This window comes from Polypterus senegalus, chromosome 7, assembly GCF_016835505.1.
Source record: "Polypterus senegalus isolate Bchr_013 chromosome 7, ASM1683550v1, whole genome shotgun sequence".
Classification (NCBI taxonomy): Eukaryota; Metazoa; Chordata; class Cladistia; order Polypteriformes; family Polypteridae; genus Polypterus; species Polypterus senegalus.
This window is the reverse complement of record NC_053160.1, coordinates 60,795,205-60,867,293: the sequence shown is the minus strand read 5'-3', so window position 1 is coordinate 60,867,293 and position 72,089 is coordinate 60,795,205. Positions and strand designations below refer to the sequence as shown.

The 72,089-nt window shown below is 35.5% G+C and overlaps 2 protein-coding genes across 5 annotated transcripts in view; both read right to left on the bottom strand.

The window, feature by feature from the left end:
- Positions 1-13,733: 13,733 nt before the first annotated feature.
- Positions 13,734-53,776, bottom strand: elovl7a (ELOVL fatty acid elongase 7a). 4 transcript variants are annotated; one of them, XM_039758719.1, is made up of 9 exons: positions 53,681-53,757; positions 47,174-47,246; positions 25,630-25,713; positions 24,528-24,718; positions 22,484-22,564; positions 18,166-18,222; positions 15,839-15,944; positions 15,586-15,722; positions 13,734-14,277 (listed from the first exon to the last, which is right to left on the bottom strand). In XM_039758719.1, the coding sequence occupies exons 3-9, from the start codon at positions 25,691-25,693 to the stop codon at positions 14,068-14,070; spliced, it is 846 nt and encodes a 281-aa protein (XP_039614653.1). In that variant the 5' UTR covers positions 25,694-25,713; positions 47,174-47,246; positions 53,681-53,757; the 3' UTR covers positions 13,734-14,067. The 4 variants fall into 4 exon arrangements, with proteins under 4 accessions (XP_039614653.1, XP_039614654.1, XP_039614652.1 ...); XM_039758720.1 differs by lacking the exon at positions 53,681-53,757 and adding an exon at positions 53,534-53,604; XM_039758718.1 differs by lacking the exon at positions 47,174-47,246 and having other exon boundaries at positions 53,681-53,776.
- A 9,645-nt stretch (positions 53,777-63,421) lies between these two features.
- The window catches only part of ercc8 (excision repair cross-complementation group 8), a 44,578-nt gene continuing 35,910 nt past the window's right edge, over positions 63,422-72,089 (bottom strand). Inside the window, exons 6-12 of the mRNA XM_039758717.1 lie at positions 71,792-71,860; positions 71,462-71,528; positions 70,671-70,774; positions 69,574-69,698; positions 67,372-67,569; positions 65,085-65,180; positions 63,422-63,719 (exon numbers count right to left, since the gene is read on the bottom strand). Of these exons, the coding sequence (XP_039614651.1) occupies positions 63,660-63,719; positions 65,085-65,180; positions 67,372-67,569; positions 69,574-69,698; positions 70,671-70,774; positions 71,462-71,528; positions 71,792-71,860 (719 nt within the window). The 3' untranslated portion in view covers positions 63,422-63,659. The remainder of the gene's footprint in view (positions 63,720-65,084; positions 65,181-67,371; positions 67,570-69,573; positions 69,699-70,670; positions 70,775-71,461; positions 71,529-71,791; positions 71,861-72,089) is intronic.

Here is a 72,089-nt window from a genome sequence, read left to right as displayed (position 1 = left end):
TTGTCACGTGTGTGTGCATGGAAGACAGTTTGAGTGATGGTAATTATGCACCAGACCAGGAGTAAGGGCTATGTGATAATGACCTCTGTTTTCCGCTCTATGCAGAAAGGAAGATTTATGGCTCTCCACCTCTGATGTCACTTCTGGGGGTCTGCCCACCTGGACCCGCCTCTTCCTCACAGAATTCCACATAACTAGAGGAGCTGCCATTTTGGATAGTTAGTATAATGCATTATTTTTTTCTATTGTTCATAATTCAATTCTATGGGGTTTGCTGCATGGTGCCTCAACAGTTTGACTTTGTCTTGTGTTACACTCTGTATAACTTCTTGTCAGAAGCCTATACAGTATTAAAGTATACACATTTTCAGCCTTTGACTTTCTCAGTAAAGCTATCTGCCCACATTCACTACAACACACTCTCCATCTGGACCTGGTCTTGGGAGATATGCCCTGCTAACATGCCATTCGGGGACAGAATAAGGGAAGTTGAGTTAACAATGGTAAATTCGTTAACTATACCTAAAATATCTAAAGTACAGTAGTAGTGGCTTCTTAGTCCACAGATCCTTCTGCACTGCTTGTTTTTTTTAATTGTTTGACTAATTAAATTATATTTGAATGTATTCTGTATTATTTTGTAATCTGTAACTAGGGTTCCTATCCAAGGTACCACTGGGCCAAAGAAGAGCTCTCTACAGCACCATAGCCCCTTGTCCTCCTGAACCCCTTATGTTCCATTAATGGAAGTCATATTCAATGCCATAAAACCTAAAGCAGGAGGGGAACAAGCTCAGTCAGGATACAAATTGGTGTGCCGCTGGCTTTTAGTTCACACCAGTAATTCCCAGACAGCAACTTCTGGGACCCAGTTTCCTTAACTACAAAGACAGTTAGGGTGTGTGTAGTCAGTGAAGCAGGAACCACAACCTTGCCATCAGTTCTGTCAGCCCAGATTTTGAAATGATCTCTCCATTTAGGATGGTCACTGCAGAACCCCTTTCCTTAGTATGTCTGTCTCTTACACGTAGGTTGACGTATCTCCTCATTCAGCCTGGAAACCATTTAGGTTCTGATCACAACTCGACCGTTTTATTTTTTAACAACACATTATGTGTGCACAAGCTGGGGAAGTACTCTATGTAACACCACGGTACTGCTAGGTCTTATACAAATAGGTAATAATGTCTGTAACCTAATCCTTCTATTGAAGCCCCCCCCTTAAAGCATATACTGTATGCATAAATCGGTTAGGATTCAGTGAAGTGCTTGATGTGGTATGAAATATCTGACGTTTTAAGAAACATTATACTAGGCTTTTTTTTTGTGGCAACCACTAGCTTCAGTTATGTTTGCCCTCCTAACCAGATCCACAGGATCCAGCATTTTCTACAGCAGCAACAACAACAGTGGCATTCTCCAACACATCTGAACGTAATGGCCGAGACATCAGTAAAAGGTTTAGTTTATCTCTCTGAACTGAAATTGTACAACCTTACAAGCATGAACAGAGAACAGACGTGTTGTTCAACAATGACTGAGATGGGTCTGATGAAATATGTTTCTTCTTCTTCAACCTTACCCTGTCTTTACAGCTTCGGAGCCTCATTAATCCACTTTGTTATTTACCCCTCGGTTTCTCCAACCTCTTTCATGTATTCACTGTCTTACTCCTTCTAATAATATTTTATATGTTTTCTAACCACATTGTTCTTCCTCTTTCTTTCACCCTCTGTTCCCACTTCCAGTGCTCTTCTGAGTTTTCCATTATTGTCCATTCTTAATGCACAACCAAAACCACTTTAGGTGTCTTTTATATTTCTTCCCAGAGGGGTTGTTGATTTAATTCTTCCTTTCTTTCTGTTTCTTGTAAATGTTTTTAAATATTTAATTTCAGTTGCTTGAGTTATTCTACTGTGCCACTTACCACAGTCCAGTTCTGAGCACCATAATCTAACACAGATTTCTATACTGTGTTATTAATTAGTAATTTTGCAATTCTTCCCACATCTTTTTTCCTTATTATTTACTTTCATAGTAAGCATAGCTTGATCTATTTTACCGTTATTCTTTATAATCATTCCTAAATATTTTATCTATCCACCCACTCCAAATCCACTATTTTCAGTCGTATTCTTCCTTCTAACCTTTCTCCTTTCATATCTACAAACTCCACTTTACTTCTGGTGTTATTCATCATTATTCCATTCTGATTCAGCTCTGTATTCCAGATATTCCTAAATTCCTGGAGATTTTCTAAGGTATCTGCATTACTATATATTGGATGTAGATTACAGTTCCCGAGTTCATTGCTTTAATGTTGAAGATTAATAAAGAAGTGGGGTTACTCAGTCTCCTTGTTTCATTCCTTTCATCATCTAAAAACTTTTTGACACTTCTTTCTTCATTGATATTGTTGGCTGTTTTCCAGCATTGGTTACTATAGAGCAAAATTCTATCATAGACTTTTTTTTTATCTCTATTATCCATGAAAGTATGACTTTTGTTTTTTCCTGGTCATCACTAATGGGGTAAGTAACATAAAATAATATACATATCCCTTTAAATTATTCACATGGGTTTTGAATTTTCAGTGATTTAAGTATTACTCTCTTAAAAAATACATGATAAATCTGATAAACTGTCAGAAATTAATGTTGAAATACTGTTTCATTTCTTATATTACTAACAGTTTATTTTTCTTTATCTACTCTTTTCTCTCTGTACTTGGCTGGTCACTGATTTATTTTACCACTCTTCTTGACCCTGAAGAATGTATAATTGGTCTCAGAACACATAGACTGTTTGACTATAATGGTTACCTTCATTATAAGGTATCAATAGTTTAAACTTGAGACTCTGAAGCATCTTCTGGCTGCTGAGACAAGTAGCATTGCCTCAAGGTAGAACACCTCTGGGATAGCATTGACATGGACTTAGAACTGACATCTTATTTGACAATTTTGGTTTAATTTTGGTAAGAATTTTTTGACATTATGCGCATGTACTCTTTTGTCCTAATGCAATCCATTTGTTCCCCCTTTCAAAGCTAAAAAAAAAAAATGTACCTGTTATGATAACTTAATTATAGTGGAATGGTGTACGATGTTCAATGGCAAAGGATGACAGAAAAGCATTGCACCGCCGATGTTTCAATTACACTTTATTTTGGAGATACAATTTTTTATTGGTCAAGGCAACACAGAAATGTTGACATGGCCCTTAGAGACAAAATGAAGTGTAGTGAAATTTTTCCAACTAGTTAGTTTATTTATCAAAAGATGAGTTCAACATTGCACTGTTTGCTCGAATTCTAAAAGTTGTAAACTCCCCATTCATTGTTTTCCCTAACACATACTGTCCATTATGGGGACGTGAGGAGCTACAGTCCATATTAGCAACACCAAAGAGTACACAAAGTAAGAACAAAAGCTTGAAAGTGTGTCAGGTTTAACACAGGGCCACACCATCACTCACTCGTATCATAATATTTAGAGTTACCAACCAACATACCCTTCACATGCTAAGTATCCTGAGAATACTCATGGAAATGGGCTCAGATCTGAAAAGAGTCCTGGGGCTCTTAGGGAGCAGTGCTAACTCTGCATCACCACCTTACCCAACTAATATGCTGTCTCATCCAGAAAGGGGCTTCTCGCACTTGTAGTAATCCTTTTAAAGGGTGGATGCAAAATCTCACTGGGTGTTTTAGGTGAAATTGCTTGAAAATCTCCTGTCCCAGCTGCTGCCATTCCTAATTCTTTCTCTGTATGGATGTTTGACAGGTAACATTAATGACAGCCTGTACGCTAAAACAGCAGCTGCTGTAGACTTTGGTGTTGTATACATAAAGCTCTGTCAAATCTATGGAAGCATTTTGAGTCATGTTCTTTAGAAAATACTGTGCCTCCTGATTTAGTTCTGGTTCTTAACAATTAAAATACACAATCGAGAAAAAAATATTCTGAATAGACAAATTATAAAATTACTTGCAGTACTGTGTTAGGCTTAGGCCACCCAAGAAAATTACATTCAAATCTTGTTATCAGGACAGAAAGCATTTATTCTAAGGTTGTATTGTGTTCTCACAAGCAAGTAAACACAAAACTGATACAATAAAAACTAACAAAAAGGTTTTGTCCTCTTAGAACAAGTCAGTATTTTATGTGGCTTTTCTTCAATCAAAAAAAAAAAACTGATGCCAATTTATATGCTGATCTAATTTTTCCAGGAGTCTTGTCATAAATTCTTCCAAGTTTCTTCCAGGATTTACCATAACCCTTATTTGGACTTGGTTTTTCTTGTTCCTTTCTCTGTGCAAGTGATACCACTCCTTCTTTTTAGGTTTGGGCTTTGAGGGTGTCACTCTAATACTGTTAGTATTCCATCTACACATTTCTGCTTGAAGTGGATTACTGAAAGAAAACATTTTGCCAAGAAGTAATTTTCCTAAAGATACAGCACAATATATCAGAATCTGTTTATATTTCTCAACATTCATCACTCCTTTGACTTCCATCAGATCCCCTACTTCATTAGCTGAAATGCACATCCACAACTGCAAACACGCTTCACAGGAGACTGAAGCCAGTCATCAATATATTTCTTGCCAAATCTTCTTCTTCTAATATATACAATTAGGTCCATAAATATTTGGACAGGGACAACTTTTTTATAATTTTGGTTCTGTACATTACCTCAATGAATTTTAAATGAAACAACTCAGATGCAGTTGAAGTGCAGACTTTCAGCTTTAAATCAGTGAGCTGAACAAAAGATTGCATAAAATGTGAGGCAACTAAAGCATTTTTTAACACAATCCCTTCATTTTAGGGGCTCAAAAGTAATTGGACAATTGACTCAAAGGCTATTTCATGAGCAGGTGTGGGCAAGTCCATCGTTATGTCATTATCAATTCAGCAGATAAAAGGCCTGTAGTTGATTTGAGGTGTGGTGCTTGCATGTGGAAGATTTTGCTGTGAACAGACAACATGCGGTCAAAGGAGCTCTCCATGCAGGTGAAAGAAGCCATCCTTAAGCTGCAAAAACAGAATAAAACCATCCGAGAAATTGCTACAATATTACAAGTGGCAAAATCTACAGTTTGGTACATCCTGAGAAAGAAAGCAAGCACTGGTGAACTCAGCAACACAAAAAGACATGGAAGACAACAGTGGTGGATGATGGCAGAATCATTTCCATGGTAAAGAGAAACCCCTTCACAACAGCCAACCAAGTGAACAACACTCTCTAGGGGGTTGGCGTATCGATATCCAAGTCTACCATAAAGAGAAGACAGCATGAAAGTAAATACAGGGGTGCACTGCAAGGTGCAAGCCACTCATAAGCCTCAAGAATAGAAAGGCTAGATTGGAATTTGCTAAAGAACATCTAAAAAAGCCAGCACAGTTCTGGAAAACATTCTTTGGACAGATGAAACCAAGATCAACCTCTACCAGAATGATGGCAAGAAAAAAGTATGGAGAAGGCGTGGAACAGCTCATTATCCAAAGCATACCACATCATCTGTAAAACACAGTGGAGGCAGTGTGATGGCTTGGGCGTGCATGGCTGCCAGTGGCACTGGGACACTAGTGTTTATTGATGATGTGACACAGGACAGAAGCAGCTGAATGAATTCTGAGGTGTTCAGAGACATACTGTCTGCTCAAATCCAGCTAAATGCAGTCAAATTGATTGGGCGGCGTTTCATGATACAGATGGACAATGACCCAAAACATACAGCCAAAGCAACCCAGGAGTTTATTAAAGCAAAGAAGTGGAAAATTTTTGAATGGCCAAGTCAGTCACCTGATCTTAACCCAATTGAGCATGCATTTCACTTATTGAAGACTAAATTCAGACAGAAAGGCCAACAAACAAACAGCAACTGAAAGCCACTGCAGTAAAGGCCTGGCAGAGCATTAAAAAGGAGGAAACCCAGCATCTGGTGATGTCCATGAGTTCAAGACTTCAGGCTGTCATTGCCAGCAAAGGGTTTTCAACCAAGTATTAGAAATGAACATTTTATTTCCAGTTATTTCATTTGTCCAATTACTTTTGAGCTCCTGAAATGAAGGAATTGTGTTAAAAACAAGCTTTAGTTTCCTCACATTTTTATGTAATCTTTTGTTCAACCCACTGAATTAAAGCTGAAAGTCTGCACTTCAACTGCATCTGAGTTGTTTCATTTAAAATTCATTGTGGTAATGTACAGAACCAAAATTAGAAAAAAGTTGTCTCTGTCCAAATATTTATGGACCTAATTGTAGGCATCTTTGTGAACCAAAAATTTCAGTTTTAGAATTGTTGCTCCAAAATCCACCACTACGGGTTACATCTGAACCGGAGAGGCACCAATGTATTGGGTAGTCATATGAGTAGGTTAGTCAAGGATTGTCTAAACTGGGGGGTAAGGAGTTTAGGACAGGCCAGGTTTAGAACTATACATGGAGGAACAAACAATAGTGTAAAAATACGTAGTAATGTAAATTCTAACCCAATGTCAGTCAGTCATTTTCCAACCTGCTCCATCCTAACACAGGGATCTGCTGGAGGCAATCCCAGCCAACACAGGGCGCAAGGCAGGAACAACCCCAGGCAGGGTGCCAGCCCACCACAGGGCACTTGCACGCACACATTAGGTACAATTTAGGATCACCAATGCACCTAACCTGCATGTCTTTGGAATGTGGGAGAAAACCGGAGCACCCAGAGGAAGCTCACACAGACACAGGGAGAACATGCAAACTCCACGCAGGGAAGACCCGGGAAGCGAACCCAGGTCTCCATACTGCGAGGCAGCAGCACTACCACTGCGCAACTCTGCTACCCCAAACCCAATATTTAAATGTAAAAGGAGTAACATATTAAAAATAGCTTGCCTTAATGCTAGAAGTATCAAAAATAACGTGAGATGTAGTTGTATGCAGCAGAGCATAACTATGATATTATAGCAACAACAGAAATCTGGCTAAATAACAAAGATGACCAGGAGTATAATATAAAGGGATTCACATTTTTTAAGGAAAGACAGAAGAGGAGGTGGGGTTGCTGTTTATGTCAAAGAGAATTTAAACACAAGTCCTCTTCAGTTGGACGATGAGCCCCATCTTAGTGAGGACATGTGGCTTCGCCTGTAAAGCATTAGGGAAAGAGGCCTTATTTTAGGAGTGTTTTATAGACCATCAACACAGAACTTTTTAGTAATATTAAAAAGGCAAGTTTACAGGTGGATATTATAGTCATGGGGCACTTCAACTATCTGAATATTAACTGGGATAACCTTGCAAATAGCAGAGCACAAGAGTTTTTAGAAGTAATCAGTGACTGTTTTTTAACAAAGTATGTTTAAGCACCAACACAGGGTGAAGCTTGTCTGGGTTTAGTATTTTGTGATAATCAAGATAAAATTGAGGGTGCAGAGGTGATTGAACTACTAGGGTCAAGTGACCATAATATAATACAATTCTCATTGTGTTGTAAGAGTGCAGATGTAAAGGCTAAAATTGTTAAGTTTAACTTTAGTAGGGCAAATTTTGAGCAGATGCAGCAAAATCTAAGGAGGATAGACTGGGATATGCTTTTCAGTGTGGATACAGTCGAGGAGCAGTGGGACAGGTTTAAAAATGTTTTACATGTAATGCAGGACAGGTACTGTGCATACCAAAATTTGGAATTAATAGGAATTAAAAAAATAAATTGTACAGTGGGTTAATAAAGAGTTAAAAAAGAAGCTGCAAAGGGAAAAACAGCAGTGTAAGGTGAACAAGACTAATAACTCCAAAGAGAATCATTGAGCATATGAGAACATGAGATCCATCCATTAAGGAGAATATTAGGGAGGCTAAAAACAGTTGGAGAGGAATATAGCAGATATAGCGAAAGACAACCCTAAGAGATCCTGTCAGTATTTTAGTAGTAAAAGAACAGTCAAGGAGGTGAAGTAAATCAGAAATAGTAAGGGGGAAATAAAATATATAGACAGTGAAATAGCAGACACTCTAAATTTGCATTTTTTCTGAGGTCTTCATAAGTGAGGAAGTGGATAACCTGCCAGCGGTTAATGGGACTACGAAGGAGGTTCCGAGTGATTTAGAAATTGTAAAGGGAGAAGTACTGCTCAGACTAAACTGGGTGAAATCAAACAAATCACCAGGACCCAATAATATTTACTCTCAAGTTCTTAAGATGGCTAACAAATACATATATAAACCCTTGACGCATATTTTTAAGAAGTCACTGCGCACTGGGAAGATTCTGGCAAATGTTACCCTGTTATATAAAAAGGATAACAGGCAGATCCAAGCAATTATAGGCCAGTAAGCATAATGTGCATCAGAGGAAAATTAATGAAAGGAATTATTAAGGATACGATTGAGCAGCACATGGCAAGTAAAGAGAGTTTTTCAGAACAGTCAGCATGGGTTCAGAAGATGGAGGTCATGTTTTATTAACATGGTGGAATTCTACAAGGACGCAACAAAAGAATATGATCAAAGTGGAGCATATGATATTATTTATCTTGACTTTCAGAAAGCATTTGACAAGGTGCCACATGTGAGGTTGGTCATCAAACTAAAAGAAGTGGGAGGTCAGGACGATATTTGTAGATGGGTGTAGAATTGACTCAGACACAGGAAGCAGAGGGTGATGGTGCAAGAAACCTTTTCAGAATTGGCTGATGTTAACAGTAGTGTCCCACAGGGGTCAGTGCTAGGGCTGCTGCTGTTTTTAATATATATTTTATATATATCGTATGGTATGTATATACATACAGTATACACACACACATATATATATTATATATATATATATATATATATATATATATATATATATATATATATATATATATATATAAATGACTTGGATAGGAATATAAGTATCAAGCTAGTTAAATTTGCAGATGATACCAAGATAGGTGGATTGGCAGATAATTTGGAATTGTTAAATCATTACAGAATGACTTATGCAGATTTGTGGCAGATGAAATTTAAATGTCAGTAAATGTAAGGTTTTACATATAGGAAGTAAAAATGTTAGGTTTAAAATGTTACGCTATCACTTTCAGACAGTGTTCAGAAGCCATTAAGAAGGGAAACAGAATGTTAGGTTATATAGCGCTATGTGTAGAGTACAAGTCCAAGGATGTTATGCTCAAGCTTTATAATGCTTCACCTTAAGTAGTTTGTGCAGCTTTGGCCTCCAGTCTACAAAAATGACATAGCAGTACTAGGAAAGGTCCAGAGAAGAGTGACTAGTCTTATTCCAGGGCTACAGGGGATGACTTATGAAGAAAAATGAAAAGAATTGAGCATTTTCAGTTTAAGCAAAAGAAAATTAAGCGGTGACATGATTGAATTGTTTAAAATTATGAAGGGAATTAGTACAGTGGATCGAGACGGTTATTTTAAAACGAGTTCATCAAGAACATGGGGACAAAGTTGGAAACTCATTTAGGGTAAATTTTGAGCAAACATTAGGAAGTTTTTCTTTACAAAAAGAACCACAGACACTTGGAATAAGCTACCAAGTAGTAAGACTTTAGGGACTTTCAAAACTAGACGATTTTTTTTAGAAGAATTAAGTAGAAAGGACTGGCAAGCTTTGTTGGGCTGAATGGCCTGTTCTCGTCTAGATTGTCCCAATGTTCTAAAAAAAATGTTGTGTGCTTCAAGCTGTATGGCTCTTAATGTTTTGAACTCTCTCCTTGTCGCTTTTTTCATGAACTGTTTCTTACACTACTTTGCTCTGGTTAAAGCATGTACTTTGGTGGCAGGTGATGCTGCCATAAGCCGAATAAGCACTTCAAATGGATTTCCTTCTGTCTCATAAGTATGTGACCTTCAGCTACTGTTTATTAGATTTTATCAGATGCTTTTCTGTTTATCAGATGCAAACAGCTTTTTGGGTCTTCTACTGCATTTTCTCTCTTCTGTTTGCTCAGATTCTGCAAATTTCTATCTGTGGCACCTCTGCAAGAGAACCATCTCTTTCAACCTTCACAAACATATGCAGTTTTTAATATCTGTAAAAAATTTGGAATTAACTTGCTTAGAGAACTTTATATAGACAACGTCTTTGCATCCTATGAACAATTACATTCCAAATGTAACATTCCAGCTACACATTTCTTTCACTATCTTCAGATCAGGAACTTTGTTAAACAGAACCTTCCAGACTTTCCTCATCTTGCACCCTCATCCATGCTGGAAAAAATATTGCTCAATCTTCAGGACTTAGACTCCATCTCTACAATATATAAAATCATTTTACAATCCCTTCCTTTCAAAGATCCAAGAGGACACTGGGAAAAAGATCTCTCAATTAATATATCAGAAAAGGAGTGGAAAGTAGCAATGCAGAGAATTCACTCGAGCTCCATATGCGCAAAGCATACAATTATACAACTCAAAATTATATATCAAGCACATCTGTCTCGACTAAAACTCTCCAAAATGTATCCAGGGCATGATCCAACCTGCGAACGCTGCAACCAAGTCCCAGCCTCACTGGGTCACATGTTCTGGGCCTGCACCAAATGAACATTATTCTGGACAAAAATTTTTAATTACCTTTCAGACAGCCTTGTACTCACAATCCCTCCTAACCCATTAACAGCTGTGTATGGGGTTCTTCCAGAGGGGCTTAAAGTGGAGAAAGACAAACAAATTGTGATTGCATTCACTACACTTTTGGCACGCAGACTTATTCTGATAAACTGGAAGAATCCTAACTCTCCTCTTTTAAGTCAGTGGGAAACCGATGTGTTATATTATTTGAAATTGGAAAAAATCAAATACTCAGTTAGAGGATCCGTACAGACTTTTTTCAAAACATGGCAGGATCTAATCAGTAATATTTTAAAATAAGTTCATGAAGCACAGATAATTTATTAATTTAGGTATATTTACAAGCCTTAAATTTTATGTCGTTTGGCTTGCTCTCCCTCTCAGGGGTGGGGATCGATCTGTTCTTAACTCAATTTTGAATTAGGTGCTGCTGGTGTAATTGGGCTGTGGAGATTCTAGGATAGGTTTAGAGTGTATCCCAAGTTTTTTCTCCTACCTTCCGTCCATGTGTGAATGTCACCATTGATTCCCAGCAGATACACAGATGCCATCACTGCAAGTGGAAGTAAGCATCCATTTTAATCTCTTTTCATCACAAAAGGTTTTCTTATTCAAAACATTAAATTAGTTAGAAAGGCAATTGTTTATGCAGATGTTCTTCTAGTGTGTGGTGGGAGTGGCAAGGCACTGTTATCATTGTAATCCTTTTTAATTTTCCATAAACTAGATAATTATCAGGGTATATTTTTCTCCTCAAATCAACTGTCAGAGTTGACAGTAATTCTGTCACAGGTGGTGGGGTAGGGTGTTGGTTTTCATTCTAAATTTACAGTGTGCAGCACAAACAAATTATTTTTATACAAAACTCCATCAGCTCTATCAGTGCAAATACACAGCTGGGAGAGAATATTCTAATACCATAAAGAATCACCAAATCCACCCAAGGTTCAGGCACCATGGGTTGTAGAACTACAATTTAGCCTGACTATGGCCATGAATAAGACACATTTTAAAAAGCTAAAGTGGTTCTCGCCAGACAAATTTTGAAAAGCCAGGAATTTCCAGGTGGAGTCTACATTTTTGTAAATTTTGCAATACAGGAATGCTTTTTAAGATTAGAAACAAGTTTAGCAATATTGTAAGCGGATTAAACCTTCTGTTAATTTACCAACATAAACAGCAACACAAATGCAATTCCTAACCCACTACAGAATGTTTGAAAATTGATTTAGAGACGTTAAGAAATACAAGTACAATGGATAAAGATGTATTTATGTACTATCATATATAATGACTTCAAAATATTCAGAAAAATAGTGTGAAAGGTGTTTTGTACTTAATGCTTCAAAGACGTAACATTCCATTTGAAAGGCAAGACGACAGAGAATAACTACATCTGTCAACTGTAACTTACACTTGCTTATTATGGAACTCAAAGAATAAATAAGACAAATTATTAAAATTACCCTCAAATTACGTAGCTGATTTCAGCTGCAGTTTACAGGTATCATAACTATGATCATTAAAATGTAGAAAAGATTAACTGTGGCAACTGGTCAGTGTCCTTAAGCACTACAGAACTTTTATCTATTAAAAACTCATGAGCATAATGTGCAGCTAAGTAACAGCAGAATGATCCAGGTATCCAGTCCTGAACTAGTTCACAGCTTTTCTTTGCAAGATTAAAATATTTACAAAAAAAGCACATCACATTCATTTATTTATTTTCTTTCAGCTGTTAAGACAGTATTATACTGAATATATACCGCTATACAAATAGATTTAGGCAGGTAGTTTTGATGACCAATCAAAGTAAATTAATTGTATGGTATGGAGTACAATACAAATTTAGGGAAAACAGGGGTGGTGGGAGTTTGGGTGGGGAGTCAGAAGAAATAAATAATAGTTAAAGAAAAACCTGTAGAAAGATGTACACACAGAATGTAACTACAAATAGTCTAGAGTAGCAAAATTGAAGTACACTTGAATTCATAGATTTCTTTTAGAAAGATGCACCTTGAAAGCCTCTACTGCCACAGATTACTGAGGGGTGAATGTTAGCATGCTTGACAGGTACAACCTTCAAACTAAAGAGGGTTGCTGACCACTAGAATTGCATTGTGTTAATATGAAGGTGGCAAGATAAGATTATAGCTGAACAATTCAGCTCAATAGATGTGTGTTTGACATGTCTTTGTCTGAAATACTGGGGCATATTATAGCATTTGTCAATGCCAAACAGAAATCACAGGTAACCTATAGTCTTTAGAACCTACTTTAAGAAAAACATTTGTCACAGTTGTTTTCATTGTGTACAGTACAAAAGAAAAAAAAAACAGTTCAAATTCAAGAGTTTATAATTGAAATGTAGCATCATGTCTATGGAAGAGATATTCATTACTACATAAAAATACTTAGCTGATAACAGAGTTAACAGAATTGATTGATATCAGTGCACAAAATTGTTATACTGCAGTGTTAAGTACAGTAAATTAAACAAGAATAAAAAAATACAATGCAGGCTATTCAAATAAGCATATGGTAGCTATACAGAATAATTTGCATTATAAAAGTCCCTAATTATTGACCTCCAAAATGCACAAATTAGTTCTTTCCAGAAAGCAGACTTATGTAAATGTTAAACCATTTGCTTTTTCTGTTTCTGAAAGTCATAACAATTGTTAGAAAATCATGTTGAAAGTTTGAATTAAAATAACAAATTCAAAATAATTTTAGGTAGCATATCATATCTATAATGGTTAAGACCACATTATACTGCCTACATCAGTTGATATTCAAATTTAAAATAACATGTACATACAGTATGTGCATCTGTTTTATACCAATTACATAAATATATATATATACACATATACCCACGCATATACATATATACACACACACACATACATACATATACACATTGTATTTTATATATGGCATAGGTATACCTCACGGATGTGGAAGGATTATACCACTATAAAAGAGAAGTGCATGCTTGTTACAAAGAAAGTGTCATTAAAGCCGAAACATTCAACACATGGCAAATAAATAAATTCACCGCTTTCAAAAATTAAATTGCATATTCAGAGAGTAACTGCATGTTGCAATTCTTTTATAAAGGAAACATGATCTATGCAAAGAAAATAACTAAATCTAGAAAAATGTGAACTGAGAATACACTTTAGTATGTCATGAAATAATCCTAATTCACATTTCACTAAATAAATAATTTCAAACAATACTACAAAACCTTACTGAAGAGAATGGAGAAGACATTTCAAAAATGGTTTTAGATGGTTCCAAATGTTGAAACTTAATAGTACACAGTAAAAAAGTAAAATGAATACACAAGAATAATGTGTATGAATGCATCTAGTAAATACTTCAGGAGAAATGTATAAATTTAAAACAATATATGCTTTCTCCACATCATTAAATCATGCTTGAGATTGTCACTTGCACAGAGATAGGCAACTTCTGTTCAGAACCGTTACTGTTCTTTTCTTGCATTTACTCCATTTTTAAGTGTTTTTGGTAGCCTGTTACCTTTGGTATAAGCATGATACCAGAAGTTGAGGAAAAGTACTAAAAAGCTGCATCCATATAAGCAAATAATGTACAAAAACACTGGATACTGATACGGACAATCTTTCATGAAGAAAAACTGACCAATGTGAATTGTGACTGTAACAAATTGGACCTGTAAAGAGAGAAAAAAAAATCTTACATTACACAAGTAATAATGTTCAAATGAATATTCATTCTTCCATTTCCATCCCTCTATTCCAGTTCAGAACAATTGGAACCTCAGGTCACAAACGTCTCGACCATGTACAAATCAGGTTATGACCAAAAAGTTCGCCAAACTTTTGCATCTGTTCACGACTGCACACTCAGGTGACGAACAAGCCAGTTTCCCTTCCGGTTTATACGCACCGATGATTTCCGCACGTGTTCAGTCTCTCCCTGTGCATTCCCTGTGCAGCGAGCGAGCGAGCGAGAGAGAGAGAGAGAGAGAGAGAGAGAGAGAGAGAGAGAGAGAGAGAGAGAGAGAGAGAGAGAGTGAGAGAGTGAGCTAGAGAGGAAGACAGCAAGCAAGAGAAAGTGCATGAGCGAGCAAGCGAGAGAGAGGGCTGGCCGCATAAGGCCGAGAAAGCAGTTAAAGAATGCACCGGGCTTGTTTTTAAAGAGACTGATTCGACCGTTGTATTTAATGAAGACTTTTTTCTATTGGATTTTAACCTCCACTTCACTTCTGTTTACAGCGATCGGTTCGTAGCGTGCATTGTCGCTATTTTACTTTTCTTGGTTGTTTTTTCAAATTACGGATTTTTCAAATGTTCATGTTTTTCCCTGTGCTTAAAACTCATTAAAGAAAAGTGTTTACAGCGAGCGGTTCGTAAGGCAATAGCGCAAATTCTTGCAATGTTTGTTCAAGGTTTTCTCAGTATTATTCAATGTTTTTACATTTAGTTTACTATTACGCTGTGCATTCTATGGTGTATTTAACTATTTTTGTGCTTAAAAATCTTTAAAAAATATATTTACATACAGTTCGTATGGTCTGGAACGGATTAATTGTATTTACATACAATCCTATGGGGGAAATTACTTCGGGTTCCACTGTACTGATGAAGATTAATTTTGATTTCATTAAACACACAATTTACCAGAACTTTCATCAAACTGTGCCTTTAAAACATCATGATAAAACGGCAGTTTCACGTTTAAAGGCTGTCATTGCCAAAAAGATTAGATGAATACTATGAGGCAGTGCTTACTGAGTTAAAGTCTATTAAAGTATTCAGTGCACTTACCATTTTAGAAAATTCATTTAGTATTTATAGCGTTCAGTATTTTTGTTATGTTGAATAAATTGACAGGTGTTGATTATTTATAAAAACACAATTTATTTTTCATGATTTAATTATTTGTTTTTTCAAGCTAGATGGTTTCTATCAAACTTGCAGATTTCTCTTTTTATAACAAACATTATCACCATACTCACAAGTTGAATGGTGGTTAAATATTTTTTCCACCACAGGTACTTCTGGTATGTGGGTCCCATAGCAGACACTCCATAGTATGTATACATAATAACGTGTACCACGCAATTAACAAGAGCATGGAATGTTCCTAAACCACCTACAGGAATTAAGATAAACATATCTATTAGTATATCTTATCCTTAAAAGCTAGATTTACAGATTCCACAGAATACATTAAGATCTGAACTTAATAATAATAAAAATTAAGCCTACCTGGAGCAAATCTGACTCCAAACCACCATGTATAGGGCATAATAGAATGATGGTAAACATGAAGAAAGCTAATTTGACTGTTTTTTTTCCTAAGCACAAAAAATACCTGCAAATATAAAAAAAGGTTAATACTGATCAACATAACTCTTTGAAATATCACATTGTACATACAGTATATACAATACATACAGTGCATCCGGAAAGTATTCACAGCACATCACTTTTTCCACATTTCAACAGGTGGACTCCAATTAAGCTGCAGAAACATCTCAAGGATGATCAGAGGAATCAAGATGCACCTTAGCTCAATTTTGAGCTTCACGGCAAAGGCTGTGAATACTTATGTACATGTGATTTCTCAGTGTTTTTTATTTTTAATACATTTACAAAAATCTCAAGTAAACTTTTTTCACGTTGTCATTATGGGGTGTTGTGTGTAGAATTCTGAGGAAAAACATGAATTTAATCCATTTTGGAATAAGGCTGTAACATAACAAAATGTGGAAAAAGTGATGCTCTGTGAATATTTTCTGGATGCACTGTACATCGAATATATACATGCACATACACAGAGAGAGAGAGAGACAGTGAGTACAAGCTGCATTACCCGCGTTACTTTCTTTTATTTTATTATTAGCTGTGTTAACTGGCTTCACCCAGGAATTTATCTAAGCCAATGGGCCCCAATTATAGCTCTACTGGTTAATCAGATTTATCAAAAGTATTATGTAACCAAGTACTTTTCTGTATACAATATTATTTTTTTTTTACCCATGGCTAATATTATTAGTTCAATTGAGCTGCTTACTTTTAACCATGCTTTACAGTACTTGTTGATGTTGGTGTGAAAGAGATTGCAACAAAACTCCAAATTAAAGCAGTATTCAGTTATGTTACAATGGTGATTTAAGCTGATTCATTCAAAGCTGAAAACTGCTAAAAATCTCAACTCTCCTTTAGCATCAAAGCCTTAAATTAGTACTGCCTCAGTACATGATTTGAATAAATATCTACCAAAAAAGTTACTAATTACTTTTAACATCTCAAAAACACTACCTTTTTCTCCTATCACATCTGGAAAAATAGCACCTGGCTCTATTGTTTAATTAGTTATGTTGTTTTTCCTTTTTATTTCCTATGTTTTTATACCTTCAAAAAATTCTTAATACTGATTGTGCATTGGTATTGCAAACGTAATGATGAAAAGCAGGTGGACAACAAATGTTGGCTTTATTCTTATTTAAACTTTGTGAGAACTGATGAAATCATTTGGAGCAGTGCACTGGCTAATGGTAATTATAGTCCTCACTTCAGTATTTGCACAAAGTTGCAGATAAAACGAAGGTTGAATGGGTAGTATACGTTAAATACCGTTCTTACTGGATAAATTGCACAAAATTAACTATGCTCACAGTGCCTTGCAAGCACAAGCTAAATGTGTCTTCTTTGAGCTTCATCAAACTTAGTTTATGCAAATGAAGGCCATCTGCAGAAGCAATCAGGCCCTGTTTATCTGTGAGGTCGCTGTCAATGCTGTACTGAAATGGTGGATGTGGTGCGTTAGAATGTCCAGCTTGGTAGCGCATTATTAATGAAAAATATCAACAAATTAAAAAAAAAAAAGTCAGCTAATTTTGTTTTTTCTACCACCTTTCTAAACTTCAATCAAATTTGTCAAGGCATTCTTGACATTTTGAGGTATTTACTTTTGTCTATTGTTGTGTTTTCTTTCACTCCTAAATATTGATATGTTGAAATGTTCTTAATTAATGGATACTTATTGCACTGGGTATGCCATTCTGCAAAATTTCAAGTTTTAAGCATTTTTGTTGATGTGTGAGTCAGTCACAAACTATATATATAGAAACACTCAAAAACATACATATACTGTATATACTCACAACTGTGTGTGTGGAAAATACCCCATCTACATAAACTACAGCATGTTATAGTTTAACTTTATACACATGATACTGTGGTTGACAATCAGAATTAACAAATGTTTCCAATTACTGTATGTAACCTTTTGTACTACTAAAGTGGATAAAGGAAAAAATTACTTATTAATATTTATAGAAATTGCTACAATCGGTTAATGCTAGAAAAGGATATCAAAGTATAATAATTTAATTTCAGTGTTATCAGATCTGTTGGCATTTAACATTTACCACACATTTCTCTGCCCTTGCTTGGATACTATGAACAAAATCCACTGAAATTTAATTACAACCTAACAGTATTTTAATATTTAACTGTTAGACAACATAATATTTTTTGTTTCGTCATGGCCATTCTTACAATGTATGATTCTTCAACATAATACTTACCGTGTCTAGCAACTCAATAAACTTTGAAAAATAATACAGCCAACACGTCCATGCCATCTGTAATAAATAAATAAATATAAATAGGGGGAAAAACTTTTTCTATAAAACTGTGAGGAGCCACACTATCCATTGTGAAGAACTGACAGTCTAATAGCAGATCTTCTAGATCATCTAACCTAACAATAAACATTACAACTAACATTGGGAAAAAAAACAAACAAACAAAAAAAACTGTATATAAAAAGCATTTATATATTTAGTGAACTTTTTTAAAAGGCCAAATTTCCCCCTGGGGACAAATATAGCTCTATCCATCTAATTAGCCAAGGTTGTGCTGCGCTGCCAGTTCACAGGGATGAGAGCACAGAGGAAAAGCTTAAAAATGTACCAAACATGTCCATTTTTCAAGCCAAGACAATTGTCTAGTAATAATCAATGACTTCTTTGTTTCTGATACATGTTTATGACAACAAAAAGGGACCTTTTTATTTTATTTATTTATCATTTTATTGCATATTCCTGCATATTTCTCTTGGTAAAGATAGGTTTTCTATTTGAGTTTTCGAGTTCTATGCAAGTTCTCACATAACTAAGGAGGTTAATCAAAACAAAAACAACAATATAGGGATAAAAGGTTTTTGCAAGGAAGACTAAATGCTAAGATATTGTTCATGGCCGTCTTCTTTTAAAATGGTGGAATCTCATAATATTGGTGATAGTTTATAAATGTTTAAACAAAAAAAAAAATTACTATTTTAGATGTATGTATGTATGTACAGTATATGTAATCACAAGGCACAGATCAATAGTTGACAACTGGTTTTGAAAAATGGACATATGTCATAAGTTTTTAAGATTTCTTTCTGTGCCCCATATCCTCCAATGTAAAGCGACAGTGCAGGCAAGATATATATATATATATTTTTTAATTTATTCAAAGTGCTTAACTTAAGAACATAATTTTGTCTGGCAAATGTATATACTTTGTATACCATGTTAATGAAGAAATAAATTCAACTAGAAAAACAACAAACTTATCCTTTAAGGAGGTCATTGTGGTCAACAGTATCAAAAATAAACGCATTGTCAAAACATGTAAACAGGCCCCCTTTAAGCATTAATTATATAATAAACTACTACAAAAAAACTCTTACAAAATATACAGCCTAAAATATTTTAATATACTTAATAACAGCAGTTATTTGTATATACTGCACTGTAAGCCAGTGTTTTATTGTAATTTTCGCATTAATGTTCAACAGTTTACAGTCTTTTCCACTAAATAATTAAAAGACTCATAAGGGTATTTGTTTGTAAATAAGGTCATAGTCGTCACTAAGCTGAACTTCATTATCCCTAAACAGCAAATTAAATTTTTTATGTACATTACAGTTTAAAAAGAAAAATACTGTCTATTTTGTCATTCATTTTATGCAGTAAAATATATATCAAGATTTGTAGACTTTGACAATTTGGATTCTTTTCAGATACTCTTATATGGATATGCTTTTGTATCATTGTCTTGTTGCATGTTTGAGCTATGCTTCATCTCACAAACACTGGATTGGCCTTAAGAGTTTCCTGATACAGAGCAGAATTCATTCTTTATTTGTATATGGCAGGTTGTACAAGGTCCTGAGGCAGCAGAGCTTTACTGTACAATCACACTACCACCCACATGTTTGTGTGCTGGATATGATGTTCTTATTAAGGAATGTTGTATTTATTTTACATTGGATATAATGGGACCCATGTTCTTCAAAAACACCCACTTTTATCACACATTCTCGAAAAATGCTTAGGGATCATCCAGGTGTCTTCCAGCAAATTAGTAACAAGAATTTATGTTCTTGGTTACCAGTTGTTTCTGCCTCCCTAATCTAAATGGATCCCATTTTTACCCAATGTCTTTCTGATCAGGAACTTTTCTGAGGCAAGACCATCTTATAATTCTTAGGATATTTTAGGATTCCTTTGTGACTTTCTAGACAAAGAAATACTGAAACCCTGGAGTAATTTTACCAGCCTGGGCACTTCCGGGAGGATTCACTACTCTTTCGAGTTTATAGCTGTCATAGTAGTTTTCTGCTGTTTTCACTAATTTCCTTTGATTATGGCATTGCATGATTGCTTAATCTTTATGCTGGCAACTGGACTCTGATAGTCAAGTTCAAAATACAAAAGATTTGTATTGAGTATGGATTGAGCACAGCCAGGTTTGATTACATCGGCTGACTTAATTATCTTTTTAATTAGGTTGACTTAACAAGGAGGGAATTAATTTTTCATCATGTGCCAATGAACAGCTGAACATGTTCTGCCACAAAAATTGATCACAGAGGAAATTAGGACTACGGTAAATATTTTTTAACACCACTGTAAATCTATACACTTAAAGATGATTCTCAGAAAGAAGTAAAACATTTGCTTGTTTTTTTTTTTATTTGCATATTTGTTCATTAATTGTATAGCAAAAGGATGTACTCTTGATTATTTTTCCAAATAGTGAAGAAAATTCAATTCTGCATGATTCAGTAGATGGTAATACCACATTGCAAGATTATGGGTCTGAATCTGTAGTCTGAGGAGGAGCTTGGAGGATTAATAAATTAATATGTAAGTGATACCAAATGAATTATATTTTATGAGGCAAAATGGTAATTAGGAATTATTTAAAAAATGCTAAAACTTGCATTGTATGTCACCTGAAAGTTCAAAATGATACAAAATCTACACAGTTTTATTTGGTGGGGGTTTTCTTCCAAAAGTTGGTTGCTTTTAAACTTCTTGTGCAATATGTTTCAAAGCAGCTACATGTACAGTAGGTCTTTAAAGTCATAGATGACCACAGGACATTCTTTGGCAGTGACAAATTTATGGTTGTTTGATTTTTTTTTATTATAGAAGGATATTCTTTTGTACCAGGTTGACAGACGAGATTAGGCATGAGTCCCTGTGTTCTATGATGTTTGCTGATGACACTGTGATCTGTAGCGATAGTAGGGAGCAGGTTGAGGAGGCCCTGGAGAGGTGGAGATATGCTCTAAAGAGGACAGCAGTGAAGGTCAGTAGGAACAAGACAGAATACATGTGTGTAAATGAGAGGGAAGTCAGTGGAATGGTGTGGATACAAGGAGTAGAGTTGATGAGGGTGTATGAGTTTAAATACTTGGGATCAGCAGTACAGAGTAATGGGGATTGTGGAAGAGAGGTGAAAAAGAGAGTGCAGGCAGGGTGGAATAGGTGGAAAAGAGTGTCAGGAGTGATTTGTGATAGACGGGTATCAGCAAGAGTGAAAGGGAAGGTCTACAGGATAGTAGTGAGACCAGCTATGTTATATGGTTTAGAGACGGTGGCTTTGACCAGAAAGCAGGAGATGGAGCTGGAGGTAGCATTATTAAATAATAATTTAGTTATGGCAAATTTTTATATACCATATTTCTATTAGTGCAAAGAAAATATACAGAATAGTTTTACTAAGAAGGTAAATATTAATGTAGACCTAAATAACGTACTTTGTGATAATGGAAAACTGTAATAAATGTGAAAAGATGGAAAAACTTTAGCAGTTATAGTGTTGGAGTTGGACGAAGAAGACCACCACCATTAAGAGGTTCATCAAGTTATACAAGAAAAGTAAGTTACTAATTGCTACACATACAGGACATGTTTGAAATAATAGTTGAAGATACCCAAGATAATAGAAAAACAAGCATGGAAAAGAGCAGAATTAAAATGCAAAGCTGCTGATAAAAGTTTTCATTCTTTTCTAGATATAAATATATCTATAATTTAATTATCAAACAACCAACCTGAAATGATAATGTGTGTTTATGCTAATTTAGATGTTTAAATTCACAAACCATCACATGGTATAATTTTGCAGTGTCATTCTTTTACACAGTGCCCGAGTAGTAAACTTAAAAAATTTAACTGGAAGATGTAATCACCTTTCATATCCATTTCTTCAGTCCACCACAAAAAGTCAAACTGGAATGCAGTTTGCACTTTCAAACACCACATATATTAGAAATGAATGAGATGAAACAATTTTGCAGTAATTAAATTGATTAATGTGCTGCAGCAACATTCTAGCTTTAAAATAAGATGCACACATTGAGAATATCTTAACTAGATCTGTTATAAATAAGACTGACATTTGTGCCTAAATTGAATTTTCATGTAGCTATGCCTAGTGGTGAAAAAATATAAAGTATACATAATAGGAACAAGTAGATTTCCCAAATTATCTAAAGAAATAATTAACATCATAAGTGCTGACTGAAAACAAGGTATACACAATATTAAAATGACTTACCCTGAGACCCTGTGGTGACCTTGAATAATCCACAATGTCACAGCGGTAGGAATACCCTGTTGCCCAGCCTGACATGAGGAACTATTAATTTAAGAAGCAATTAGAAAATGTGTACTTTTCTAACCATTCATAAAACCAGTATAGTGCTTCTATCCTGTTAAAACACTGAACACTAAAAATTGATTTTAGTACATTTGTCATTTAGAAGTTTATTTTTATACTGAAATAGTATCAAATATTCCAGTGATAATGTATTTATACAACTTGGGCTTTATTAAACCCTTTAATTCCTTTTTCTCATATAAACCCTTCTATCAAACTAATCATTGTCATTTTCTTTGCCATTTCCCAAATTCTTAAAATGTCCTCATCTTCGATCACTTTTGATTTTCATAATGATCGAAAAAAAAAGTTGGTACTTAAGTTAAAAATGCAAACACAGCCAAACATTACAGTTAAATATAAACAAACAGATCACATTTAATGTACCATGAAATTTCAGTGGTGTAATGTTAAGCCTTAGATATTTAGGAACAGATTACATACTATATATAGCTATCATCCAAAATTGAAACATTACAACAATACCTTGGGACACAAAACATCTGCAAAATTGGCTTGTATAAAATGAACTCCTAGATATTGTGACAGATGACTTTTCTGAAATACTGCAGTGCATACTCCTTTGGCAACAGTGAATAAGTTGCTGATGAATTTCTCAGTCGAAAAAGCCCTTAAATCTCACTTCTTTTGTTTTTTCCTGATATGGCTTTGTAAGCATGTATACTCAACTAAAATAATTCACTTCAACTCGGCACACAATCTCCAGCATAATAAAATTACACTAATAATGACTACAATTCCCTCTGAAGTCAAACGCTCAAATAAGGTAAATATTCAAAGGTGAATGTTCATCACAGATTTGTCACAAATCAAGCAATACATCTCTAGTATAAATGAAATCTAACTTGCATTGTTTATTGTGTACAACTTGTCACAGGCGGCTTGGGGTGTAGCCTAGCCGGGACGCCCGAGGGGACCGGAGGAGGGCTGGTGCCTCCTCCCGACCATGAGGGGGCGATCGCCCTGGTTTTGTTGGTGGCCTCAGGTAGGGGGCCCAGAAGCCCACCCCTGTAGGGGCCCGTGACCACCGCCAGGCGGCGCCTGAAGAACCCTGGAGCCCAGTACTTCCGCCACACCAGGAAGTGCTGGGGGGAAGAAGAATGGGGACACCCGGAGGGCTTCCGGGTGTGCAGCCAGCACTTCCGCCACATTGGGGCGTGTCCGCGGAGGAATGCTGGAGCCCATTCGGGGTGTGATAAAAGGGGCCACCTCCCTACATTCAAGAGCGGAAGTCGGGTGGAAGAAGGATGGAGCTGGAGAGAGGACTGGAGGCGGCCAGAAAGGCATTTGGTGACTGTGAGGCCTGGACTTTGGGGGATCGGTGCTGGAGGCACTGGGTGTGCACAAGTGACTTTGTAAATATTGTATATATTAAATGAGTGTGATGGGTGCTAAACTGTTGTCCGTCTGTCTGTGTCCAGGTCCCATTCCACAAACTCTTATTGGCGGAAGTATTTTTACTCTTTAATAGGCAATGCAATAAATACTAAAAAGCAATTATTTGTCAGTACAGATAATATTGTTCTTATAGATGGTTATCAGAATTAAAAAGAAGAATCCAAATGGAGGAATTACTACCCACAGTAATACTAAATGTTACTGGAAATTACATATAAAACTATGTTACCCTTGATAATATATATACTGTATATATTTATTTATGTAAAATACTGTAAATATTGAATGTGCAAGCAATGTGAGCCTTTACTCTGTGAAGAGTACTATACAAAAGTAAATTTAATTGATCTGTATCTCTGAAAAAGTCAGTAGTATTTATATTGTAGTTTATGGTTTTCTGATTACAGTTAAAGTTTACAGAAATGAATACTCACAAATACTTTAAAATTACAGAAATATCAATGAGGAGATTCTTTCATTTCTTAAAAACCATGATATACTATGGAAATGCAAGAACACTTACTTCATATGACATATAGACTGAGAAGATAACTATGCTGAAATTGTAGAAAATCATGACTCGGCGAAGATCAAATGGTTTTCGATTTTCCATAAGTTTTGGACCCAATGAAGTTACAAAGTAAATGTAGGTGCCAATGATAAGTGTTTGAGGAAGAGGAGAGGACATAAGCAGCCAGTTCTCTGTCCTAGGATCTATAAAGAAATGAAAATATCTCAAAATATAACTCAAATAATTATGCAAAAATAAACCTTAAAAATGCCCACAAGTTCAGAGTTTACAGATATATTAGCCTATGGCTAAAATAAACATGACATTTATTTTTGGCTACAAGTAAATATCATCATCACCTTAATATCCGACAAAACATTCAGAAAATAGCTTAATAGTTGTGTTATTTAAAATAAAGACAAAAAAACAAAAAGCAAAAAAAAAAAAAATCTTAAACATTGCTTACTTCATTATGCTCTGAATAATATATGGTGTGCATTTTTCTTTTCCTATATACAGGGGGTCAAACTCAACATAGTGTTATCACCCCTATGTTACTTCTTAATAACTATTTCTATTGAAAATATTTCTAAAATACTAAGTATACCTTTGAAAACCCCCAAAACACACAGTCATAATAAGAAAGAGAAAAGTAAACACCTGTGCTTCTTTCATTTTTTGCAGTTTCAGATTTTTCAGGTGGAAAAAAAGATTGCAATTCCCGACCAGTTTACCTGTATTTACCTTCTGAGTATCTATCGTGTATAACGATTATGAATTCGAATTGACTTTAAATAAATCTTATTAGTATGGCACATCTACTGAAAATTTTATTTTCTTCTCAGTTTTCAGGTAGTTTTAGGGAAACCATACTAAATGAAATACAGACATATCAGCCTTTGTCAAGCATTGCTAGAAGGCAGTGTTGAAAAATCCCAGAAAGAAAATAGGGATAGATGATACATCATATATTTATTATTTCTTTCTAAATGATGGCAGTTACTTAAAAAAATTCCATACACCACAATTCTGAATACATTTGAATTTGAAAAACCATTAATCTATATGATCAAAAGTGATCTACTTAGTTCACAGTAGTAGTACACTAACTCACCAGCATCCTTAAGCCACTCATCATATTGCCTTACAGCTCTGGATGTGATATCATTAAACGCCATTTGCAATAATGTTGGTAACTCTGGAAATAAAGGTTAGGACAATTAATTAATTAATATTTTTTTTATTTATTTGGCAATACAGTATCTTATTTCAATGATTAGAAAAGGCAAACCATGCCTTCAACATTACACTGATTGTCATTGTTGTCTCCCATACACAACATGTGTACAAGCCACACATACAAAAACATATTAAAAAAACACAACAACAACATAAAAGGAGCCCTTTTACAGATTTGTTTTTGGACATAAAACTGGAGTTTCATGAGATACATTTTTGCAATGCATTTTATTTGGTTTCTGTTAAACTTATATTGCTACTCTACTTAAAACATTCTAAACAGCATGATGCTTATATGTTTAAATATGTTCCCTAGGTAATTTATGGCTATCAACATGTTTATTTTCAGCAGCACACTGTATTTTTCCAGTACCTTTCTACAGGGAAAAACTATAGAGAAAAGATAAGGCAAATGTCAATAGGAAATGTTGTAGCAGCTCAAAAGAAGTAAAGTACAGTACATAGCACAACACATCTGTATATACGTACACATGCAGACATTTAAGTGTCAATTAAGAAAGAGAAGAAAGTTTGCAACATAACACCCTTCAGTATATAATGTGCCCAATATAATCACAAAATTTGACATAATCCATATGCACTCACCTAAAGGATTATTAGGAACACCATACTAATACGGTGTTTGACCCCATTTCGCCTTCAGAACTGCCTTAATTCTACGTGGCATTGATTCAACAAGGTGCTGAAAGCATTCTTTAGAAATGTTGGCCCATATTGATAGGATAGCATCTTGCAGTTGATGGAGATTTGTGGGATGCACATCCAGGGCACGAAGCTCCCGTTCCACCACATCCCAAAGATGCTCTATTGGGTTGAGATCTGGTGACTGTGGGGGCCATTTTAGTACAGTGAACTCATTGTCATGTTCAAGAAACCAATTTGAAATGATTCGAGCTTTGTGACATGGTGCATTATCCTGCTGGAAGTAGCCATCAGAGGATGGGTACATGGTGGTCATGAAGGGATGGACATGGTCAGAAACAATGCTCAGGTAGCCCATGGCATTTAAACGATGCCCAATTGGCACTAAGGGGCCTAAAGTGTGCCAAGAAAACATCCCCCACACCATTACACCACCACCACCAGCCTGCACAGTGGTAACAAGGCATGATGGATCCATGTTCTCATTCTGTTTACGCCAAATTCTGACTCTACCATTTGAATGTCTCAACAGAAATCGAGACTCATCAGACCAGGCAACATTTTTCCAGTCTTCAACTGTCCAATTTTGGTGAGCTCGTGCAAATTGTTGCCTCTTTTTCCTATTTGTAGTGGAGATGAGTGGTACCCGGTGGGGTCTTCTGCTGTTGTAGCCCATCCGCCTCAAGGTTGTGCGTGTTGTGGCTTCACAAATGCTTTGCTGCATACCTCGGTTGTAACGAGTGGTTATTTCAGTCAAAGTTGATTTTCTATCAGCTTAAATCAGTCGGCCCATTCTCCTCTGACATCTAGCATCAACAAGGCATTTTCGCCCATAGGACTGCCGCATACTGGATGTTTTTCCCTTTTCACATCATTCTTTGTAAACCCTAGAAATGGTTGTGCATGAAAATCCCAGTAACTGAGCAGATTGTGAAATACTCAGACCGACCCGTCTGGCACCAACAACCATGTCACGCTTAAAATTGATTAAATCACCTTTCTTTCCCATTCTGACATTCAGTTTGGAGTTCAGGAGATTGTCTTGATCAGGACCACACCCCTAAATGCATTGAAGTAACCAAAATTGGACAGTTGAAGACTGGAAAAATGTTGCCTGGTCTGAGGAGTCTCGATTTCTGTTGAGACATTCAAATGGTAGAGTCAGAATTTGGCATAAACAGAATGAGAACATGGATCCATCATGCCTTGTTACCACTGTACAGGCTGGTGGTGGTGGTGTAATGGTGTGGGGGATGTTTTCTTGGCACACTTTAGGCCCCTTAGTGCCAATTGGGCATCGTTTAAATGCCACGGGCTACCTGAGCATTGTTTCTGACCATGTCCATCCCTTCATGACCACCACGTACCCATCCTCTGATGGCTACTTCCAGCAGGATAATGCACCATGTCACAAAGCTCGAATCATTTCAAATTGGTTTCTTGAACATGACAATGAGTTCACTGTACTAAAATGGCCCCCACATTCACCAGATCTCAGCCAAGTAGAGTATTTTTGGAATGTGTTGGAACGGGAGCTTCGTGCCCTGGATGTGCATCTCACAAATCTCCATCAACTGCAAGATGGTATCCTATTAATATGGGCCAACATTTCTAAAGAATGCTTTCAGCACCTTGTTGAATCAATGCCACGTAGAATTAAGGCAGTTCTGAAGGCGAAAGGGGGTCAAACACCGTATTAGTATGGTGTTCCTAATAATCCTTTAGGTGAATGTATTTGTGTAGTTTGATGCAGAATGTTAAAAACAGCAGAGTTCAGCCAATGCCGTCACAAAAAACAAGGCCCGCTCATGCTTACTTATTGGTTTGGTGACGTCACAATCGAGGTGCTATGTTTACAAACAGTGCCAGCTGAACTTTCCGTCTAAGATCATCGTTGAAGTTGTAAAGAAATTTAATGACGTTTTAGTTTTTGATATAAAGTTATTGCAGTCGTAAAGGTTATAAGTTCAGATGTCTGTGGTGCAGTGCAAGGTAATATTTTGATGTGTTTTATTTTAATGGTGAACAACTGCACCGTGTGCCAGGTAACATCAATAATGTTGCAAATGGAGGTTAGGGCATGTAATGTCGAGAGTAGGCTTAAGAAAGGAATGTTTAGCTACAGTTGTGTAAAAATGTATATGAACAGTAAGCTGCAGGCATGGTGTTATTTATTGTTGCAAATATGTGAATTTAACTAGAATGGGAATTGAGTTGCAAACCACGAGAGGGACGACTGACTAATGAAACAATGGTAGCACTGAAACACACAGTATTAACATTTATTGACTTAATTCCATATTTGCTTGAAAATTTTAACTTGAACTATGTTTTGACGGGAAAATTCCAAACTGACTGTTTGGAAGCTCGCTTTGGTAAATATCGTTAATTATCTGGTACAAACTATCACATCTCCATACAAGAGATTCAGGAGTCTGAAAAAAAATTTAAACTAATTAATTTATTGCATGTTGTGTCTGTTTCTAAAGGTCAAGTGTCATTATTAGACTTCATTTCCCAATGTACTGAAACAACTGATAGTTCAAATGATGACAATGTTGAGGTTCTTAATTCAGATTTGGTTACTATTATCTCTAAATGTGATGATTTAATGTTAACTGAGGCACAGTCAAAATCACTTATATTTGTTGCTGGTTATGTAGGGTTTAAAATGGTTACATGCGCAGTTCAGTGTGACATGTGCAGAAATGAACTAGTCATGGATAAGTCATTGCATTTATAATTTTCACAGGAATGTGTTACACAAATGTTTTTGATTTTTCCAGTCAATTGTTACTAATGCTGAATATGTCAAATTTTTTATAGTTAAAAAATCAAAAATCTGCATTAATCTCACTGTTTAACGAACGCCTGAACAGATGTGGACTGCAAGTTGGTAATTGTGTTTGTGGGAAAAGTATCTGTGACTTACTGAAGTTGTCCATGTCTACAGTGGCCAACATCTGTTTAAATAATTATTGCAAGCGCGCTGCAGATAAACGTGGTACTTTTAAGGAAAAAGCTAACCCCAAACGTAAACTGGCTACATTGAAAAAAAAGATGTAACCAATAAGCCAATTCTTTTGATATAACGTTCTGCTTTTGTACAGATTAATATCAGCACATTTTGTTAATTTTGCTTATTTTATGATGGTATGAAAAAAATCATCGTTTATCATTAGTCATTCCAAAATAATGGCTGTTTGTATTTTATCTGGTGTTGCTTGTTATTTTTTAGATTTAACTGCATTAACAAAGTGTTAAATGTAGCTTTTCTTGTGATTATTAACGGGTAAATCTGCATTAGTTTTCACATTACTTCTGTTTAATCCAGGAATATGTGATTTCCTGAGATGCATGTAAATATTCATTTTTCATATGGTGCCAACCACTGGTCTCTGTGATTTTCTAGTTTTTTTTTTATTACTTTATCATAGTCACTTTCATATATGAACATTCAGTATTGCATTGTTTTATTCAATACAGTATTCAGTGTTACTCTTAGGTTAATCTCATGTTTAAGGCATTAATTGCATTAATGTTGAGTTGCTGATATCTATATAATAGTCACTGTTAAGTATGTCAAATATGTGATTTAAACGTTATGTGTGATGTTTTATATAAAAATAAATAAAATACATAACGCAACTGACTTGCCTTTGTTATTTCACGCATTGCATTAATTAATTTTACACAGGAATAATTTATTTACACGCGTACAACGCGACAGGTTCTCTATATGCGTCTGTTGTTGCTGTAGCACCTCGATTGTGATGTCACCACAGGCATGAGCGGGCCTTGTTTTTTGAGACGGCATTGGTTCAGCTGATATTTCTATATCTATCACACTTCCATGAGTAGAATATTTGCAGGAAGGAAAGGTGATGGAAAACATGTTGCACTAGATTACTTGGGAAAATAAATTCTGTTTTAACCAGTGTGTTTTAGTTATTTAGTTTTAGGTGAATCTCCACTTCCAATCTCAAGTTTAGTGTCTAATCATCATTTTAAATGCAGTTTACATGTAGTTGGAAGGTTCTGTTTAATTGCTATTCATGCTTTTGAGTGCCAGAATGGACATAGCTAAAGCTCAGTAAATTGAGCAACTAGGAAAATTCATTAACATAACATAAAATTATTACCCACTATGATATTCTTCCTGGTTGAGAACAACTGGGCACTTTGTTTGATGAATGGTGCCCTAATTTACATTATACTCAGCAGCAGTAGGCTGCAAAAGGTGGAGCACTAAACTGGTCTCTTTGGTTTAGTGACAGATTAGCCCATTGGCCTGGAAGTTTTTGAGGGGACTGAACATAAACCCTGGAATGTTTAGAAGCTGTGGCTTAAAGGAGTCTGGTAACTAGAAGTCATGTGAACTTGCAATTGGGTGACATAGTGCTAGAAGTGCTTAGATGGTGAAAGGCCAGCTGTTGTAAGAAAATCGAGTTGTTGATCAAGATGGGAAGTGCATAATGTACCCTACAGGAAAAGGGTAATTGGGTGTAAGGTTGTTTATTCTCTTTTGTTTCTATCAATGTTAGTTCCCATGTGTTTATCCTACCTTGTTTGTGTAACTGATTAATAAAAACTACTGTTCTTTTAGATATTTCTGAGCTTTTGGTTGTTATATGTGTGGTGTAATGCCTCAGCACATTCTAGAAAAACAACATTTTTAGTCAGAAGTTATGTACACTTTCCTTGAAGTATACGTGGAAAAAAATCAGGGAATGTTCTTTTATGGCTATTGTACAGGTAGTTACCCAGCTTTATTAAAATCAAGTGCAGTAAAATTCTGTTTTTACAGTGATGCACAATAAAATTTGTACTTAGCTGCGTTGCATTTCTTCTCAACTTTATTTTAAATCATGTTGTAACTAATTCCCTGGTGATCTTAACTGTTTGTAGATGGAGATATAATGAAGTGAGCTGAAATTTCTGAAACTTTCAATCTTACATAGAATCCTTTGTATATTATGAAACGAGACTTCCTTAAATGATAAATAAATCTACAAATTAAGAACAAAGAAACAAATGTAAAACAGTATTATTTTCCACGAGACTAAATAAATTATCAGTATATTCATTTACAAGTCATAATGGAAACTATTTACATAACATACATCTGCTGATCATGTTGAACTTAACTCTACTTGCTTTGATTTTAATAGGCTTTGTTTAGTGTTTTGTTTACAGCTGAATAGTCTTTATAATCAGAAGCCTTTGTCCTGGTTATATCTTGTTTCTTACAAGCTGGAAGCTAGGAGTCCACTGTTATCATTACTATTTTAGAATTATTTTTTGCCTTTATCCAAGTCAGTGTACAAGATCAGGATACATTACAGTTAATTATAATAGTAATAATAACAATTTTTTACATTTATATAGCAATTTTCGTACTACTCAAAGTGCTCAGGGAGGACCCATGAAGCAAACCCACAATCTCCTTACTATAAGGCAGCAGCTTTAGCACTGCCCACCTGTTTCATACACCCTTATAACTGGAGCAAGGAGGAGTTAAGCAAGTTGCAAATGTTCACATAGTAAAGTGAAGGTGAAGAATGACTCAGAAACCTTCTGGTTTAAATACTGTAGCCTAAGCCAAAATACCACACTGGCTGCACTATTTGAATTATCTTGTATTTCCAAACATAAATGGATATTGCAGATGGAAAATCTTACACCAAGATAGAACAAGATGCATCCTCGAGTAAGTGGCCATTAGAAATGCAAAAATAGGGTATACAAAACTAACAAAACTTCCATAAGACATTTCACATCTTACTTGTTTTGTGTTACAGTTAAAAATAATAACAGTTAAACATTCACAAGAGCACTTCAAAAAATCTGTAAAAAAAACCAAGTTAAATTACATTACTAAAAATTTAGGGTTATTTGCAAAATAATAAATCCGAACATACAACCAACAAGGGTAAGAGCTGACTCAGCAATGAAGCAAAACTGAAATCAAGACATGAAAACCAGTACTAAAAATACATTTCATTGGTGGTACTTTATCATTACTAATAAAAACATAATCTTAAGTATGAATACAAAAATTTACTAACAATGCTAAATTCAAGACATTTTATTGTATCTATTCTCCAAAAAACTTAAAAACATTGCACATAAAGAGAAAATTCTGCAAAACATGTTAATTTCTGACATTGTTTCCCACTCTTTGTTATTTTGCCTAAATGTAAACTCTTTCTAATTATAATATACCAGCTAATTGTGGAGTCGTCATATAAGTGCTCATGGATGACTTCATGGATTTGATAAAACAGGCAGCTAGGTGCACACTGTAGTGTCTAGTGCACCGCAAGAGGAAGGAATGACACAGATGTACCAAATGATTGGCATGGAGAATGAGTTACAGAAGTTGCCAGTGAGTTAAGGAGAACATGGATCTTGCAATTTTGCCGATTTAGCTGCAGATGGGACATGGAAGAGGCTTGAGGAAAAGCAAATAAAACAACCGCAAAATTCCACTATGTCATGTTCTTCATTCTGGTGCCTTTGACAGCATATACAGAACTGCAAATGAAATGCCACAGAGCAGTTTTTCTCAACCTTCTGGTGTCGGGACCCGCTTTTTCCCATGCAAGTGTCTTCCTGACCCATCAAGGGCCTTGGTAAATCGAACGTGATTTCTGTTAATTGTCACAATTACGCATTTAGGGTGGTCCACCTTGGTGAACTAAGTGCAATCATCAGAGCAGGAGGGACTTAGTATGATCACTTAAGCAGCAACCCACCGTGCTCCACTGATGACCCACTATTGTTAAAAACAAAAGCAACTCAGGACCCACCAACTGCAGGCCATGACCAAAAAACGGATCATCACTTGGTGGTTCCAAAACACTACCACAAAGCATCATTACCTTCAGAGTCCAGTAAAGGTGTAAACAATGTTATAATGTTTATTTTTTTATAATTAAAACAACACAAAGATAAGTTTTCAGTTGGCTAATTCGAGATTCATAGAAAAGTGTTCACGTAAACACACTGTTCAGCTGGACATCATCCGAATGATTTCGCTCACTCCTTTTAAAATCTTATAGCGTATCAATGAACTTCTTTGATACATCTACTAATACAAGTTCTTACTCCGATCGAGGTCACAGAAAGACAGAAGCTATGCAAGTAGCACAGGGCACACGTCAGAAACTAAACCTGGAAGGCATGCCAATACACAACACGCATGATCAGACTATTTGCTTCACATAAACAGAGTAAATATAAAGGTGCCAACCCTTCTAATGTGTACTTGCTTAAGATGTAGCAAAAATCTCAGAGGCCTGGGGATATTATGTAAACAGCATAGAACATGACCAGAGTTAGATAGGAACCCTGGTATCAGGGAACTGCATTAACCATTGCATTGTTCAATAAAACACTTAACATTCTTAAAATGCTACTAAAAACTTGAATGATTTACTATTTTTTTTTTGGCTTTATTATACTTGTTTTTATGATTAAAATGTTAAAATTATGTACCATGGAGTATAACAGACAAATAAAATTATTACTGCACCCTATGTCTACAATTCATCTTCAAATTTTTAAATATAAAAATTTAAATGTACATATTCAATAATAAATGAAGACGTTAAAAGTTATTTTTTTTTAAGTACTTACTTTGGTTACCTATTTTAAAATAATCCAGTTTTTCAATATACTTGCTAAGATATTTAGCATAGCTTCTGTATTTCTTTCTAAATACAAAAGGTAGTCACTAAAAAAGCAGGTTTTAAACTGGTTTTAAAACTTGAAAGACCAGTCAGCATTATGCAGATATGAGAAGAACTCAAACAGTTGAAACTGAAATAGAATGCAAAAAATGGTTAAAATGTCTTGATTAAATTGTTGGTTTGTTTCAAACCTTTTTCTTTTTTTTTCTCTCTGTAAAATTCGAGGTATGTGTATGGAGTGTTATTTGATTTAAAAAAAATTCAATAAAATTAAATATAAAAAAGTCCAAATTTGTTCTCTGATTAAATACATTAGTATTGATAGATAGATAGATAGATAGATAGATAGATAGACAGATAGACAGCTAGATAGATAGATAGATAGATAGATAGATAGATAGATAGATAGATAGATAGATAGATAGATAGATAGATAGATAGATAGATAGATACTTTATTAATCCCAAGGGGAAATTCACATAATCCAGCAGCAGTATACTGGTACAAAGAAACAATATTAAATTAAATAGTAATAAAAATGAAAAGAATTAAAATAAAATTAATGTTCGCATTTACTCCCCCGGGTGGAATTGAAGAGTCGCATAGTGTGGGGGAGGAACGATCTCCTCAGTCTGTCAGTGGAACAGGACAGTGACAAAAGTCTGTCACTGAAGCTACTCCTCTGCCTGGAGATGATCCTGTTAAGTGGATGCAGTGGATTCTTCATGATTGACAGGAGTTTGCTTAGTGCCCGTCGCTCTGCCACAGATGTTAAACTGTCCAACTTTAATCCTACAATGGAGCCTGCCTTCTTAACAAGTTTGTCCAGGCGTGAGGCGTCTTTCATCTGTATTGTATTGTATTAGTTAAAACACTGTAATAACTACTACAGTATATGGTCAGGTTTATAAAACTACACCATGGCTGTTGTACAACCGTATCAACAAAATTAAATTGGCTGTTCTAATTTTTTTTATAAGCTTAATAACAATTAATCTTAAATACTAAGAATAAACTTTAATTACTGATGAGACAGAAGAGTACATTATAACAAATAAATTCTACTCTCCCTCAGCCACTTCTTAAAATGTGTTTTAAGGGTTCTTAAAGTAATATTAGTGATACTGTGATTCTTGAACGTTTACAATTAAATTACACGCTCAAATGCCACTAAACACAGATAATGAATTTTAAAGTAACCACATTTTATGTCCTCTCTAAGCAAATCCATAAATTACTGCCTACTACTGTCCTCATAATAAAATATAAATAATGAAATTGGTTAGGGACAGAAATTAATAAAGAATATAGATGAAAAATATCTGAACCAAATCAAAAGCTTTAACAGAATCGGAAGTAAAAAAAAAATCAATATATAAATACATACCTTTAAATATTGTTTTACTTTAATGATGTGGGCACACACTCAGTGCACTCCTGTTCTATGATGTCTGGCAACTAGTTGTTTCAAACAAAAATCTCTAGCAACAAATAGCAGGCAGCAACCATATCAAGATATATAATGTCTGGCAGGAGGAGTGGGCAGAAAAAGTAGTCACTCCTGTTCCACAAGCACTGTTGTCACAGATTACATACTTGTAGGTAAAAGGGTTCTTGATAAATTCCTCCGCATTTGAGGTTACGCACACAATAGTGTAGTTTTTACCATTTTTTTAATACCTAACAATCTCCACACCTGGATAACACATCATGCTTCAAGTTAAGAATAATTCAGATTCACAATGAATCTTAAAATTGTATTACATTATTGTATATAAAAAGAAATGTATATATACCTCTTTCATGTGTAAAAGAAATACTCTCAGCTGGAGTTTGCATCATTGTGCTGTAATCTTTATATTTCATCAAAAACACAGTATGTTTCCTGTTACTTAGTCATTACTGTTGAGTTGATGACATTATTTTAAAAAAAATTCTACGCATCTATTAAAGTTTCCTTACATTGAATATTGCAATTATGTCACTGCAGAAAGGCCGAAAAAGCAAATCTATTGATAAATATAATCTGAACAGAAGTGCAATGAGAAAACCAAAAGTTGTCTTTTAGCATGAAAGAACACTAGAGCTTGAAGATGTCATTACATTTTGTGAATTTTGAAACGCTTTCCACAAATTGAAAAAGAAAATTCTAAAATGTCTCTCAAAAACAAAATTTGTTGACATAAAAGGCTAATTACCGGTAGTAACTTCTACACAAAACAACCAGTAGTAGTTAGAACAAAAAAGTACCATAATCCAGCAAAAAAAAAAAAAGAAAAAGTACTATTCTAAACGTTCTTGGAAATTAGTAGGAAATGAGCTTCTGACTGACAGGTTTCAGAAGACAAATAACAAGGATATGTAGCATGAGATAAAAGCCTGCCGAGTACAATTTCCAGTAAGTATGTACATTAACCAAAAATTATATGAAGATCAAATATTATATATTATAGCTGTTGGTTGAAGAGCATGCACCCACCCCATGACAAACCACCTGGATTGGAACCCCAATGCAGCGGGTGACACCTCAGCACCACACTGAGGTTTTTGATAGTGCCTGGAGTGCCAATCCTGACACCAACCCCCAAGTTTTTCCTGTAAACAGGAGGACCTGCTTGCAGCGCTGGATGCAGATTAACGGCATTCACAGGACTAAGCCATTGCAGGTTAACAGCCTTGCTCAAGGGCCCAATGGAGTACAGTAACTTCTGGCGTTTACAGGATTCACATCGGCCTCACAGCCACCACTCCACCCTATTATATGGTATATAAATAGAAAAATATAACACAGCTTTTGATTAGATATTGTGGCACATGAAAAGGTCAGGTGAGAAAAATAAGGGGAAGATCACAATAAAAAGCACAAAAAGAAAACCAAAACCACCAGCACTGAAAGAAATGGGGAAAGCTGATGCCTTTAACCTGCTTTTATGCTGAACACTGGATGCAATTTTGAGCATAACTAGTACATACATTTTTACAAATTCTTTAATTCAGTTCAGGCTCACAGCAGCACTGGGAACAATTATTGTGCCAAGTCATTCAACAGCCCACTAACAAACACACCCATAATCACACTCTCACGCAGAGCTAATCTGGAATCATAAGTTAACTTGACCTACATGTGTTTGTAGATGTGTTAGGGAAATGCAAACACAAATGTGAGGGGACATGTAGGCTCCACATGGACAATCACCAGGGATGTGATTTGTACATAGGCACTAGTTCTTTAAAGTAACAGTGCTACCCACTATGCATAAATGTAAATATGCTTATGAGTCTTTCTAATAGAATTGTATAGGTTTTTAAACACAGATTACAATGTATGTCAACAGTTATGAAGCCTAATGGAATTTGATCAAATACATAAACAACAACACAGCTTCCCATCCTGTATATTAAAAAGTGAACAGCTAGGATGAGCTTTGGTGTGATTCGAAATACCTAACTATTAGAAAAAAAAAGAACTGTACAGCTTCATGTTGCCATTGATTACATGTTTCATCAGTGTAACTGCAGGTTTCGATTTTATGCTGTTGATGTCCACCTTTATTGCAAACTGTCACTTCTGCATCACCGTAAAAGAAAAAAAAGGGCAGATATTCTTAGGATCTCTCTCTCTCACTAGTCGGAGGGCTATGTCTCCCTACCCACTCCTGGGTTTTCAACCATGTAAGACCTTAGAGGAGCACTGCAAGCTTGTACCAAGGGTATAACTTACATACAAGTCTTACCACTTCACTGATTGACCCACTACTTCCACAATAGCAACTTTCCTGGCACATACTGTATATAAACCCGCTCTGTCACTCATTGCCTGGAGTTGCCATCGAAATGAAATCTGCTCTTTAGCATGCTGCTAGGATTAAGTCAGTCAGTCATTATCCAACCAGATATATCCTAACATACAGTAGGGTCATGGGAGGGTTAAGTACTTCTTGTTAAAAAAGCCCTTCTTCACAATGCATGCTAAGATTTCTGGTAACAATTACTTGGAATACAACTCCTAGGTGAAAATCGCACAAGAAAGCCTGACTTTTCCTATTTTAGACCAGAGGTGGACAAAGTCAGTCCTGGAGGGCCGCAGTGGCTGTAGGCTTTTGTTCGAACCCAGCTGCTTAATTATTGATTTAATTAAACCAAATAGTGCATGATAAATACACACAGGTGTAAATGGAAACAAGCTAAATTGAGGACTGCTGGTTTCTTTTGTCATTTGAATCTTATAGCTAATAAGGAGCAATTAAAAACCAAGAATACAGCTGTTTAAGTCTAAAATAAGCAATAAAGGTTCAAAATCTTAACGAGTAACAAAATAAAAATGAAGCAGAAGTGTTACTTGAGCAATAAGGGTTTCTTATTAAGCGATTGGTTTGGATCAAAAATCTGCAGCCACTGCGGCCCTCCAGGAACGACTTTGCCCACCCCTGTTTTAGATTGAGGTTTCCTGACACATACATACCTACACTTTAGTTGTGACACTTATACCTACTGTATTGATACAGACTTCACTGTGCTGCTTATAAGCTTCATCAGCATGTGAATTTTGCTGCTGTAAATTAATCAACTTCATTTTCTAGGCTCTTTTTAAAATGTATCTTGTACAAATTATCTTGTACTGCCAATGTAGCTTGTCATTGTAAATTGTATTTATATGTGCTTGTAACAAGATTCACCATGAAAAACACTACAGAAAACCATGTTTTAAAATATAATATTATACAGTTTCCAGTGTGCATTCATCTGGGAGATTACACATCAATAATATAAAAGGATATCACCATCTTCACAGTAGTCTTATCCTTTAATGGGAAAAAGTCCCAATTTCCTCACATACAGACCCTGTGTGGCACTTGTTGGCCAAGGACTTTATAGCATCTTGCCAAAGCTTCTTGGCCATGCTGTCTTTCCCTTTCTAAACAGAGGTTAAGGCACACTTACCAACTGAAGGAAAATGTCTACAAGTGTAACGAGGGACAGTTTCAATCTTAACAGGCAGTGCTATTTGATTTCATTGCAGTCAAGGGAGGAAAAAACAAAACACTGGCTAGAAAATATAAAATATACTGTTAATGTCTAAGAGTATTCCTCTGCAATATGTAAATATTTCAGTGAAAGAGGCATCTCTACCAAGAACAGCTTCAGAACCATTATTCCGCTGCATGGCTGAGGTAGCTAGCCATTGTAAGCACTGCTGAAAGAAAGTATTGTATATATTATTAATTCATGCACTAATGTTCTAATCGTATTCTCCAGTTCAGGAGAATGGGTTTTTATAGATAGATTAATAAAATTCAACACGGCTTTAAAAATATCTAAGGTTCATGTGCTGGTCCAGATTGCTTTTGCATTTTATATCATGTTCTTTTGTCCTTTCTCTGTCTTTAAATAATAAATCTGTCAAAACAGAAGCCAGTAATGTATGAAGCACAGAAAAAAAAAAAAAACACCGCTTAGCTGTTTTTCTTTTTTACTTATTTGAATTTTTTTTTTTTTTTTGGAGATCACTTATAACTGAATTGTATAAAACTACTAAAGTTCTATTTTTCCTTAAAATAATCTTCACAATGCACAAGTCCAGAAAGTAAATTTAACATACTAGAAATTTGCAAGGATTTTAGATTTCTCTTTCAGCTCTTAATTCAAATGCATTCAGGTCAGGTTATCTGATAATACTGGAAAAAAATGGAAAGCTTTGCTATATGTTAATGTGTCTACTTCTATGTTTTATCTAATTCGAATATGCAAGAACAAAAAAAAAATTAAAGCAATGCTCATTCTGATCTCCAATTTGCATAATTATGTACTCAAGAATATGAAGCAAACAGGCTAAAAACCTAAGAATGTAAAATGTTTTTAAGAGACACTGTAGCTTAGTATGGTGTTAAATAACTCCATGACCTTTGTTCTCTTTTTACAAAAGTGCACCTTAAATAAAAGTGAATGAGTAAGTGGATATGCACCTGGTAACGCTTCATAAAATTCCCTTGGGCATATTCATTTGTACATAATTTAAATACATGGGCCATTGACTCTTTGTATGTTTTCCTCTCATTTGAGCAGAGTGATGGTTGTCTTTTTTGCATTAACATAATGGGACCCATGCAGCTGCACATAATAATATGTGTAATTTCTATGTACATGAGGAATAAAGCAACTATCTGTATTCTATGTGTTAAGTAACAATCATGCCAATTGTTAAATAAGCTAATTTTTACATGTGAAATCTCTCAAAGTTTGTACATTTTTAGACTTTTAAACAGCTTGTAAATAACAAAATAATTTAAAACCATAGTTGAAATATCTATTTTGTTTATTAGAATGGGAGCCTTATAAGTATTTTTATTCAACAACACCTCCAGATTTTATCTAAAAGTTGGGAAAATTTTGTGGAGACAGTTATCATTAGGTTGAAAAATCATGATACATGTTCTTTTAATCTAAATAGACACAAAATGCCAAAAGGCCAAATACAGTATATGATTCTTGTTGCCTATAATAAACACCCCAATATAAGTTATTTTTGAGGAACTGGTGAAGTGAATTAATCACATGTTTTACAAAGACAATGCATAGCTACTGATAAGTAGAGTGGCAGTAGGGATAATGGCAGGGGGTGAAGACTCAGAGAGAAAGAGAGAGAGACCTCAAGGAGAGCTAGCAAGAAAAGGTGGCAGAACAAGGTCACAGTCTGGGGAAGCCGAGACCTATTTAGGAGTAAGACCAGAAAGGAATGGCAGAGGCCAAATCCTGCCTGGCTAATGGATGGGTTGAGCTATGGTTCTCCAAAAATAAGAAAAGCAGTCAGGAGGCAGGGAAGCTACCATGTATATCTGGGCATTAAAAGACTATAAAGGTCTAAGGGGTGCATGTACACCTGGAAAGATTCAGTATTTGATCACTGCAGCCAAAATATGTAGCTTTGCCAGTTAGATGCTAATGGATAAACCATTATATAGAGTGTAAAGTTAACAGGAATCTATTTTTGTGATGAGAGACTAAGTGAAGAATAACTAAGATAAAAAGAGATAAGGGTTGAGAAGAGTGACACTAGAGATGTGGAAGGAGAGTTCACAAGTGTGTTCATTAAGAGGTGGACAAGTGGATGGTCTATATCCCACCACGAAGATATGGGTAAGAAAACTCATAGTTGCCAGGCCAAGTGTGGCAGATAAAGCACATGTTTCGAACATGCAAAGGAAAAGGGAGCAACTGATGAGAACCCTTTATTGAGTGTGGAAAAAAGCACTAAACTCACAGAGACAATAATAGGCAGACCAGAATTTTTACCCAGTCTTCAGGACCAGTGAGGTAACTGCACTAAGAACCGTGCTACCACATCTAGCCATAAAAGATGTGTACTACTAACAGATTTGATGGCTCAAAACATCTTCATTCATATTTTAGCATTCATGACTTATTGCAGTTCTGTTAACGTATGTGAAATCACCATTTTGATTCATTTAAACTATCTTAATTTAGTGAAACACCTTAGATTAGTTATACTGTAATTTACGCACAGTACACAGAAAGACCAATTTCAGGGATAATATGTAAACGTTGGAAGAATTTTGTACATATTTAAAATCTAAGTGAAATTTGCAACTTCTGCATTGCATGTATTATAAAAACATAATTAAGAACAAATAAAACTATATCTATCTACCTATTCTCTTAATGAATCAGTTTAAACCAAGTGGAATTTATTGTGTCTTGAATAATTTACTTTGCATCTTAAATGGTTTGAAAAAATATGGATTACATGAAATGCTGCTTCACGTACTTCTGCATCAAAATGTTAGTTTAAAAAAAAAAAAAACAGTAAACAAGGATATAAATATCATGAGGGGTCCCAAATGTATAATTAAAGAACTTTAAAGCATATCACATATGTGCACCAGACTACGAATACAGCGACTACTGTGAGGTAATTAATAACTCAGCTTAGCACCTGCCACATCAGAAATACATGTTGTCTGCTTCTAGCTAGATGTATAGCAAAACAGACCTTGTTAAATATATGGTCAGGGAAAGGAATCCAGAATGACTATCAAGTAAATCCAAACAGAAAAACACTATAAGAAAAAATATACAAATCCAAACATTACTTCAGGAAGGTGGCACTGTGTCATTTTGAACATTGCTGGGTTACAGCTCAAATGAAGTTTTTAGTCAGTAGCTTACTCACTCTATTGAGTTTGTCTGTACAGCTTATGATTTTTATAAAAGCACTTCAGTTGCCTTCCACATTTTCATGCTAGGTTACTTCTCAAGTATTAAGTGACATACTGTGAGCAAATCGAAGTGTGACACATCAATTGAGTGCTTTAGTGGTCTGGCCTCACATCCAAGGTTTGTTTTTTTTGCATTGTGTCTGATGCTGAGGCTTATCCTATAGACTGGATACACTAAAACATGAATCCACAAAAAGAAAAACAATGTGTAAATTGAGAAAATCCGTTAAAAAATCCAACAACATTGCAACACACACAAAATAAAAGGTGTCAAAAATCATTAAAACTCTTGCCAAAATCAAAACTTTAAGTCATGAAGCACAGATGTGATTTCCTGAAAAAATTACTTCCTTATCAGTCAATAACATCCTTTCAACCATCTACTTGCTGAACCGAGTAAATTATATTTTGAATCAAAATGAGTCAGGGCCCATCCTGACAAAGCTGCAATGTGGCACAGGATCCAATCTTGAATGCAAAATCAGTCCATGGCAGGGTATACTCAAATACACCTTACCAGACTCATCCAAACAGTATTACTCAGTTACACAATTAACTGTAAAAGATAATACTGCAAATTCATATCTCACATCTTAAATCACTTTCACCTCTTACATTTTGTCCCTGCTTTAGCATTGTTTTATTATTTATCTACTATAAATTTAAAAAACAGAAATGCATAATATTCTCAAGTTCAGAAGAGCTTTGAACACAGAACACTGGATCTCTGAAGCAGCAGCATTAATCACCCCATCAATGTATCACCAAACTTAGAGAACAATCAAATCAAATTCAACATAAATAAATAAATCTCTTCGGATTTTACATTTTATATACAAGTGTCAGATCAAATAAAACTGTATTCTCTCAGCTTTAGTTCAAGAGCAAGACTTTAATTTGATCCTGTTGGTGCCAAAATTATTATCAGATTTTCAATTTAAACAAAAAAGAAAAGCTAAAATTAAATAAATACTGATATTGTTTCTAGGGTAGATCTTTTAAAAGGGAGACTTTGAGACTATGGTCCAGCTGTCAAGTGTTTTGCGACTCACTTTATTCCAAAAGAATAATATAAAAAAAAAATAAGTCAGTACTCTTGTTAGGCAAATCTGTCTGTCTTTGATTCATTCTGCAATACACCCACTCATCCCCCTGATCTGTCAAGGAAAATGTAACAAGCCAAGTGAAGCTGACAACTGACTGAGTGGTTCAGGTACTATTTCACACTCCCAGAAATCATTCAGCAATTCCTGTACAGCTTACAAGCTCTCCTTAAAAGAAAATGCTTTCACATTGCCAATGGCAGAACTCAAATACTTCTGTGTCACATTCTGGGGAGATGCTTAAACAAAGTTGGAGTACCTGCACAGCTGGAGCAATACTCTCAAAAATGACTTTAAACTTGCATTACTGTATATGTAGTGAGCACAAATTCACAAATATTTCAGAAATACATATAGGAATTTATAAATAAATGTTACACAGGTTATCTTCATAATGATTTGATTTTTACAGCTGATCTAGATCAAGTAAAGCAAAGCTATAAAAAATGTGTAAGGGGACGCAAATAATATATTTATACCTCACTAGTTTAATAACCTCTTATATTATCATACCTATAATAATTCTTTGGTGCCATGACAACAAGTCAAGTCAAGTTGGGGAGCATGCACTGGTATAGTGCGTTGCCGCACTCACTACGTGGCGAAACAACTTGGGATCCCGATTTGCAACCCTCTATCTGCCACAGCCAGGTGTTACGTGGGAGACCCCTTGGTCTGGTCCAGCCACTCGGGTCCCAAACAATGAGGATCTTATGAGCAATGATCACCCTCTGGGAAAAGCGCCACATGGCCGTAGTGCCGTAACTGACGCTCCCTCATAATGCAGGTAATGTGCCTCATTCGGGACTCCATGAGCAACCACTCATTCAACACAAAGTCAAACCAATGGTACCCAAGGATTTTCCGGAGAGACACAGTACCAAAGGAGTTCAGTCTTTGTCTCAGGTCACTGGATAGTGTCCATGTCTTGCAACCACATAGCAAGACAGGAAGCACCAGGACTCTAAAGATTTGGAACTTCATCCTTTTGCATAGATATTGGGAGCGCCACACACACCTTTCCAGTGACCTCATGACCCCCCCATGCTCTCCCAATCCGTTTACTGACTTCACAGGAAAAGTCACCAAAGACATGAATGTCACTGACAAGGTAAGTAAACTTCTCATCAAGGTCAACACTCTCTCCACAAACAGACACACTGCACATGGCTGTGCCCAAGAGGTCATTCAAGGCCTGGATCTTGGTTTTTATCCAGTGACACTCGCAAGCACAGACACTCAGACTCCTCACTCAGTCTCGAGCACCCCGATCAGAGCCTCCATTGACTCCACGAAGATCACAGCATCGTCAGCAAAGTCAAGATCCGGGAATCTTTCTTCACCAACAGATGCCCCACAGCCACTGGACCCCACCACCTTGCCCAACACCCAGTCCGTACAAGCATTGAACAGAAGAGGAGCAAGAACACACCCCTGACGAACCCCAGAATCAATTGGGAAAAACGCAGAGGTCCTGCCTCCATTATGCACAGCACTCACAGTACCAGTGTACAGGCCAGCCATGATATCCAGCAACCCTGAGGGGATTCCGTCAACCCTCGACAAAAGGCTGCAAAGAAACTCTGCCGATATTCGCGTTTGCGCTCCATGAGAACCCTCAGTGCCAGGATGCCTTAGAAGTCTACCATCGACCACCATGACAACACAACAATCACATTTGTATAATCTGTGTGGTCTACTCATTAATGTCATATAGTAGATGCCAACTGGCTAAACCCCATTTTTGTAGAGCATCTAATGTTTTATAAGTCACTTACTAGAACAACTATGTACTGTTTATTCTGTTCCAAAACTCTCTCTTTATTTATAACCTTTTATGTTGTGTTTTCTTATATTCCAAGAACTAAATCTCTATAGAATGCTGCAAACCATGACTCTGAGCTCATACACCCACTCCAAATTTGCCTAATCAACTAAATTATGCTAATCATGAAGTAGAAAAATGAAGCATCAGTATAAAAAGCACATTTATACAATCAATTTTAGGTAATAAATTATAGCATTGCTGACGAAATTAAGTTCTGAAACACAACCACTGAGAAACGGTACATTCAATTTTACAGTAGTCATGCCGTTTGAGGAAAATATGAATGGTTTATCCCAGTTATACAACATATACAATTAATGCAGCATAAGCAAATGGCCAGCAATATTATATTCAAATGATATTGTAAATTAATATCAATCTATTGTACAACATGAAGACAACATTATTTTCCAGCTTATACTTTTCAGATTTCTTGATGGTTTCTTTTATGTTTTTGCTGCTGCATTTCCCCATGGGATTAATAAAGTTTATCTAATATAACCTTCATTATATAAATTGTTTACTTTTATTTATTTATAAATCATTTGTCAAATAAATAACACAGAAACACTGAACATAACAGAAAAACAAAGATTCAATGATATTACAAGGTAAATAAGCATTTGTTGTACACACTTGCTAATTTGTTTCTCAAAGTGAGGATGCAATATTAATACTGTCATACATACAGAAAAATTACAAAGTACTGGTATATCCAAGCCTTTTCCGAGGGTAAATATACAAGCTGTGAAGGATTACTATTCTACATTTTGACCAAGTACGTTTCTGATGGTAATGTGCCTCATCTATATAGTGATCACAAAAAGCACATTACTATGTTTTCTTTCTTGCAAAAACATTACATATTATGTTGCTTGTCTTTCTTGACAGACATCTCTGCAATACATACAGAAAATTGTAAATGACAAGTTTGAATGAAAACACTGCAAAAGCTTGAAATTCACCAACCAAAAAGCAAACAGCAATAAAATACACACATATACCCAAACAACCACCCAAGTATATAATGCAGCATCAAAGGTAAGCCTGCACATGCAGTGCTTTACTCTCCAAATAGCATGGGAGTAAAACAAATTTATACTATTCCAGCACTCATCAGTATATTGTGGATCAATTTCAAACACACTAAACAGAAATGACAAAATAATATTTGCCCTTTGAACAAGCAGATGATCCTGACAACTCAAAATGTTAGACATTTGTACATTTATAAAGATCTACAGTCTAGAAAATCAGTTTGCCCATTTTTAGTGTCTAGTTCTGTCCAGTCAAAGCAAACTTTTTCAGGCTGGAAGTAGCAATCACAGTGGGAGAAAAGAAAACTGCAGAATAATAAACAATGACACAAATTCAGAAATTTGACTTAAAAAAGGTATTCAGCTACTCATGAAACTCACTCGCATACAAGCATAAATGTGTTTTGCAATGACAGTAATGGGCTACAATATATACATGAATGTGTTTTAGTAAGCAGAATGATCAGCACGAAAATGGACAGACAATAAAACCTAGATAAAACAGCTCACATTAGGAGACTACCAATTTTTTTTGGCAATATTCGCTTGTTTGAAAGGAATAAGAATCCTAACCTTTTGAATTATTTTTTAAAGGCTTAATAAGGAATGGAATGCTCTAAAACAGTACTGTGGTATATTATGTACACAATTACTTTCATGTTTGTCATTTGCACGATGCATATTTAGTTCTATATATTGATTTGGTATAAGTAACCATTCATACTCCCATATAAAGTAACTGTGTGTTACTTTGAGAAACAAAGAGACCATCTAATGACAAACTGCTACAGAAACACAGTAGAGGCATTGATTTATTGTAAGCTTTAATTTTTACTTGAATGGATTTTTTTTTAACTTGCCTTGCACAGTAAATGGTTGGCGCTAGAATCCCTGTGTTTGTATCCTCATTGGATCAAATAACCCAAGGAAAGACTGAAAAAAATTAATAGAAAAGTTGTTTTAAATTCCACAACTTGAAAATATGTCACTCTTTATCCATTTAAATAGTTCTTTCAAAATTTTGTAAAATACAAAACTTAGATGTTACTATGAAGATTATGAGTGCTTAAAATACACTAAACTATTGCAGGAAGGCATTTTCGTGAATTAATATCTATAATAAAAAAGTGCTCTGGAATTTGGCAACAACTGGAGATTAAAAAAAGCAAAAAAAAAAAAAAAAAAGCAATCACTGTACAAAATGAAGTGAAATAACACCTGCCTTATTCTACCCTACCCTTACTATATATTTTTAAACTTTTGAGTGTATCACAGGTTCATTTTTCTTTCTCAATGTTGAGTCAATGAGTTGCTAGGATGAGCATCACGGTGCTATGATGTATCTCCCAAGTAGCCAAACTGTTGTAAAGCCTTTTAAGACAGCCAGGGAAGTAGGCCTGAATCCAACCAGCCTGCCCAGATGAGGTGCACTAGAAGGTAGTCTAGCTTCCACTAGGCTAAAATGCAATGCAAGGTCTAAGAAAACTGCACATGTAGCTCACAAGCACACAGTTCTTGAACTGTGAAATTCTGAATTTCACATAATACTCGTCTACAATACTTTATTTTTTCATATCATCATTGCAATATACAGTACGTCAGCTTGAAGCTGGAAAAAACATTGGTCCTTTAAACTCTTTCCAGTGAAAGCCATACTAGGACTGACAACCTATCACATGGTTTAACAATCACTCTCTGCACCTTTATAATTAACTTCAGTTATGTAGTTTTTAATTCATCTTTTGCATGTCTCTCTTCTGTTCAAATGATTCCAGAGCATATTATGGTCACTATATTACTAAAATTTTCCCTATCTTTTAAAATGACACAGGTGAAGGGTTAAACATTTCCATAACCATCTGGGGAACATTGTGAAGTGATGTCACAATTAAACCTCCATTCACCTCCTCCTCGTTTGAATGAGGCTCAGGTCATGCAGATTTACATAAAGAGGGGGATGTAGTTTTTTTTTTTAAAAAAAACACATACATAGAGCCCCTACACAACTTTCATGTAAATTTAGCAGGTAAATAAAGAAGATGGATGAGACTTGGACTTAAGCCAAAAATATGTAACAATTTGTAACAGACTACAATATGCAATGTACCACAGGAAGTTAAATTCATATTGAGACAATGGTCAACATACAGTAGCTGCATTTTATCCCATAAATGAATAACTTATTAATCAAAACTGTTACAGTTCAAGGAATCAACAGACAAGAACTTCTGCCAGGAGTTAGTAAGAGAAAATAAAATAAGATGTGTGCACTGAGGTCCTCTGACCAGAAGTTATTTGTTGTGCCAAGATCTAGACTTAAGCTTTATTTGCTATGTATATTATATATATATATATATATATATATATATATATATATATATATATATATATATATATATATATATATAGTGTGTGTGTGTGTGTGTGTGCATAAGGTGTATTTATGGAAGCTGTACAGCATTTTGGTTGACATCTATTGTTTTTAAATGTGCTCTACAAATAAAATTGACTTAAAATGGCAAAGAGGTGTTAGTTTTTAAATAGAATTGAAAAAAGTACTTATTAAATTCACAAAGACTGTTATTATTAGAAAGAGTTAGTACAATTAAAGCATTATTCTCCATATAGCATTTAGGCAGTGTATAAACATCAGTTACAGTGGCATGGTGTTGCAGAGCATAACACTTCCACCTCATAGTCCTATCATCCTAGATTCCTATCCCAATTAAACTCATTTTTTTCTTATACAGCACACATCGATTACATTCCATGTTAAATAAATACAAATCATCCATCCATCCATTATACAACCCGCTATATCCTAACTACAGGGTCATGGGGTTCTGCTGGAGCCAATTCCAGTTAACACAGGGCGCAAGGCAGGAACAAACCCCTGGGCAGGGCGCCAGCCCACCGCAGGGCACACACACACACAACAAGAAATATACTAGGGACAATTTAGGATCGCCAATGCACCTAACCTGTATGTCTTTGGACTGTGGGAGAAAACCGGAGCACCTGGAGGAAACCCACGCAGACATGGAGAGAACATGCAAACTCCACGCAGGGAGAACCTGAGAAGCGAACCCGGGTCTCCTAACTGCGAGGCAGCAGCGCTACCACTGTGCCACCCTAAATACAAATCAGATTACTCCAAATAAAGAGCATGCTACAACAACATAAACGAGTCAGCATTACACTTATTCCTGATTCACAACAATCTGCCATCTACATGCCCTTGTTGACATTATAATCATGTCCTGTACAAAGAACAAATTACTTTAAGACTTGGCCTTCACTTTCTAAGAAAGATGAGGAAAGTCAATCTGTTATTTTGCATCATCACTAACTTCTACTAATTCACCTATATTCTCTACTAACTTTTCTTCTTCCTCAAATTTTTATACTGCAAGAGCTCTCTTCACTCCATCTTTCTGCAATCCAGAAGAGGCTGTGTGACTTACGGAGAACTGCTCCCTTGTCTCTCGCTGGAAGTCTTCCAATACCTACTTTCTTTCTGTCTGGAAATCTTCCTGTTTTTAAATTGGACCTTTTTGGAACACTCAGCATAAGATCGACAGAGAATTTGTTATTATATGTAAAGATTTTCTGCCTTTCAATAAAGGTTTGATCCAAAAAGAAAAAAAAAAAAAACTCTTCCGATAATACACAGTGAACAGTCCAGCTGCATCAAACTCTGGTATGGAAATTGCACTGTGGCAGATTGCAAGGTCTGCTGCAGATTTTTAAAATGGCCTGTTTGTCACTTCAACCAAGCTCCCAATTATTTATAAAACAGATACCTGAAGAAATCACTTTTTGTTTCAGATGAATCAGAGTGCGAGAATGGGGGGGGTTACATCCCAACAGGACTTGACACAAGCCAGAAATGAGGCAAGATCAAGCCACCAATCCATCACAGGGCTCAGTCATGCACACATCCATACTTCTACAGTGCCAATTTGTAATTGGCTAAATATTTAAAGATTTAAAACAAATAAATAAAATATATTTAAGTGAATGGAAACTCAATTTATAAAGTTGTTTAAAATAAACTAATTTTTCAAAGTTACAGTACAGTATGTATACAGTATTTACCTTTGGTATTCTGACACCCTGTAGTTAAATATTCACAGTTTTCCAGCCTGATCATCAACCATCCTGTAAGCACTGGAAAGCTCAGAACTATAAACTGTGTCATTTTAATGAACAGAAGCTTTTGGATTAAACAGTAATATGGGGTTAACGTTTAAATGAACACTTCAAGGTCGATTATACTTAAAAAAAAAAAAAAAAAAAAGTCTGTGCTCATTGAAAAAATGTTGTATTTTGCGTTGTCTTTGACAGGGCAATGAGTTGCAAAATTGTATGCTATCGAAGAGGGTGTATAATCAAACAAGAAAAAAAAGTAAGGCACACACGCTCTCATACATGATCAAAGGTGGGGTGTCCCCCTTGAGGTTTTACACAAGTCTTATACACAAATCAGAGCAAAGAAGTGTGTGTGTTATAATGTATGTATGTGTCCCTTGGAGTTTTGCGCAAGTCACACATGTCACTCAGACAGAACAGTGGGGGGCATCTCAGGATGATCAGAAGCTGAACACTGAAGCCCCACCCAACGATGTCACTAAAAATAATGTAGATATTTTTTTCATTAATGTAACGTTTGAAGAAATACAGCAATGGGATCTCATAAATGTTGTGGAAAAGGTATTTAGCAATATTAAAACGAGTAATAAAGTGAACAATTTGGCATTGCAAAAATCTTGGTTTAATGATTGTTTTGGAACATATTTGATGGAACTTTATTCCAAAATGACTTAAAAAGTTAAGGTACAGAACAATTGTTTACATACAAAATTTTTATAATAGGCTGCGGTGGGTTGGCACCCTGCCCAGGATTGGTTCCTGCCTTGTGCCCTGTGTTGGCTGGGATTGGCTCCAGCAGACCCCCGTGACCCTATTCGGATTCAGCGGGTTGGAAAATGGATGGATGGATGGATTTTTATAATAGGTGCACGCACAGTTTAAGTGACAAACTGCCAATTTTGTGTTCTGAATTGCAATGCTTTACCAATGAAGTATACCAAATACCACTAAAACCATTAACCAAACTAAAGATGAAGCAAGTAAAAGTACCCAATTGAAAAGGAATACATTAACAGTATAGTATGCCTGCAAAACAGTTCTGATGTATTCAGGTCAAGGTTTAAGCTGATCCCATCAGCAACAATGCCAAGCAGAAACTAGCCCTAACATGAGACAACTCATGATTAGTTTACACATACAAATGAACTGTTCAACCCCACAGAGATTAGAACTGGCTGGGGAGTCAGGGGAATGAAATCCACTGACATATTGCTGCAGGTTTTCAATTGTGGAACACCCTGAACAAGGCCCTTAACCTGCAATTGATTCACCAGGGTATGACGTTAATCTGCATCCAGCACTGCGATAAGGTCCTCCAAATGACAGGGAAAAATTGGGGGTTTGGTGGCAGGATTGGCACCTCACACTGTTCCAGTGTGGTGCTGACCACTGTACTCGGGTCCCAATCCAGGAGGGCTGTTGTGTGGTGGGCACGCTCCCAACCTCCTCCTCACACCTCTCGACTCATTATTGACTTTTTGCTCAATTTATTGTATGTGAAATTTATATTTATTTATTATTTAAAATATCAACACCCACTTGAGTAATTTTTGAGTAACTGTCTATTTTCATCCTGACAACTTTCTTCCTAAATTACAGGCCATTTACTATGAGAAATGTAAATGACAAGTACCAGTTCATCATTAACATCTGTAATGGTGGATAATTCTTTAAAATTTCCGTCAGAAAGGAAAAAATGCTCTATATGTCAAAACGAAGAGACTAAAACAGACCACCACAAGACAAATATGGGTTAATTTGTATGATTAACTAAACACAAAACCATGCCTAACAATAAACAAAGTAGTTAAAAAGAGCGAAATGGTTCATTTACAAGTGTAATTTCATTTTTCATTCATAGACTGACTGCAACAAAAACCTGCAGTAATTCTACCTTTTCTGGGGCTGCTAGTATAGAATGTCCAACTGCATGCCTTTCCAAAACAGAAACAATCTGGTAGTCCCCAAGGAAATGGGAAGAGAAGAGAAGATGTAAACTGCACACAAAAGTGTAGGACATTGCCAAAATACAGTACAGCAACTGTTGCACTGCTATAATGCCAAAAATTGTATACATTGTATGGTATACATTATAATGATACATATTACTGTTATCATCAACTTCCATTTTAGGCAACAGCTAGATACTTTTAATTGATAAGCAGTCTAGAAAATGAATTGATGCACATTAACAAAAAGAAAATTTGAAGTTCATCAATTTTCACATCTGCTTATCAAAATGTCTGTTCCGGAGGATTAGGGCACGTCCATCACAAGACACAAGCAACTACACTCACTTCTAAGAAGCTCATTTACAGTTTCCAGTGACTGTCACGCACAATTTTAAGGATTTGGTGTTGTCGGCGTAAATGAAGAAAAACCCACGGTGACATGGAGAGAACTCTATGCAGACCAGCCCATGTTGGAACCACTGAAGCGTCTCAAAATTAAAACTATTCCGAAGAAAAACTGCACTGTTGTAAAACAATATGAAGGTTTACACTCACCAACTGACACATTTGCGTAATAACTGTGCTTTGAGTCATTCAAGCATACGATTCGCTAGTAATAAATGGTACAGTAAGTACAGAAAAATTGATTTTTTTGCTTACACCTGTACACTAACACTCCCTGGGCACACCCTTTTTTAAGCCGAGAGTAAACGATTGGTTTAGTAATGGTCTGGAGCCACTGAACCCCACCTTAAACGTCAATAAAGTGAACTGGAAGTTTTAATAAAAGTTCAGGAATTTTTAAATCCGCTGGCTTATTTAACACAAACTCAACAAGCTTAAATGGGGTACAAACACCACCAGTTTAGATACAGTATATTACAAAAGAAAATTGGCAACAAGAGGATATGAAGCAGATGTGGAATAAATAAATGCAAAACCATAGAAATCAGATAAAGCGGTTGACAGGTTACACTACACGGACACTAAAAAATAAGCCAGCAACACTGGAAAACATTTTTCCATATAAAGTTTGTTAGCAAAACAAACATGAGAAGGCAAAGGTGCATTGCCTTTCTCTGGCCCCAAAACTTGTTCCCAATCTGCCTCACCCACTTTTATCAAACATCCGAGGGGAACGAGAAAAGATCAAATTTGTATAAATTGCGTTCCAGACACACGGTCTATAAAAGAACAAATAGCAAAACCTCCTCGAGCTAAATAAAAAAAAGAAATCTAATTTAAAAGATGAAATACACGCACCTGTGATTCTCGTAACCGCAAAAGTAGCACCTGTTCTCTTCAATCCTTCGAAAAGTAAAGAGGGCATCAATCTCCGGCTAACTCCTCACGCCCCTCTTTGTGACGTATGAGGGCGGGCCAATGCGTAAACGAACAGCCCAAAGCCTCAGGTAGCAAATCTCAGTGCTTATTGGCTGACGCTATAGAGACGTCAAGCTGTGCGGACAGAGGCTTCAGGCGGTTACATTTCAGTTGGGCAATAAGAAAAGTTAGCACTCATTGGAAGAAAATGTTCTTACTTGTTTTCTTTTAAAGGGAGAATAGAGTGGCTAAACGTGGAAGTAGTAACTCGAGCATACCGTTTTTCTTACTTGTTTTTTTTACTTACTGCGATTTTGTAAACAAAACGATTTGACGTTCATTTATAGTCAATACGACAGACTGGACAATGTATTTACATGAGGTACTTTCTTTAGGAAACTTTCCCATATATAAAAATATCGGACAAAGAGAATTTCTCTTTACCATGTTTTTAGGCCGAGCTGCTTTAAATCTCCGGAGACATTAGTTTATTACTGTATGTGTGATTTTTTTTTTTTGTTTTTGATTCTGAAACAATCCTCTTGGTGATATTGGCGACTCTAAATTAGTAATGCTCGAGTGACGATAAGGGTGGTGGTTTAAGATTGGTATTCGAAAACGTGTTTTTCGTTATATAATGTATAGGCTCCAGGAGACTGGAGGAAGATGGCTGAATTTTCAAAGGATGAATGTTTTTGAGAACAGTACCAAATATAGGTAGCGTGATACCCAATTAATTACACAGTTAAGCATTATCTAGCAAAAGCCCAGTGCTGCATAGAAGTGAAGGATACAAAATACATCCAAATAGTGTCTCTGTGTGTATGTATCTGTATACAGGTATATATACACACGTAATGGACAGCCTTTTCACACCTCTGTTTCTATAGATATCATCTAGTCCAGGGGTTCTCATGTTCATTCCTTGACTACCAGTGCGGCTGTTGGTTTTCATTCCAACCAGTTTCACAGATTAACGGGTCAGCCTTACTTCTAATTTATCTAATCGTTTAATTAGCTAACTTTCTCTCTTATTTTGCATTCAGGAACATGTGCTAGTATAGTATGTATATGTAAATGAAATTCAGAAAATGTTTGTTTTCCCCATAGCCTTAAATGTTAACTTTCACCTATCATTCTGTTTTAAATTCCTCTTTTTCTGTGGAGCTTGCTCCCTCAATTGTATCCAAATACTGACAATTACTGACAAGCAGTGCAGACATACAGTAGGTGCAAATGACAAAAGGTCATTCACTATTTTACTTGTGTTAATTATATAATAAATAAACAGCAATACAGTACATCAATGGTTGTAGAAAACATACCTTGAATTACTGAAGTGTCAATGGCTGATTGAGCATTTCTGGTCTTGCAAGGAGAATTTGTCACAATTACTGCAGGATTGGCCTTGCCTGAAATCAGTAATTTAATTAAAACATTATGAGTAAGTATTATTCATTCTTGCTGGAGACAAATATTTTTAGACATTCGGGGAATTGTAATGGAACCTTTTTTTAATGATCAGGTAAAGGAGTCTCTTTGATCTTTACTGTTTAAAATCCATTGCAATTTCTGGCTCTTTGATGTAAAAGAACACAAGCTTCCTTGTATATCCTTCTAGATTTTGTATTTTTTTTTTTTGTTTTTTTGAATGGTATGTCCCACTTTACTTACATTGCGCCATCTTTACGCATTCATACATATGTAGACTAGTTGGCCTCCGTTAATACTTGCAAAGACACTACATCTTGAATATTTCATTGGTGTATTTTGGTTTCTGTTCATCAGAACTGTTCATGCTAGTGGGTCATTGGATAACCAAGGATTGGTTTCTGTTTAGGTTAAGAAACTGGCATAATTTATTTTGGATGTCAGATCACTCTATCAAAATGCAATATTCCTTGTAGCTGAATAAGGCAGAAATATTGCAGACACAAGATCAGAATAATTTTATAATTTCACCAGTAAACAAAAGTTCATTATAATGTTATATCTATCTTAAATTCTAGGTTTTATTTATCCTTTTGTTTTTTAGGTGCTTCCACCATCTATCTTCAATTGCAACATTAACTGCCTTATTAAGGCATCTTTACATCAGTGTGTGGCCAGCACAGATAAGTATGAAACTTGAAAGGTCTGCATCATGAATCTATCGGAAATACTGCTTAGAAAGTGTCTTTTATTGTTCAAAAATGGTCAATTATAAAAATAAAGTGAATACTGTAAATTTTTTTGTGCTTGCTTGAAACTGACAAGCCAAGCTAGACAAATGCCACAAGGACTGTTACATATTGTATTGAAAAATAAAGTTTAAAACCACAGTCTAAACCGAAACAAAACCAGTGCTGTTTAGTTTTTGTATTTTTATTTTTAACCTGTCTGGTATTTTGTCAATTTTTAAAAAGTGTGGTAAATCTACCCTTTTAATATTTTAAGGATTGAGGCATTAAACTTCAACACAACTGTATAAATGAAAAATATCATCATAATATTATGGAGAAGTATCAGTTGTTTGTGTGCTGTCTTAAAGAAAACATTTAATATTAGTAAAGTCTTTACTGAATCAGATCATCAAGGGGGTGCTAGGACAGAAATTTAAGACAGCTTGCCCTTCTTGAAGCCAACCTCTTTTAGTGGCTTTTTATGACATGCAAAAAGCTAAAGGTTCATGATTTTTACTTAGTAATGTTTACACAAGGAAATATGCCATCTTGGAGGGCGATGAAGATGTGGTTAGAGATAATGTCACATGATATGAAAAGAATGATGTCTCATACAGACGTATGCTGAAGACTGTGCGAAATAGAAGGAGGGCAAAGGGCGAACCTGGGTAAACCCTAAAAATGGCCTTTAAACTGGTTATGGTGATAAAGACTAAGATGATGGCTGCATATATTGAGTCTTTTCTGTTTATGCTGTAGTAAAGGCACTACCCTGCCTTTTTGAACTTGCATTCTTTGTGTCAGAATCAGTGAAGTACAACGTGAAAGATTCCTGTTCACATTTTAAGAAGAAAAACAAAATGAACAAATTAAAATGCTGATCAAAAGAACAATAGGAAAAAGCTTTACAAGATGTGTGCTTAATTTTAGTTTTGCTGTGTAATATACAACTGCTAAATCAAATTAAGATCATGGGTAATAGTTTAACATCTGTGGCAGAGCGACGGGCATTAAGCAAACTCCTGTCAATCATGAAGAATCCACTGCATCTACTGAACTGTATCATCTCCAGACAGAGGAGTAGCTTCAGTGACAGACTTTTGTCACGGTCCTGCTCCACTGACAGACTGAGGAGATCGTTCCTCCCCCACACTATGCGACTCTTCAATTCCACCCGGGGGAGTAAATGCTAACATTAATTTTATTTTTTTCATTTTCATTTTTATTACTATTTAATTTAATATTGTTTCTTTGTATCAGTATACTGCTGCTGGATTATGTGAATTTCCCTTTGGGATTAATAAAGTATCTATCTATCTAATATCAACTATATTAAAAAAATAATTTTATTAAAAATCCAAGGTAAAAAACTAGAACTATCTGTGAACAATAAATTACAGTTGTGCTTGAAAGTTTGTGAACCCTTTAGAATTTTTAGTATTTCTGCTTAAATATGACCTAAAACATCATCAGATTTTCACTCAAGGCCTAAAAGCAGATAAAGAGGAACCAGTTAAACAAATGAGACAAAAATACTGTATTATACTTGGTCATTTATTTATTGAGGAAAATGATCGAATATTATATATTTGTGAGTGGCAAAAGTATGTGAACCTCTAGGATTAGCAGTTAATTTGAAGGTGAAATTCGAGTCAGGTGTTTTCAATCAATGGGATGACATTCAGGTGTGAGTGGGCACCCTGTGTTATTTAAAGAACAGGGATCTATCAAAGTCTGCTCTTCACAACACATGTTTGTGGAAGTGTATCATGGCATGAACAAAGGAGATTTCTGAGGACCTCAAAAAAAAGAGTTGGAAAAGGTTACAAAACCATCTCTAAAGAGTTTGGACTCCACCAATCCACAGTCAGACAGACTGTGTACAAATGGAGGAAATTCAAGACCATTGTTACCCTCCCCGGGAGTGGTCGACCAACAAAGATCACTCCAAGATCAAGGCGTTTAATAGATGGCGAGGTCACAAAGGACCCAAGGGTAACTTCTAAGCAACTGAAGGCCTCTCTCACATTGGCTAATGTTCATGTTCATGAGTCCACCATCAAAAGAACACTGAACAACAATGGTGTGCATGGCAAGGTTGCAAGGAGAAAGCCTCTGCTCTTCAAAAAAAACATTGATGCTCATCTGCAGTTTGCTAAAGATAACGTGGACAAACCAGATGGCTATTGGAAGAATGTTTTGTGGACGGATGATACCAAAATAGAACCTTTTGGTTTAAATGAAAAGCGTTATGTTTGGAGAAAGGAAAACACTGCATTTCATCATAAGAACCTTATCCCACCTGTGAAACATGGTGGTGGTAGTATCATGGCCTGTTTTGCTACATCTGGGCCAGGACGGCTTGCCTTCATTGATGGAACAATGAATTCTGAATTATATCAGAGAATTCTAAAGGAAAATGTTAGGACATCTGTCCATGAACTGAATCTCAAGAGAAGGTGGGTCATGCAGCAAGACAACGACTCTAAGCACATAAGTCGTTCTACCAAAGAATAATTAAAGAAGAAAAAAGTTAATGTTTTGGAATGGCCAAGTCCTGACCTTAATCCAGTCAAAATGTTGTGGAAGGAACTGAAGCGAGCAGTTCATGTGAGGAAACCCACCAACATCCCAGAGTTGAAGCTGTTCTGTACGGAGGAATGGGCTAAAATTCCTCCAAGCCGGTGTGCAGGAATGATCAAAAGTTATCGGAAACATTTAGTTGCAGTTATTGCTGCAAATGGGGGGTCACACCAGATACTGAAAGCAAAGGTTCACATACTTTTGCCACTCACAAATATGTAATATTCGATCATTTTCAATAAATAAATGACCAAGTATAATATTTTTGTCTCATTTGTTTAACTGGTTTCTCTTTATCTACTTTTAAGACTTGAGTGAAAATCTGATGATGTTTTACGTCATATTTATGCAGAAATATAGAAAATTCTAGAGGGTTCACAAACACTCAAGCACAACTGTAGGTCACCAAACACTTCTAAACTTTTTTTAAATCATCATTCAGGCAGAGTGAGTTAGTTATTAATTAATAAGGTTTGGCTCTAATCAATTTCCTGGAATATTCCTGCTCCTTTCTCATGACTCACTATATTCTTTAAGGTGCCTTTTTTCTTACATAACATAAATGTTGTACTTGTCTTCACTCTAAATTATTGTTCAGACTATAGTCTATGATTACATTTAAGACAACATTATTGACAGGAATATATCTTTTTTTCCCATGCGGATGTAGATAAGAGACTTTCCTAAACGTTCTTTACCATTATTAGTAGTGCAACAATACCATGAGGTCTGATCACTTTACAGAAAGTATATTACAATATTTGCACTAATAGGAAACTATAAAGTTAATTTGTTCTTATTTTGAATGTATTTTAACAGATTAGTCATTTTAGTATCCACTATTCTCAAAGCACAGTTAACAATGAAAGCAAATTCAAGAAGGGTAAGTCAATGTAATGCTTAAGAGCTACTTTAACAATCAGAAAGTACAGTTAGGTCTATACGTATTTGGACAGTGACAGAATTTTCATAATTTTGGTGCTATATACCACAAGGGATTTGAAATGAAGAAATCATTACATGATTAAAGTGTAGACTTTCAGCTTTAATGTAAGGGATTTAACGTAAATATTGTATGAGCCATTTAGGAGTGACAGCCATGTTTATACATAGTCCCTCCATTTTAGGGGTTCAAAAGTATCTGGACATTTGACTGACAGGCTGTTCCATAGCCAGGTTGTGGCAGGTCCCTCATTATTTTATTAACTATTAAGCAGGTCAAAGGCCTGGAATTGATTCCAAGTGTGGAATTTTCATTTAGAAGTTGTCACTGTGAACTGTCAATATGAGGGCCAAACAGCTGCCCATGCAAGTAAAAATGGTCCATCATTAGCTGAGAAAACAAAGCAAACCATTAAGAGCGATAGCAGAAACATGAGGAGTGTTTGGTACATTCTAAAAAAAAATGGAACACACTGGTGAACTCAGCAATACTAGAAGATCTCAAAAAGCACTCAGCAATACTAGAAGATCTCAAAAAGCACCAAAGACAACTGTTCTGAATGATCACAGAATTCTGTCCTTAGTGAAAACGAACCCCATTACAACATCTAGACAAACCAAGAACACTCTCCAGGAGGTAGGTCTATCATTGCGAAAGTCAACATTCAAATGAAGACTTCATGAAAGTAAATGTAGAGGGCTTACCACAAAGTTCAGACCACTGGTAAACCTCAAGCATAGGAAGGACAGATTAGACTTTACCAGAAAACATTTTTTTAAAAGCCTGTCCAGTTCTGGAACAATTTTCTTTGGGCAAATGAAACTAAGATCAATATATACCAGAATGATGGAAAGAGAAGAATAAGGAGAAGAAAAGAAACGGCTCATGATCCAATAAATACCATCTCATATATGAAACGTGTATACATATCGATGATATGACTGCTGGCAGAAGTAGCAGGATAAATTCTGAAGTGTATAGGGCTATGCTATCTGTTCAGATTCTGACAAATGCTGCAAAACTGATAGAATGATGCTTCACAGTACAGATGGCCAATGAGCCAAAACTTACTGTGACAGTAAACTAAGTGCTTTTCAAGGCAAAGAAACAGAATATTCTTCAATATCCAAGTATATTAACTGACCTCAACCCAATTGGACATGCACTTCACTTGCTGATGACAAAACTGATGGAAGAAAGTTGAACAAACAAGCAGCACCTGAAGACTGCTACAGTAAAGACCTGACAAAGCATCATTAGGGTTGAAACCTAGCACTTGGGTCTAGACTTCAGGCAGTCATTGAATGTAAAGGACTTTCAACCAAATATTGAAAATAATAATTTTATTTACGATTATATTAGGTTGTTCAAAATTAACCTGCTGGAAAATGGCAGGACCCTATATAACAGTTGCTGTCGTTTCTAAACGGCTCATACAGTATTTTTGTTAAATCCCTTGAATTCCAGTTGAAAGTCTATACTTCAATCACATCTTGGTTGCTTTGTTATAGATCCATTGTGGTAGTGTGGTGGTGTGCAGAGCCAAAATTCTGAAAATTGTGCCACTGTTCAAATACTTACGGCCCTAACAGTATGTATAATTAACCTTAACTGACATATTTTAGTGGTGTCAGATTTAATAATAAATTAATGTAGTAAGACTTCAGTTCATTAATGTAATGAAATTTTAACATACAATCACTTGACATAACAACAGTACCCAAAATGCCTTTTCCCACATCCTTAACCAACTTTAAGTCTGACAACAAGACACACTAGATGATGGTAATTGCTGAATCTTGTAGCCCTGAGTATTTCCATTACTTGACCAGCAGTCACAGACATTGATGAATTACACAGTTCCCTCATAACTTCTCTGCACAGTTTACAAGCTCACTGTATTTTGACAGCCAATTAAAATGCAGTTTGACAGCACTCATAACTGTATTAAGTTTTTCTACGTATGGTAAGTTGCATTGTATTCTTGGGCTGACGTTTCTATTTTGTCATGTTATGACAAACAAGGCATTGGAGAGACCGGTGCATGGACCAAAATTCCTGTCCATCTGTGCTTGAAGCTGCACTGAAAGTGCTTACTAGTTGTGAACTCTCATACATGACTTAAACCAAAATGACACCTGTTTGATTTTAAATGTTGCAGGCCACTTTGACTAAGTTGCATGTGATGTAATCCATGTCTGCCCACAATTCACTAAGACCATGTAAATGAATGCTACAGTTGAAAGTCTATGAAAATCCTTTAATGGAGTGGCCATACCTTGTTTAAAAAATACACAATACATGAAGACAGTATTTCATTTCTCTTCATATATACCAACTACACTTTCTTGTACTTGCTTAAGTTTGGTTATTTCAAAGATGAAAACATGGGTCAGTTTGTAATGTAGGCAATGTTTTAGTATGTTTATTTACCAGATATTTTTTAAGCTTTTCTAGATTTTCATAAATTAGAGTTTACACCCTTTGTGAGCAAGCTGCTCTGGTTTTGCTAAGCTAACTCAATGTTTGTTCTGGGCTTTCTCCAAACAGTATAGTTTTCTACCCCATCCAACAGATCTGTACATTGTATTAATTGATAATAATATATTACTATACTGGTCCAATGTGTTTGCAAATGCTTTTTGTGCCCCATTAATGAACTGGCATCCTGTCCATGTGTAACGTTTTAGCCTTATGCCAAATATTACTGAGAAAGGTTCTAATTCCTAAAGATTCTGTAATGACAAAATCAAGAAGGAATAGATGGATTAATATAAGATGCCAATGACTGAACATGCTGGATATAAACATATTTGGACAGTATCAAAGTGGCAGTGCAATGCCAGCTTTGGGGCAGACATAGTCATATTAAGGACCTAGACCCTGGTAATGGAAACTAGCTTTGAGAACTTCAAACATTACCTCTGTGCCTGGGAATGAGTCTAAAACTGGTGGATGTCTGATGATTAAGCCCCAAGACACAGGAAGAAGTGTGTGAATTACATTGTGGCTGTGAAACCGGACCATCTTGTTTCCCTGAGAGTTTGAAGACAACATTCTCAGTTAACTAGCCATTCTACATACCTGCCCTCACCTATACTCATGAACTGTTGGTAATGACCCAAGGCAAGATATCTCACATACATTTGTTACCAATTTCTTTCCTCCATAGGGCTTATTGAATGACACCGTTACAGGGTGAGAAGTTCAGCAATTCAAGAGATCCTCAGAGTAGAGCTGTTGCTCCTTTGGAATGATAGGAACCAGATGAGGTGGTTTGGGCATGTCTTAAGGATGCCTCCACCCTGTTGACTCCCACTGGTGCTGTTCTGGGCATGTCCCACAGGGTGGAGACTTTCTGGCAGACACAGGATGCATTGGAAGGAATATAATCTCATGGATTGCCTGGGAGCATAAAAGAACTGTACTGGAAGAACTGGAATTTTTAGCTGTAGGGACAAGGATGTCTGGACTGGGCAGCTTGGCCTGAAGCTGCTGCGACCCTCACAAGTAAAATCAGTTTGATGAGATGATCATACTAGCACGCGGTGTCTTTACCTCATAGCTAACGACTAAATGTTACTCATTTCCCCACTCCTCTTAATTTTAACTATAATGATCAACATATCAATTCTAGACCTGTTCATGACAGCAATTTACTTACTTGTCAAAAAAAACAAAAAAAACAGTAAAATACAGCCATCCAGTTGAGTCCATGTCTACAGTTTTTTTAACATCATCATGTGCATTTAATAGTAGCCATTTTACCACAACACTCTGAACCATATAAAGATTGGAATTGCTTGGGTATGGTATTTCAGTATCTTTAAACTTCTCTTATATTCTCTCCACCAGTGCCAGAAGTATAAAAACTGGCCTTGAGTTGACATTTTGTACAACCCTTGAAATATTACCTAAGCAAACAGCTTATTTTTTAAGTGAACATCAAATTAATGGAGCCATTTAAAAATATATTAGGATAAAAGTAAAAAATAGAAAAACAACTTTTTTATTTCTCAATTGTGGCATTTAGAACTGTATAAAATATGTACATTTGTTGCTTATAAAAGTAGTCTTTGGACTTTAATCCATGATTGCAACTGAAACATTTTAAACATGTTTTAATAAATGTGATTTGTCAATTCTACAATTGCTGCTAGCAGCAGCCCCACATTTTCCTTTTATCTCTAATGTAATAGTCAAGACTGGTGGTCAAGAATAAAGAACATGCTCATCCCTCATCATCACTGCTGCTCCACGCATCTTCAAAAGCAGGATTAAGGCTTCCACCCTGTGACAGAAAAATACATGAAAGCATTAAGTTTAAAACAATATTTCAAACCAAATAATATAGATCACTAAAACTATCAGAAAACAAAAATAGGAAATGTGGCATTGAATTATGAATAAACAACTATTACAGTCTGAGTAACTACATCATAAACAGTAATTCTCCCATGGAAGACATTTTTGAGATTAAGAAGGGGAAAAGGCATAATTGTTTCATTTACATATCTCATGTGTTACTTAGACAAATTGTCAAAGGATTTTGCTTTCTTGGGTGAAATGTGGGAAGAACAAGGAAACCACCAGACGAGGGAATAGGAACGCAGGATTCCCAGGAGCCGACTATGGTCACTTTTCAGGAGGGGCCTGGAAATATGTCATGAAGGCACGTTAAGAACTACTAAAAGGGCAGAAGGGGCTGCCCCTTCTGGTTGCAAACAAAAATGGCAGTTCATCAATATAGTGGATAGAATCCAGCCTGAGACATTACAGGAGCTGTTCAGAAATATGAATAAAACACCTACTAGGAACAGGAGCTCTACTGGGTTACAGGGAACTTAAAATAAACAAAACAAACATATGAGATAAGAATCTTGGTCACTGGTCTAAAGTATTTAATAAAAAAAAATGACTACACTGTTTTTCTGCTTAAAAATACAATTCAATCCTATATGAAAAATTAAAAGATTATAAATAGAAGCATATGTTGTTGTGAAAAGCAGTTAATATTTATTAAATGAATTATACCATAATTCTCCAAATATTTTCAGATAAGCTAAAATAAACTTGCATGGTTACAGACGGGTCAATGTGTGGAGTTAACTTATATTTCTCATAAGTTTTCTGTAAGTATCTGGATATCCCAAAGACGTGTTATGTTCACTGGTAACTGTACGTAGACCAAATGGTTACTCATCCAGGACTAAATCTTGCTTTATACCTGCTGATGTCAGAATAGTCTCCAGTTTCCTGTAACATTGTAATGGCCTAAGGAGGTTCAGAAAATCAATTGGTGTTTGAAGTAAGCTAATTACTAAAATTTTATATAAAACTACAGTACATTTACTATAATTACAATACTTTAGAGGCAAAGATATTTACAGCTATATCTGATAAGCAGTACGCAAACCATTCAAGTGTTTTCTTCCAGTGAGAACAGGTTATATTATTAATTACTGTATGTAGCTATAGATACGAAAAATGTTTTAACCTTTAGAGTTGTATATTTTTATTACTTATTAGATACGCTAATGTTTCACTGTACATGTGTTCAGTAATGGGTACAATTTTATTTGAATCTAAGCATAACAAACTGCTGATCCAAAGTACCAAAGAATAAACAATTATTTAAAATAAATACAAAACGTACGCTTTTAGTTTGGTCATCTGCATCATCAAGAGCTGGACTACGTGGAGCAGGAATCCAGGCAAGGATGTTGCAATCTTTCCCTCCACTGTACAAATCCTACATCGCAAATAAACAAAACAATCTTAAAAAAACAAAAAGTTATAAACCTGCCTGAGCGTACAACGTATGACCATAATTTCTGAATATGATCCAAAATAGTAATACATTAACATAGTATGTTAAATTTCCTGATTAAAATAACATTGTGGAGGTGCAATGTGATTTAAAAGTTGTTATCCCCTGCACTATATTAAAAATATTTAATTCTTGTTGTTTATTTGGGGCCTAATAATATAGATTCATTCACTTACACTTATTTAATCATTTTCATGCACTTATATTAAGCATTTGTGTGGGAAATGTGGGCCACAAAACTAATTTTCAGATTGTCATTTCTGTATTTTACTTAATACTTGGCTCAGGCACTGTCCCTTTGTAGTCTGCTTGTTTTCCATGTGCCTAGTACTACAATTTGCTTTCCACTTCATAAATAAATGTAAGTTAGGGTAAATGGCGAGTCTAAACTGACCTCATATCTTTTCACAGGTCTACTGCACACATTTACCAACATTGCTTAAAAAAAGATTATAAACTCTTAAGACTTTGAATCTTGTTGCAGAGACATCACCCAAATGTTTCCTGTACCCATTTATTACAAGCTGCACATGAGCTTAAGAGACATTTGTGCATATTTCTCCTGGCAGGACCACTTCAGCTCATTCCTCTTTTTCACACTGAACATCTTGCATGAAATACTCACTTCAAGTAATGGCACTGAGTGGCATATGTGGGCAAAGTTAAAGTACGCCCCAATGTCCACGTCCACTGATGCCTTACTTGCTTGTTATTACCTCTCAATACATTAAGAACACCTGCCCAAAAACACTTAACCTGAGACAAAACTTAAACTTAAGGATAACTGGTTTTCCTGTGACACAAAATATAATTTATGTTAAATGCACAAAAGATCCAAAGTAAACTGTTTCAGAAAAAAATAACCTTGAAGATGTGCAGTAGCTCAAAAAAATCTACAGCAAGTTACTATATACAAGCAGACATTATTTTATTTTTTGTTACATTATCCAGGTTATGCAGAAGACTCTTCATCACATGATGTTTTTTGCATGATCCTTTCCTCTGTCATCTTGACACTCTCACCACTCCTCACCCAACATTTGCCATCTTTTCATACTCCTTATTCTCTGATGCCTGTCATTTCAGATCAACCATCTGCTCACTGAATAACCGACAAATATTCTCATGTTTTGCAGTGTTGAAGTTGCCTCATTCACCTGCTCATTCATCCAATATATGTTGTGGACCACCAGTTCTTTGCAGGCCGCATTCAAACATTTTGCCTCTTCATACCTGGCCAAACGGCAGTTACCAGTACTAAATGTGCATATCTTGAGAAAGAAATTATAATTTGAAAACTAAACAAAGATTGACAAAGAACAGAGTAAATTAAAAATATTATGGAAAACAAACATGGAACTATTACAAAAAAATTAAACAATACAATGTATAGTTATTCTTGGTATGCATATTCCTGGTAGATTAGAATCTGGAGGAGATACAAGATGAATATAGGGTGTTGGGTTCAAACTGTAGTTTTCTGTTCTAGCCTACATGTATCTTGTAAATCTACATGCAGTGATTCATCTTTAAATGCACGACTTGTTGACACAGGAATTAGGTTTTTTTGTTTCCTTTAACAATATGATCTGCAAGATGTGACTTTATACCAATAAATATACATAACATGATGTGAAATTGATTAAAAGGTGACACTCTGTATATAACTTCTGTAACTGTGTCAATTGTTTCTGTTATCCTTTTACTGTGATCAAAATGTACAACTCTCATCACACAACAGGTATGATTGGACATCTGGATAGAAGAATCATACCCTCTGTGAGACTGTGGCACTTTTTGTTTCTATAGTGCATATTTTTGTTCAATTTAGGGCTACTTCTCCATTATTAGAATTTGAATAAAGACCTGGTAAAATCTCAAATAATGCAAAAACTTGGAAAATGTAAAAGGACCCACAACCAGTGCACATAACTTTGCATCACATCTAAAAAATACAGAATAATAAAACCCCCTTGGAAAAAAATTTAAATTCTTGCAGATTAAAAAACAATCCCTTCATTTTTTTTTACACTGTATTTTTGTTAACTCGTACCTCTCATCAACGTGTTTCATAGTAATATTTCATTTGTGAGATTAAATGAAACTAACTTACCTGGTAGTCTGGATGGAATTCACAACAGTCAACATAACTGTAATGGCCTCTCAGCATGGTAATCAGTTTTCCCGTAAAAAGGGCATATACTGCGATTTCACTGCCAGAAGGTACAAATACAAATTCTGGACTGCAACCTTTGGACACAGTAAATTTTAATCCTTTACGGCTTTCATTATACACCTTCCCATAGTTCACCTATAAAAAGTGAGCATAAATCAGTTTCTGTCTTACATTTTTGCAATCCACAAGAAACACACAAATACACATGCATAATAATATGGATTCATAAAGCAGCCACATCCAAAACTACAAAACAATATGCTGAACGTCAATTTGTTCTGCTGAACTATGGATCAAATCTCACAACCTCCACTGTAACCAATATCTTAATTTTAATAAAATGACTGACTACTCAGTAAGCCATCTTTACTTTATTTTTATAAACAGTACATTTTATTCCTTTTGGAAAGATTGTAAATTACGACAGTTCACTCTACTTTGGTGTGAAGCCTGTGATGGGAGCACAAGAAAAAACGTAAGATTACCGGCAAAGAATAAATGTATCTCAAAGCATGCTCTGCATTCATTTAAACTGTGGAACAGGAGTCTGCCAAGGAATCCCAATTCAAAAAGGTCAACAGATGGAAATGAATAAAACACATCCTTTAAAACCTCAGTAAAAAGACATGACACCTCTGGTCACAATTCCAGAATCCTATAGGAAGCAAGACATGATAGCTGGCAGCTCACTTCTGGAGCTTGTATGAGGAGGAGCTGAAGCTGAAACTGAAACTGCCACAAATGTTACCTTTATTAGGGACCCTATCCTGAGCTAATTTAAGAATGAATATTATTTGTGATTGGAATAACTCTTCTGGACTTTGTTTATACAAAGAAAGGAAACCAGGTCAGGTTGGGTAGCATGCACCAGTACAGTGCATTGCTGCACCCACCACACAACTAGACAGCTTGGGATCCCAGTTGGCAACCCACAAAGGCAGACATGTGGTCCAGTCCCACCATTTGGAAATGACCATCTACCCTGCAGCCAGGTGTTACGTGGGTGTACCCTTGGCCTGGTCAGTTTTTCTGATATTAAAAATAAAAAAAGTTATCTAAAATCTTGTACTATAAAGTAACTTTATGTTGTAATTGAAAAGAAGAAATTGATTGAAGATAAAGAACATGTTTATTTTTGGTGTTAATAATATGGTTTGGATTGAACATGCCTCAACATAACAAAAATGTTAGTAAAAAGGAAACACTGCTTTTGCAGCATACAGTGTGTTTGCTTAGCTAGACTGGATTCCAGATACAAAGACATAATAAGCAAGTGGCTAATAAACCTAAATAATAAGGAAATACATTAGGTTTTATTGTGCCAAAAAACAGAACAAAATGTTTTTTTTTTCTAGAAATCTTTTAGTTGTCCACACTGATGTTAAAAAAATATTTAATGGAAAGAATAAAACATTTTTTGAAAACACAGATATTTTTCAATGGGATGTCCTTTTTGGCCAAGATGTTAAAATTAGATTTTCTATGACTATAAATAAATTGGAGCATTTCAGATCCCAACATTTGGTTTTTACTTGTTTATTTATATGAAGAGTAGTAATACACACTGATGAATAAGAACTGTCAAATTCAAATCCACTATCACAACAATGGTAAACCTAGCAGTGGAATGCGACTATAACAGCCAACAAAGCCATAATTTTTTCTTACATGTGTTATAAAGTTGGGAGCCAAACAAATAAGATAACTTTTATCACTTATATTTAAGACCATTTAAAAGCAAATCAATTTAAATAAAATCCACCTATAAAAATCACAATTTAATAAGTAAAAGTTGTCTTTACTACAAAACCCAGCTCAAAATGATGTGCAATAATTATGTATGTATGAATAAATAACGAATATATGTAATTTATGTGTTGCAAATTACTTGTAACTTTACTTCCTCTCTTAAAAATATAAAAGTGCCCTAATATCACTAACTACACAGCTCATTGTATTTCATTTCTACAGCCTTATCTACTGAATTTTCCTGGATGTCCACAATATTTATTTCTAGGTTAGGTTCTGCAATTCTAACAGCATACAGTATAACTGGTTCTAATTAATTGGTACTTTTCACCATTTACTACAGTAAGTACTTACACTCAAAAACACAGTACAGTGTATAAGAATTCATACCAGTGTGTTTTCCCCATTTGCACTATTCCAAAGTCTCATGCGATTATCTGTGCCAATGGTTAGAAGATGTAGTCCATCACCAGTAAAGCATAATCCATTCACACGGCCATTATGAGCAGAATCAGCTATTAAAAAAAAAAAAACATAAGAAAAGGTTGTTTTGTTTTTTCCTTTCCACTCATAAAAATATGATGGTGGCTGGTCACTGATTACACTTCAGAAATAAAGAACTTTCATGAAGGTCAACTAGAACCCTGAACTATTAACTATATCCCAAGGCCCATTCCAGAGAATGCTCAGGACAAAGGCATGATGGATTACTAAGAATGTTCCTTTTACTTAGAAATCTGTGCAATCCTGAGATTGCCCTTGTATGGCAGCACATACACAATGCTTGGGACTTTTAATAATGATGTTTAATTCAGGCTGCATATTTTCTGGTCTTACCTTTCATTGAGATAAAAATAAAACAAGAAAAAAGCAACTCAGGTTTTACCTGTACAGTAAGAATCTTTACATTACCTGTTGGACTAACTTAAATTCTATGTAACAAGTACAACAATCTATTTTACCACAATAAGCACACATAAGAAAAAGATGGGAACTCGTTGGAAAGTTGCCTGAAACTTTAAATCTTCAAGTTTACAAATTGATTAAGATGCAGTTAAATTGTACTTTATGTGACAAAGTTATAACCTGCATGTTCAATTTTCACAATTAAAATGATGTTTAAAAAAGTATAAAATATTCACAATATTAAATACATTAAAGTACACAGACAACCTGCATAGGTTTCCTATTTTTTTTTTTTTCACTTTCCTGGGGAATTTTATTGTTATTAAACTGTAACATATTTCCTCATACTTTTTGAAAGCCTTTAGAAAAAAGTCTGCTTAAGTGGCTTGCTCAGGGTCATAAACCGAGTCACAGGCAAGAAATGAATAGTTGACATTGAAGCTTAAGAATAACCAAAGAATGACCTGCTATTTCCTTCTAAAAATGTTTACTAGGAAAAATGTATTTGCTACAAGGTTTAAATGCTGCATGAAAGAAATGTATAATCTCTTTTCCTCTTTGCTAGTGAGTCTGCAAATTACCTGCCTCAGAAGCAGCTTTGGATTTCACTCCATTGTGCTGGTCAAGTGTGAATAAACTTCCTGTTGCCCTTCTCACATCCCACAGCCGTACTTTGCTGTCAGTACTAAAAACAAATGAACATTTAATATCTATTTTAATTTCACAAAAAGTAATCACTTAAGAGGTAGGGTAACTTTCACTATATAATGGAGTAAATCAGTCTTTTGCAGCTATCAATTTACTCAGCTAGATTAAACTAGCTACAAGGCTTGTCAGAAGCTTAGGTCTATAGTATGTCAGTTAAATACATGGAACCAACTTTGGATATCATGCCAATCTATCAAAGGGCACACAAACACCCATAAGTTATTCATGCTCGGGCCAAATTAGAATATAATCATCGATTATCCTAACTGCACATTCACAGGATGCAAGGGTACTTGGAGAAAACCCATATGGGTAGTGAAAAAACACACAATCTCCAAAGAGGCAAATTATGAGCCAGGATTTAAACCCAATCTACTAGTGCTGTAAAGCAGCAGTAATAAAATGCAAAACCAATCTGTTCTTGATATAGATAGTAACTAAGTATATGTACGAAAAAGTCATAAAACATTGTGAACATGAATTAGTTTAGGTATAAAATTTAAAGTCTAACAAAAGAAGTTTAATGATATGTTTTGAAAAATAAAGATTATTTATGAAAAGTAGACATAAAAGCAATGTTTCATCATTTGAAACTGGACATTTTTAAATTAATATAGAATATAACCCTTAAACATTTCATAAAAAGTGAAATGGAAATTTTTACCTTGCTGTTGCAAGTATGTGCTCATATCTAGGTGACCATTTCACTGATAAAATCTCTCCCCGATGCCCTGCAGAACACATACACACAAAAAAAAAAACAATTTTTTTTTTTTACTAAATATACACCAATCTAACACACCAGCACTATTCTTGCTCATCTATATAAATTGCAGTTGTATTTTACTTAGAGAACTTTATTTAAATTGTTTCTGTTTCATAATAATTTTCCCTATATACCAGGATTCCGGTGTGTAACGTTAGAATCATTTTTCTTGTTTTACTATGGTGGTAAAGAAATTATGAATTTAAACCAAAAGCATATTACACTGACCCTGAAGAATGTGGGAACGGGAACCAGATTTCAAATCACAAAGCTGTACTTTATGGTCTTTGGTACCAACTAGGGTAGAGAAGAAAAAGAAAAACAAAGAGCTTATTCAGTATTCCAAGGCTTTATCTTAAGACACAACAGCACATTTGTAAAGGAGAAAAGACAAAGAAAAAAAACTATTATGTTTACTGCCCATGGTTTAAAAAATATCCCTGTTAGAAAACTGTATTTATTCTTGTCCATCTGAAACATTTTCTCAAAATATAAATATTTGCTGTATTCTTATTTACTGCTTGTG

Coding starts and splice junctions, on each gene's coding strand:
- elovl7a (XM_039758718.1), bottom strand. CDS start 53,747: ATGCCCTCTTTACTTTTCGAAGGATTGAAGAGAACAGGTGCTACTTTT. Junction 22,565..24,527: donor CAGTCTATATGTCATATGAA/GTAAGTGTTCTT, acceptor TTAAATTAATAG/TTCCTCATGTCAGGCTGGGC. Junction 18,223..22,483: donor GGTCACCACAGGGTCTCAGG/GTAAGTCATTTT, acceptor TATTTATTACAG/ATGGCATGGACGTGTTGGCT.